Raw genomic sequence first — 72,089 nt, forward strand, 5'->3', positions numbered from 1 at the left:
TCGCTGATGACCCGTACATCCCTGAAATGCCTGAAATCATCCCCACACTGCTACTGAAGGAGCCACTTGACTCCTTCCATCCCTCCTGCACTCCATTAGGTTCTAACCTCCTCACAGCTTCTCTTGTAATCATCCCTTCACCTTTCCCTGTCACGTTCCCCCAAGCCCTTCCTGAGCTAGCCTGTAAAGCCGAAATTTTAAGTGTCCTTTGGGAAAATGGAAAACATTTTAAAATGTGGACTTTTAACATGTTGTCATTAGGCTTCAGAGTTAATCTATATTGAGCCAAATGGTGCAATAGATTATCTTTTAGAGCTATTATGTTTGTCTGTACTGAGACAGGTATGCACTGGGTTCCATCTGGAAGGGCTTCTTCACCAGCAGGAGAGGCAGAAAAGGAATTTTAATTAAAACTTAAATCTTGTAGTTAGTGAGGGGGCCAAAAAAACTCATGAATGGCATATTGGCCAATACTGGTTCAAAGATACACATTCCTTCTATAGGTGAGAATATACAGTGTGAATGCCTGGGTGCACTCATGTCAATAACAAGCCAGTGGGGCCAGGTTTTCATCCTTTTGAAAATCAAAACAGGTTACTCACTTCATATTCTAGTTTTCATTTGCCATGCTTTTTATAATGAATGTGGACATAATTTAACATTTTCATTTACAGATGTATTCAATCATTAGCACAAACACACAAGACAACAGAAATACTATTTTGTGTTGCATTTTTTAAAGCTTTGTAATTGCTGCAGTGTGTCATCTTTGCAAGTTAGTGTTTCAAGGGGCAAAGTTGCAAAATAAAACCAGTCTTCTTAATAGTGAAGTACATGGAACAGCTTACAAGGAAAGTGGTCACTGCATGATTACTTGGAGTCTTTAATTCAATGACTGTCTTTCTCAAAGGGATGGGGTAGGTCAGCTGTAAGCTATTGTGCTCGTTAATGCTGAGTTACAGTGTAGGGAACACAATTCTCTGCAGCAGAATCTGGGCAAAATGTTATGTATGACCCCTTGTTTAGTAGGAGGTCAATGATCACAGTTGCTCTTTGTGGTTTTAAAATCCATGAATCTATGCAAACTGTTTCCTGTAGTATTTCCTGAAACAAAATCTAAATTACACATCTGGCATTAGTCTAGATGTCCAGCTGGCAGGTAAAATAGTCCAGTATTATGACAATGACCCCTCAGATATAGGGTATGTCTACAAAGTGGAGTTATTTCAAAATAGCAACTGTTATTTTGAAACAACTATCCTAGCATCTACACAATGCAACTGCTATTTTGAAATAATTTCAAAATAGCAATTGGTTTATTTCGAAATTGGTAAACCTGATTGCATGAGGAATAGCTCCTATTTCAAAATAGCTATTTCAAAATAGGCACTGTTAAGATGGCACCTCATCGATGGCAAGCTTCCAGATGGTGTGAAGATTGTCTATAGGATGAATGAGAAGTGTTTCAATCTCTGAAGACTGAAGGCTAAAAGCAAGATCTCCATGACCTCGATCATGGAACTCCAATATGTGGATGACAACATGGTTGCTGCTCTTTCTCCCAGAGCCCTTCAGGCCATCTTAAGCACCTTAACCTTCTTCAGAGAATCTCAGCCTCACACTGAACATCAAAAACACTCATGAGACGACCACATGTATCACCTATTGAAATCATGGAAAACTGCTGGAAAATGTGCAGCATTTTCCATAACGTGGAAGTCATCTTTCCACAAAAGTAGACATTGACAGGAAATCCAGCATCATCAGAGCTGTGTGAGCTCTGCTTTTGCTCACCTGAGACAAAGGGTCTTCAACAACTGGAACGTCTTTGCCAGCATAAAGCTTGCATATCTTGCAGGGTTTATTCCAAAGCTACTGTACACACGTGAAAACTGGACAACATACAAGTGTCATTTGAAGGCACTTGAGCGATATCATCAACACTGCCCCAGTATAATCTTAAATGTCTCTTGGGATATTTGAGAATAAGATAATTTTGATGTCTGGGGTTTATTTCAGAGTTCCTGTGTCTACACAGCCAGTCTGCGTTTCGAAAGCAGCACTTTTGAAGTGCAACTTGCTGCCATTATGTTAACAAGGTGCAGAATATTCATGTCAGTGCTTCATTAAACATTGTTATTCCTGTCATTTGCATACCCCTTTTGAAAGGGAGCGATAGTGTGGCCACAGCCTTAGTCGAAGTGTACCTATTTTTGCAGCCAAGGATTGCTTTAGTCCTTTTTGTCAAGCGCATCACATTATGAGCTCATGTTCAGCTAAGTATCCACTTCAATTTCCTCAAATCTTTTCTAAAATCACTGCTTCCCAGGATAGAGACCTGGGCATACAGTTTACATTATTTGTTTCAACATGTATATCTTGACGTCTAGCCATATTAAAACACATGCTATTTGCTTGCTCCCAATTTATCATGAAATCCAGATCACTCCGAATAAATGACTGATCCTCCTCTTAATTTACCACACTCCCAGTATTTGTATCATCTGCAAACTTAATCAGTGATGAGTCTATATTTTCTTGCAAGTCATTGATGAAAAGTAAATTGGATTGGGCCAAGCACTAGTCCCTACTAGTAAACCAGTTAAGGGACAAATTCCCATTTACAATCATATTTTGAGATTTAGCTATAGGCCAACTTTTAATCCATAACATGTTACATTTATCATTCTATTTTTTAATCAAAAATGTCACATGGTACTTCATCAAATGCCTTAGAGAAGTCTAGACAAGGGCGAGTTAGTATCTTTTATTGGACCAGCTTCAGTTCTTCTTTAGCTCTGAAACATGTACAAGGTGTAACAGATTACTGAAGAAGTGGGTCTGCCCTGTGAAAGCTCATACCTAATAAAATATTTTGTTAGTCTTTAAGGTGCGAAGGGAATGCTTTTTTGTTTTGTGAAGAAACAGACTAACACGGCTACCTCTCTGTTAATATAAGCAGTTAACACACATTGGAAGAGACCATTCGACATAAAGAGGTTCATTAACATTTCCCCAGTTAGGGGGAAAAGGGGCAAAAAAGTGTGTGGATGGGTAGGTTCTCCTTGGCTGTCACTCAATAATGAGTAGGATGTCTTCATGTCACCCTCCTATTTGTGAGTGTATTATAACAAGCTCTAACTCCAGTGTCCCCGTAACTCCACTATTTCTATTCAATCCGTGGGTGTGGGGTTTTTTTTTATGCTCGCAGGCTAATCTTTTGAAGATGCTGTGCAGGTTTCCTTCGATGATGAGGACTGATAAATCAGATATACAGTGATTGCTTTGAGAAAAATGTTCACAGAAGATAGGGTGATTTTTAATTTTCTTTTATCAACTTCCTGTCTGAGTTCATCTGGGAGTATCTGGTTTCACCCACACGGTTTTTAGTACACTGGATAAAGTACTTCACGTACTTTGATAGGCCTGTGTAGGGGCCATTGATCTTGAAAAGTGTGTTGTGAAGAGTGTTGATCCTTGTAGCAATGGAACTATGTGTGCAGGTTTTGCATCTCTTGTTCTGATGCTGCTTTGAATGTGTGTCATGGTTTATGAGGGTCTTGATGATCAGCTGCCTGAGGTTGGCAGTGGGGGAGCTGTTTGAAGGCCAGATGTGACATTTCAGGTAAGATTTCTTTCACGATGTTGTCCCCATTGACTGTGGGTTGTAACTGGAACGCTCTATGGATGCCAGTGTAGGCTGATAGATGATAAATTTGGAGTGTACAGCAGGAGAGATTATATATGTTACACCAACACAATTGTCTTTATCAACCAAACTAGAAATCTCATAAAAATAAGGTGTCAGATTGATATGATGGGATCTATTTTCCCATAAACCCATATGGATTAGCATTAATTATAATACCTTCCTTTATTAACTGATTCCCATGTCAGCCCCTTCATCATCTGTCTGGGATTGATGACAGACCGACAAAACTATGATTACCCAGGTCAACTCATTTACCCTGTTCAAATATTGAAGTTTCTTGACCTTTCTTTCAGTCTTTTGGAACTTTGCTAGTATTCTGAGAGTTACTGATAATCGTCATTAATGGTCCAGTGGCCACCTAAGCCAGCTCTTTTAAAACCTTTGGGCACAAGTTATCTAGCCTCATTGACTGAAAAAGGCTTAACTTTAGTATCTTCTGTTGAACCTCCTCCTGAGATATTACATTTGTTTATATAGCTACTACATCTACTTATTCCCTGTATTGTTCATAGAACTATTGCTATGTTATGAATTTGGTACAAAATATGGAGATATACCTATCTCATAGAGCTGGAAGGAACCATGAGAGGTCATGAAGTCCAGTTCCCTGCCTTCTCAGCAGGACTAAGCACCATCCCTGATAATTTTTTAGATCTATTTGCCCCAGACCTGTAAATGGCCTCCTCAAGGATTGAGTTCATAATCCTGGGTTTAGCAGGCCAATGCTCAAATCACTGAGTTGTTCCTCCCAGTTCAGATGGGCTTTATGAAAGATGTGTCTTGTGAGATATCATTGGAAAGCTTATGATTTGCTCAATATGTTTATCCAAATTGTATATGGATCACTTGCTGTTCAAATCAAGAGTGGGAATGGCTAAGCCAAGCTCTCAGAAAACCGCCTTTTAGCATAGTCCATCAAGGTCTCAAATGGAATCCACCAGGAAAATGCAAAAGAGGAGCCGTGTCTACACGTGCACGCTACTTCAAAGTAGCGGCACTAACTTCAAAATAGCGCCCGTCACAGCTACACGTGCCAGGCGCTATTTCGAAGTTAACTTCAACGTTAGGCGGTGAGACGTCGAAGTCGCTAACCCCATGAGGGGATAGGAATATCGCCCTACTTCGACTTTCAACTTCGAAGTAGGGACCGTGTAGTCGTTGCGCGTCCCGCAACTTCGAAATAGCAGGGTCCGCCATGGCGACCATCAGCTGAGGGGTTGAGAGATGCTCTCTCTCGAGCCCCTGCGGGGCTCTATGGTCACCGTGGGCAGCAGCCCTTAGCCCAGGGCTTCCAGCTGCTGCTGTGGCAGCTGGGGATCCATGCTGCAGGCACAGGGTCTGCAACCAGTTGTCAGCTCTGTGTATTTTGTGTTGTTTAGTGCAACTGTGTCTGGGAGGGGCCCTTTAAGGGAGTGGCGTGCTGTTGAGTCTGCCCTGTGACCCTGTCTGCAGCTGTGCCTGGCACCCTTATTTCGATGTGTGCTACTTTGGCATGTAGACGTTCCCTCGCAGTGCCTATTTCGATGTGGTGCTGCGCAACGTCGAAGTTGAACATCGACGTTGCCAGCCCTGGAGGACGTGTAGACGTTACTCATTGAAATAGCCTATTTCGATGTTGCTACTTCGAAATAAGCTATTTCGATGTAGGCTTCACGTGTAGACGTAGCCAGGAAGACCTCGGACAATGTGGAGATCTACTGAGAGTGAAGGACAACAACTGGGGTACTCCTGGAGTCAGCTAGAAGTTTTGTCCCTAGAAAGAGTGAAATGGAGGAGACTTGTAGATGATCTATGCTTCACCCGAAGTAGAAGGGTTTCAGTAAAGGAAGTCATAATTTCTGTAGCTGATGTTAGGAATAATAACTATGTAACAATTACAACTGTGTCTGTACTAAGGGAAATGCCCACCAGACAATAGGCAATTAGCCTGGGGAGCTGTTTATGAAGGCCAATAGTACTTTGAAAATACTAATATCCATCCTTCCTGAGAAGCTTGCTAGGAAACTACTTTGACATTGCAGGGTTAAGAGGTCATGTTACCTGGTACAAAATGCCACCTTGTACACTACTGGTATTTTTCTACTGGAAACAAAGGATTCTCATCTTATTTAAATTCTAGTTATGTCTGTAAATAAAGGCAATCAGAGTTCTCCTCCACTGCTTTTCCTAAGGAAGACTACTAAGAACACCTGTAGGAACAAAGAAACTAAGTAGGGGAAAGGCAAGGGCTGAGTCCAGGCTGAAAACAGGGCTCTAGCCTGTAAAGAGGTATAACTGGCGCTCTGAGTTGCAGAAACTCTGCTGCCTGCCTAAAGCAACCTTTGAAGAGTGAAATTACTATGTGTAATTACTGTTTCTGTAGCGTATTAAGCTTAGTTCAGGTGTTTTGTTTTATTCATAGACTCATAGGCTATATCTACACATGCCACTTCCGCCGTGAGCAGCCCAGAATATGTTAATTTTGAGGAAGATGGGGCTTCTGGAAGGAGGATTTCCTTCCGGGAGATTCCTGTGGACCGTGCGTCTACACAGCTATTTTGGAGTCTGGTGCGAGAAATTTTCATCCACGCCTCACTAGCATCTTCCGGGGTGCTCATTACCATGCCATGTGCTCCGGAAGCAGCAAGTGTAGACAGGGCCATAGAATCATAGAATACTAGACCTGGAAAGGACCTCATGAGACCATCAACTCAAGCTGCCAGTCCTCAAAGCAGGACCAAACATCATCTATATCAGGGATCAGCAAACTTTCTGAAGCAGAGTGCTGAAATTTGACCTTTTTCACCCCATGTACGGTCCAAGTGCTGGTGATACTTTTTAAAGTCACTAATAGTCCTACTTACAACAGCTTCATTAATAAATAAGCAAAAATGAAGAGCTCTCCCATTTAGATGGAGGTTGGTAGTATTAGCTGGTCTTTTGTTAATCCACAGGTGTCATGGCTTTGAGCAAACTCCCAGCTGCATGGGGGAAGAGGGACAGGGCTGAGCTCCTGCCTTGCACGATCATGAAAATTGGCTTGCATGTTAATCTTGGCATCTGTACTGGGGGGGTTGCTGACCCCTGTGCTATATCATTCCTGTTAGATATTTAGCAAATATCTGTTAAATATTTCCAATGATGGAGATTCTACAACCAGCCTAGGCAATTTATTCCTCTGTTTAACCGCCCTGGCAGGCAGGACATTTTTTCTAATGTCCAATCTAAACCTCCCTTGCTGCAATTTAAGCCCTTTGCTACTTGACTTATTGGCTCAGTAATCTGCTTTGTTCTGTTTTGCTATCCCATATAATCACTTAAAATTCTTCTTTTGCATTTAATACATTTGCTGTTTGTTTATTCCAAATCCAAGTTCATACAATTCATATTGTGGGGAGAGGGGAAAAGTTGAGCAGGGAGTGGGTGATTTTATAAGCTCATTCTGTGCAGATCTCTCTATACAGAGCAATACAATATTATCTTGTGTTTAAACCCAAAGGAAGTTTGCAAGTGTGTGGTGGGTAAATCTCCAAGATGAGGCTTCGCCTACAGAGCTGATTTCAGTCTGGCTATGTCCATACTATAGCAATCTTTTCAAAAGAAGTCCTTCTGGAAGATCTCTTCCGAACGAACTTCTTTCAAAAGAGTGTGCCCGCACACAAAAATGTGGATCAAACGAGTGATCTGGTCTTTTGAAAGAGACCATCCACACAGTCCCCACTCTTTCCAAAGACCCCTATGAGGACTGGTCTTTCAGAAAAAAAGGGCCTGTGGAGTGTCTACACACTAAAGAGACTTTGGAAAGAAGGCTTCCTTTCTGGACCAGGAGTGGGAGAGCACTTTCAAAAGGAGCACCGCATTCTTTCCATTTAATTTTCCAAGAATGCTTTTTGTGTGTAGATGCTCCTCTGGGTATTTCAAAAGAGCCCACTTCTGAAAAATATTTCAAAAGAACTTGCTAATGTAGACGCGGCCTCTGTGTCTGCAGCTGGGAGTGGCATTAGCTGCAGCTGGAGGACCTTGAGGGCCTGTCAGCACAAGATCAGGAGGAGGAAACCCAGGCTGGTAACATTTGTGTGGGGGAACCTCAGCATATCAGGTGGCATCCCAGATGGGGAGGGTCCACCCTGTCACAGTTCCCTTTTTTCCATTTGTTAGAATTTTTAATAGCTACTTTCTTCCCACTATAAACTAGGAAAGCCTTTTTACCAGTGCAGCCTTCCTCCCAGTTACGGGATTTGGGTTTGGGGCATCTAGTCAGTGTTCTTAGTCATTCCCCAATTATCCTTCTCATTTTTAATTAAATTCTTCTTCCTAGATGATTTGGCCCTTAATAATTTTAAACTTTCTGAAAGATGCCTCTTTAAAGCACTCTATCTATATTTCATTCTGTTTGCATTAAATGTTATCAAGTCATGGTCATTTGTACCTAAAAAACAATTGCTTTTTAACTATTAGTTCCTCTTCATCTGTCAAGATGAAGTCTAATGTTGAATTCCCCTGGGTTGGATGCAACACTTTTGCAGTCAGGAGATCAACATCTTTAGCTAGTAACTACATAATCTGGTAAGTAAATACAAAATCTGTATATATCATCTGTATTTATTTTACTTATACACATATTCATGGTACATGTTACATTTCTGTTATGTACAGACCTACAGATTGTACAACAGCTGTAGTTTGTCTAGTGAGCAGACACTGAATCTTAAAGAACCCTGACTAAGTGTTTCAGAAATTAATTACTGAAAAGTAATCCATGATGTATTTACAATATTGTTTACTTCTTTTAGATATCATCCAGGATTTCTTGTTCTTAGCATGGTAACCAGAAGTTACTTCGTAGGACACGGGTAACTTTATTGGCAATGGAGTCAAACTCAAACTGCCGTGATCCACGGAGGAAATAGAAGAACTCTAGCGAGGAAAAAAAGCAAGCTGAATTACCACATTGCATAAATAAATGTGAAACTATTAGACAAAGGTTGGAAAAAGCTATAAACGATTATTTGAGCCACCCACTTAAGAAATTTGCAGAACAGATCTATTTAAATAATACCCTAGCTGAAAAAGGGAAAACCGCTATTCCTGGTCATTGTTCTCAAAACAGGAATATTATTGTCTTAGTGTCAGAATGTGAGCTCTTCATCTGTGTTGATTAATACCTCAGTTCACAAGTGGTTCCTAACTTGGGACCCCTGAGGGTCTGCAAGGGTATTGCAGGAGGTCAATGAAAGAAAAAGAGATATAAGTGATTTTAGAAAATAGAATTGGCTTTGCTCGGGGTCTATGAATGGTTAGAGAGGGGATGATTGGGGGTCCGCACTAGTGAAAAGGGTGGGAACACTTGTTAATTCACAAGTGGTTCCATTGAAGTATGAGGTACAACTCAACATGAGTTAAGAGTATCTCAAACTGCTCCTTAACACTGGTCTTTTCATTACACTGTGCCAACATGAATTGATTTGCCACACACCCTGGGAGGTACTTTTATCCCTATTGTACAGGTAGGAAACCTGAAGCGCAGAAAGGCTAAGTGACTTATCCAAGCCACAGAGGAAATATCAGCATCAGGAGTAACATGCAGAAGTTGGTGTCCATCAGTCCTATGCAACCGCTCTAACCATGCCTCTTTATAATTTCTGAACCATTGAATGTAATGCTTGCTTACTTGAAAGTATCCACTTACTTTTATTCTGGAAAACAGCATCAATCTTCCCATTAATTCCTGGAAAGCCATCTCTTATCAGCTTTGGCTTCCTGTCCAGGGTCTGTCTTCTTGTATCATAACTGAGGAAAGTTAAAAACAATATAAAGACAATTAAAATATGGCAGCTTGTGTGTAAGCCAGCCTCACTCTTTACAGAGAGTCTATTAACAGTGAACTATCACAGAATCACAGGGCTGGAAGGGACCTCAGGAGGTCATCTAGTCCAGACCCCTGCTTCAAGCAGGATCAACCCCCACTGAGTCATCCCAACCAGGACCTTGTCCAGCCGGGACTTAAAAACCTCAAGGGATGGAGAATCCACCACCTCTCTAGGCAATGCATTCCAATGCTTCACCACCCACCTGGTGAAGTAGTTTTTCCTCATATCTAACCTACACCTTTCCTTCTTCAACTTCAGACCATTACTCCTTGTTCTGCCATCTGACACCACTGAGAACAGTTTCTCACCCTCCTTTTTAGAGCTCTCCTTCAGGAAGTTGAAGGCTGCTATTAAATCACCTCTAAGTCTTCTCTTCTGTAAACTAAACAAGCCAAATCCCTCAGCCTATCCTTATAGGAGTTGTGCTCCAGACGCTTAATCATTTTTGTTGCCCTAAGCTCACTGAAAACTTAGCTATTCTTAAACCAGCTCCATAGATGGCATAAGTTAGAAAACTTCCATTGACCTCAGTGTAGTAATACCAAATTACATCAGCTAAGGTGCTAACCCTTTGCGTTAATGGCACGTACATCATTGAACATCATCACTCATCTCCAAAATGTTTATTATTTTTTTGATTAGTAAGTAGGATGTGTACGAGTGAATTATCAGCTACTCAGGCCTGTGGCTGGGGGGGGCGGGGGCAAAGGAGGCAGTTACCCGAGAGCCCGGTGAATCAAAAGGCCCCAGGGTTCCCACCATCTCTACTAAAGCAGTGGTGGTGGCTGGAGCCCCAGGCCCTTTAAATTGCCACTGGCATCCTGGTATGCTCCAGAACTCTCAGTGGTATGCTGGGTCAGTGGTGAGGTTGCCAGGGGGAGGCTAGCCCCATCCCCGCCCCTTCTGCACAGTGTGTCACACCTTCCGGTGGGGGGGGCATAGAACTGGTCTCCTCCCACCCTGCCTTGCCCAGAGAGCCAGAAAGGCTGTAAGTTCCTCTACAGCTCTTGTATGGGAAACAGGAGACTATGGGCTTGCCCTTAAAAATAGAATTGAAATGTTCACTGTGAGAAATGTTTCTCAGGAGAACTCTGCATTTTATCCCATATATTGAGATGCCATACAGCTGTCATCGGTATGCTAAAATCACACAGCTTATAACAAAGGGATTGCTGTGGTGTTTTTATTCCGTGAACAGAGAATGATAAACATGCGCACTGGTCAGCTCACCACAGTGCATGGCCCAGGTTTTTGTGGCATGATAACGCCATCCTTTGGCAATTGGAGAGGGGATAACAATCTGCTCTTTTTAAAAACCTCAAGAAAAAGTTCTGATAAAAGCATTGTGCACTCAGATGACTCAGCATAATTACGAATTATTGGGGTTTTTAAATGTGCAGTAAAGCTTTAAATGGCTTTTTCTATATGTAAGTACAGTAATTCAAGTAAAACTGTACTTACCTTCAAAAAAACAGACTCACCTGCCTTTAAAAATATTATTTTTCTATAGGCAGTGGTGACAGTGTCTGATTCTGGCTAGCCAGTGTGCTACTAAGGCATCATAAAGCAAATTACAGTTATTGGCAATGTGGGGCCCTATTACCTCATACTCAAGAATGTTAACCATGAAATCTCACCTCCGGTATTTGTAAGACACAAAGTAGTAGATTTTTCTTTTATTTGGATGATAAAGAGCTGCATCAATTTTCTTCACACCCTTTGGGAAGCCCAAGTCCTGGATTTTCTTTGGGTATCCAGACAGTATAGTGTCTCCTTTCACAACCCAGAATTCATTTCCTATCAAGAAAAGTCATTGAAAACATTTTGCCAGAAACATCTACTGATCCTTATACAGCATTTGTGTAGGGTTTTTAGCTGTAAACTAAAATCAAACCAATCTTTCCATGGACAAATGCAGAGTTTGAAATATGCATTCCTGATATAAACTAGTTCTTCCTGTGACTACAGTAAATGCTGGACCATCACCTTCTGTTGTACTTTAAACACACCTGGCAAAATCATGCAACTCTTCTGAATGCTACGGATGAATTTGGGCTATCAGCTTTAATTTAGACAAATAGTTTTACAGAAAAAATTCCCTTTCACATCGTCTTGGATAGAACTTGATTCGCTAGGGAAATTTAACTTCATTAACATTAAGCAAATAAGTGACGTATTTTGATATTGAGTGCAGTTTTTGTTAACAACATCATTACAAAACAATGCCAATAAATTGGACTAGATCAAAGTTCATGAAATTCCATTAAAAGAGTACAAGATTCACTTTCCATAACCATTTTCAGAGGGGTAAATTCCATTCATGTCACATGTAAGAAGAACTTGGAAAAATTTCAGTTCTTACCTTTAAAAAGAAATGTCTCATCTTTGTCCATGATTTCATAGGCAGCGTCAATGCCAGATGGCACATCTGACCACAATGAAGATATTAAATTAATGTCAACTTCTCTGCTTGTAGGGTGTTTGCGCCAGAAGTACCTAATCCAAACACAATACAAAGTGCATATTAAATCATATCTTTATTCTAACCACAACAATAAAACTTTACAATTTCTACAGCCCAGTGAGTATTATACTTTGGCACACATGCAGGAATTTCATTGCCTCCAAATCACGTCTTCTATGCATTTACTTAGCTTTTTGACTTAGGGCTTACATCTGCCTTTGCCACTGAGGTTAGAGAGAGCTCCCTGGCAATGGAACAAGTGCAGTTGTGCTACACAAAAGCAAAATGGGGCAGAAGCCAAGTTCCTGCATACAACCTGGCAGTATGAGGTTTGATGATAGAGTCCAGAGTAAAAAGGTCATAATGAGGAAGACAGACTTTGTCGATATTTACCTTAATGTTATCGAAATGTAACAAAACAAGCCAGCAGTGCTGTAGCACTTTAAAGACTAACAAAATAACTTATTAGGTGATGAGCTTTCGTGGGACAGACCCACTTCTTCAGATCAATAGCATTTCCCAGACAGACTGACAGTTATATAGTACAGAGGAACAAAATAAAAATAAAACAAATAAAAAGTGACAAATCAGACACATGGAACTGAAGGAGTTGGGGGTGAGGTTAGTCTTTAAAATGCTACATGACGCTGGTTTGTTTTGTAAGAATACAGACTACCTCCCTGTTCCTTGTTATCAAAATGTGACAAATTTTCTCCAAAGATTAGAATGGGAAATAAGTGTGGCAAGTGTGTGTTTTTGATATTATTAACCTTAGACTTTACAATTCACACTGTGGTAGTACCAAAGGCTGCAGCTATGGACCCAGTTGTGCTAGGTTCTGAATAACCCCAGAAAAGAAAAATGATCCCTGACCCAAAGAGTTACAGACTAAGGAAGTGTCCCTTAATGGTCTCCTCTATGCAGGAATGTACATCTGTTGGCACTTGAGAAGAAAGACTGGTGATCTTTAGCTGACCCTTTTTTTGTACGTAACAAAAGGCGTTGGTTTGAAAACCACACTGTACAAAAATTAGAATATTTCTTATTTTTCCATACTGCATTGTGCCATTAAAGGAAGATTTAAGCAAGTTGTTTGAAGACAGTGAGCTTACTTGTCTTTAAAAAACATTATTTGTCCATGAAAAGTGGTGGCAGCATCAAAAGTCAAATTATGGCCACAAGTATTTGGTGGTAGAGGTTCTGTTGGCTCCATTGATTCTACGAAGACAGTAGATTCTGTTGGATTTTCAGAGGACTTAGATAAAGGTCCTAAGTAAAACAGTGTAGAGAAGAAATTAAAATTAGTACTTGATGTTACAAAATTCAGATCACTTCAGTAGATACGTCTTTTTTATACAAGCTATGCAATAGTCCCTCAAGTTATGTGAGGGTTGTTTTCCCACACACCCTCACATACCTCAAATCTCACGTAAGTCAGGGGGAGGTTTTTTTCCCCAGGGGAATGCATGCTCTGCAGCCAGAGAAGCAGCAGGAGCACCTGGTGCTCCTTTGGAAAGGTAAGTCCTGGGGTTGGAGGGGAACAGTTGGGGAGGGTTAAGCCTGGCGGTGGGGTGGGGCCATTGGGGAGGGGCAAGGGGGTTAAGCCTGGGGTGGGCTATGGCTGAAGGAGGTGTGCAGGGGTTGGAGATAACCCAGGGCTGCATGGCCCTGCAGGGGGTGAGCCAGAGCTGTATGGGGTGGTGAGCTGGAGTCATGTGTGCGGGGAGGGATCCAGAGCCTCGCAAAGGGTGTGTGTGGAGTTGAGCTGTGGCTGGGCATTGGGGGTGGTGAGATGGCACCAGGTGCAGGCAGGGGAAGGATGAGCCAGAGTCGTGCACAGGGAGTGGTGAGCCAGAGCTGCATGAGTGGAGGAGGAGTGAGCTGGGCTGTGGCTGGTGCGGGGGGTGAACTAGGGAAATTGGGGGGTTGAACTGGGGCCATGCAGGTGGGGGTGGGGTTGAGCCAGGGATGCGCACGGTTGGGGAGGTTGCACCAGAGCCTGGGGCAGTGGGATTTTGAGTTGTGCTTAACTCGCGTTAATGCAAGTTAAGTGCAACTCAAAATCACATATTTTGAGGGATTACTGAGCTTAATAAAACCATTCAACATGGATTTTATTAAACGCTATTTCAACTTGCTAGAGGCAATGAACATTCAGCAATAAGTAATGTTTGATTACCATAGAGGTATTGAATGCCATCAATATCATCGTGATGAAGATGGAAAATCTTGGAGTCAGAGTATCTATAAATCGGGTACATCAGTGAATCAGGGTGGCTAGAATGGAAGAGCCCCAATGAATGGCCAAACTCATGAGCAGCCACGAAAAACAAGTTGGAACCTAAAACCAGGAAACAAAATAATTAAAATTAAAGTCTTTTAATCTTCTTGTTCATCAGTCTGAAATACAAGCCAGCCTACTGCACTCAACACAGTAGAGAGAACAAGAAGTCTTGTGGCACCTTATAGACTAGGTTTTTAGTAAGGTTTTTAGTGATTTAGTAAACTCAGGCATAGTTGAAATACAATGAAGTACTATGAAAATACATTAACGTGCATCAGAAGTGCAAAGATGCAGTGCTGGTAGACCTGATCCAGCATTCATCAACTCCAGCAGAGTCCAATGTGGCTGAAGGAGTCCGGATATCGTGAGGCCTTTGAAGAACTGGAGACCGAGGTACTTAATTATGGGGGATGGTTTTCAAAACTGATAAAATCCAAACTTTATTGGGAGCTAACTGTTGGTTGTTTAGCACTACTGAAAATCCAGCCGCACACTATCTAACAAAGGATTTAGGAGTCAACCTTGAGGTGCCTAGTTCTGAAAATCCCAGCTAGCCTGCAGAGTGTTATATCACGAGTTGCTTTACATACCCTTTGAGCCGTTAGTCCAGTCTTCATCTTCGTCAAAGTGAGCATCTCCACCAATTCCTTTTCCAGGTGCATAGGCATGAGCAACCGTTCCACCAGGACCATCAAAGGGATTAAAATCATTGTGAACTAAGAGTGGAATAAAGTGCCATAGAACTCTTTGTGAGTTTGCAACATGCCAAATTCCTCTGCCATGCAATTTTGACAGCCCTATTATTTTTCACATGGGAAAACTCTGAAAAGTTTGCAATAACCTGTATTTGAAGTGAAATCTTCTTTTGTCAAAGAAAGGGCCAGCCTTTTAAATATTGTTATCAGTGGAGGTAGTTCGAGTGAAAATGGCCTCTTTTTGCTTATAAAGCACCACGGTCTCAGATTTGTAACTGCCTCAATGAAAGCAGCCTGATGTGCTTGCACAGGACCCTATTAAAGTCAGTGGCAGAAGCAAGGCCTAAGTCTGTGAGCTCTTCAGGGTACAGCCCTTGGGTAACGTTTTCAAAAGCACACAAGTGATTGAAGGCTTAAGCCACTTTTGTAAATTGGACTTAGCCTTCTACATCACTTGTGCCCTTAAGCACTCTTAACCTTCCATGTATATTGTAAACTTTCCAGAACACCATGGATTATAAAAAACAACAAATCCTCAAATCTTCAGATCTTATGGGTAAAATGTCAGTTTCCAGATGATTGTTACAATGTGTTCCTGTTCTAAGAATAAACGGCAACTGTTAGATATCAAACAGCATTGTTGGCAAGTGCTGGATGTTTAATGATAGGGCTGTTCACAACATTTCCCACAAAAAATAAACATGATTTGTTAATTTTTACTGAAAAAAACCAAAAATTTGACTTTCGAATGGACCAGCAGACACTAAACAATTGGAAGCGAAACAAAAATCTGCCAGAATGGAAGAGGGAGTATGACACACGAGGAACAGGGCCAGGATTGGAGATGGACATGAATGAAGGTACAGTGGCATGGTGAGAGGAGAAATGCAGATGAAAGGAAGGCAAATAAAAATAACAGCAGCTGTTGTATAACTTGCAAGTCTTGTATTTATACAGCTGAACCACAAGACAAGCATGTGAGGAAACCAAAAGAATCGTATGACCATTTGTTGTTCCCTCCACCTTCCAACGTGTATCATCTGCTACTTTCTGTTCTCTTTTCCAACTGCATGGAACTAACTTGAATTCTGCCACCTCATAGGAACATGATTAATTAAACTCACATTAATATTATTCAATGACCAACTCATTCCTTTCAAAGTGAAACATATAGAAGGGCGCTTTGATAGGAGAAATTGATAGGAGGATTACACTTCTCCAACAGGGAAAAGCCCACTGGGTGAGCCTGCCCCACGCACTGAGCTTGGTGGCCCCTATCTAGCAAAGCACGCCAACCCATGCTTAACTTCAAGCACCTGAGGACTTACACTGCAACTACTGTCATGAGTAAAGTTATGAGTTAGACCCACAAGCCCTGATTTTGTATTGATGTCTTCCCAGGCTGAACATTATAGAGGTTGAACCTCTCTAATCTGAGCAGTGCTGAGCCAGAGAATTTGCCAGACAAACAGGAGGTCAATATTTTCTAGCAGCATTATCAATACTTCCATTGCTTACTGGACTTTTAGTAAACGTTTCAAGGTCAGTTACAGCTAAATAATAGCACAGAACACTGTGAGCCAGAACTGGTGGCTGTAAACAAATTTATGGGACCACGGGAAACTTGGTCACACCTGGGATAACTGATTAGTCGTTCAGCTAACTAAAATCATGCCAGATAATGGATGTTGCTGGATGAGAGAGTGCCAGATTAAAGAGGTTCAACCTGTACAACACACAATGGCTACGTCTACATGTGAAGCCTACATCGAAGTAGCCTATTTCGATGTGGCGACATCGAAATAGGCTATTTCGATGAATAACGTCTACACGTCCTTCAGGGCTGGCAACGTCGATGTTCAACATCGACGTTGCGCAGCACCACATCGCAATAGGCGCAGCGAGGGAACGTCTACACGCCATAGTAGCACACATCGAAATAAGGGTGCCAGGCACAGCTGCAGACAGGGTCACACGGCGGACTCAACAGCCAGCCGCTCCCTTAAAGGGCCCCTCCCAGACACACTTGCACTAAACACCACAAGATCCACAGAGCCGACAACGAGTTGCAGACCCTGTGCATGCAGCATGAATCCCCCGCTGCAGCAGCAGCAGCCAAAAGCCCTGGGCTAAGGGCTGCTGCACACGGTGACCATAGAGCCCCGCACAGGCTGGAGAGACAGCGTCTCTCAACCCCCCAGCTGATGGCTGCCATGGAGGACCCCACAATTTCGACGTTGCAGGACACAGATCGTCTACACGGTCCCTACTTCGACATTGAACGTCGAAGTAGGGCGCTATTCCGATCCCCTCATGAGGTTAGCGACTTTGACGTCTCGCCGCCTAACGTCGAAGTTAACTTCGAAATAGCGCCCGACTCGTGTAGCCACGACGGGCGCTATTTCGAAGTTAGTGCTGCTACTTCGAAGTAGCGTGCACGTGTAGACACAGCTAATGTGTGTGTTGAGACATACATCCTTGCAGTATCAGGCCCTAAGATTGCAGTTGTTTGGGGTGAGGACTGTGATTGTACAATGCCTAGCACAGCTGGGTTCCCTTCCTAATACAAAGGACAAATTTATAATGCTTATATATAATTTTTTACATTTGGCTGCAAAGGAGATCAGTATATCTGCATCACCACTGTTAACCCGAGTAAATGTCAATGGGATCACATCGCTCCAGACTGTAAAAGCTTTCTTGATGGCTGCATCTACATCACCTGGGGCCATGTCTGGTGTGTAGTTCAAAATCCTATAAAATATAACACAGAGAAACTTATGTTCTTTACAAATACATCATCTGCTTGGTGCAACTTGAGGCCTTTTAAATCAAGAAAACCCCTTTACTACCAAATAGTTACCTGTATGTCAGATTTCTTTTAATCCATTTTGGTTGTCCTGTAAAGGTGGAGAATTCAGCAACATCAGGAAAGCCACACCGGGGTTTCTGCATCACCTCCAGAGTGTTAGAATCCAATTTCCCAGTTACTTCCAATCCAAGAAATTCCTGCACTTCTCTGATTTTGTTGACCATAGGTTTATCATCTTTCCAGTTAAAGACAGGCTTCTTCTCTGTTTTAAAGCTGTAGTAATTTTCTAAGTAGTTCTGATGGAACACATATACAGTAAGACAAAAGGTTCTTTTGTTCTTTTTTTAATTTGGAAAATTATATTAAATATTACGACATGTCTACGTGTGCTTCTGTTTCGTGTTCTTTCTGTGTCTCAAGAACTCACTTTGTTTAGAAACTTTGTAAAGCTGACATTTGTTACCATTTTCCGGTTATAATATTAATACTTTGATGGTATCTTGCTGTGTGAGAATGTAGCTACAAGATTTCTGCATGCAAGTTTAGCAATTTTACAGTAGAATTAATTCTCAGAACACATTTAGAATAAACAATTGCCTCATAAATGGAACATTTTTTTTACAAAGCACCAAAGGCTTACCTCCTGTTCCAGCCCTCCATACAGTATTTAAAGAAAGCTAGTGACAAATATTTCAAGAACATGACTGAAAGCATGATTTGCCAGTAGCATTACATTTTATTATATGCAATGATTCAGACAAAATGAAGATCCTGATTCTGCCACCATATCTGCATCAGAATAGCTTTACTCTCATGAGAAGCCCTAAAAGGAATTATTTGTGTATAAAGTTATTTATATGTTTAAATAACAAGAAATCTTGTGGCACCTTATAGACTAATGGATATTTTGGAGCATAAGCTTTCATGGGCAAAGACCCGCTTTGTCAGATGAAGAGGGTCTTTGTCCACAAAAGCTTATGCTCCAAAATATCTTAGTCTATAAGGTGCCACAGGACTTCTTGTTGTTTCTGAAGATACAGACTAACTCAGCTACCCCTCGGATATACATTTAAATGTTTGCAGTATCTGACCTTAACCAGATGCACTGTCATTTTAACTTGCTTCCTGCAAAATAATGTAAAACAAAATAATAATAAGATGCTTCCTGGAAAATTTCTACAGTTCATGATAACAGTGCTGAATTATTCTTGAGAAATATTGCCTCACTTTGACCACTGCACATCCATTAAAACAGCCCACAGGGCAACCACTTCTCAAGGTTTTGAAATCAAGTATCCTCTTCAGAAAAGAAAAACAAGTCATGTGAATGTTTCCACCCCACAATTTTAGACTGGCAGCCTGGGGGGAATTTGCACGACCTGTGTGTCACACCCTTCCAGGAGGGCATGTTTCTATTTGTCAGGAGAAACTAGACCAGAGTATTCATTCCATCAATATATATAGGATCAGATCTTCAGCTGGTGTAGCTCCACTAACTTCAGTGGATAACGTATACTAGCTGAGGATCCAGTCTTTTGTGCCTACAATCGTTACCTGAACAAGCTTCATCTTTTCTTCTTTCCTTTTTGAACCCATAGGAAACGCACAAGAGGCTGCACATAGTAACAGCAGACGTGGAAGGTTCTTCATTCTCTCACTTATATGTCTTGTCTTTACAAAGATCTCAATCTCTTCCCTCTATGTACAAGTCCCGTGCACTTTCCCTGTTTATATAGTGTGCTTCAGAAAGTTAGGTGTGGCCTGACTTGCAGTTTTGAACAGCTTCCAATTAGCAACAGGAGATATGCAAACACTAATTTAGGCAAGAAAACTTCAACAGATTCAGGTGAACTGCCTGTGATCCCACTTCATCTTGTTGCAGATTTTTGCAATTGTACAATATGATTAATGCGCAGGAAGGTCTGTACTCCTGTCCTTTATAAAGTCACTGTTTCTTCACATATGAAAAATGTTATTTTAGCTACTTAAAAAATATAGTCTTGAGGAGCTGCTCCACACTACATTTTGTGGAAAGTAGTACATAATAGCAGGAGTGCACTGTGCTGTGACTGTATCTTCTCCTCCAACATGTCACCCCATAATCCACTACGTTACCTGGGGTGCTCCCTTACCCTGGGATCTGTTAGGAGACTGGCACAGGACTCCCCTGCTGGTCCTACCGTACCAGAATCTCCTTTATACCAGGGGTGATTCCCAAGTAGCCAGTTTTGCCTATTTTGTGGCTCTAGTATACCAGCAAGTACATTGGAGCTACCAAAGAACCCAGAGTCAGGGTGCTTTGGGTAATATGTTACCCACTGTTATCAGAAAACTTTTGGTTTGCTTCATATGGCGCATGCACTAATCAGTGACATCCTCCTGGGCATTGGCCATAAGGCCTTGGAAATCTCCCTAACATTCCAAAGCTCAAAGTCTTCAGGCATTATTTGACATCATCCTCTCCTCCTCAGGGTGAAGAATCATCTTTTGTTTCATTTTCCACCACAAGGGAACAGGCTGTGAAAGGGAGTAAACCAAGGGACCTCCATCCACAATATACCAAGAGATGACGCAGAAAGGACTTCTGAAAGGAGAAGTATATCCATTTTAGAGATATTTGCTGAATTATTTCCCTCTCGGGCACATCGATGGAAACCAGTAGAAAGGAGCCCTGGGAGATAGATGTCATGATGGAGTTCTGTATATCAGCTTTCTCCCCCTGGATGGTTGGTTGGCCTTATTGGATCAGAAAACAAGTGGGAGATTCAGAGGGAAGCAGACACTTGATCATGAGGCCTTAATTTTCCACACTCATCATTGTCTGTTTTGGTGTGTCCACCCTTAAGCCATTGGGAAGGTTCTATGGAGGTTGCTGTGGTCCTTTAATTGGCAGGATTCAGCAACATTGCCAAATGCGCCTTTTTGCTAACTTTCGCTTTTTATTATGTTCCCTTTCTCCTCTCTCCTCCCGTATTTTTGGTGCTGTCCATCACCCACTAGAATCATTTACTTTTATGAACATGGCATCCCATCCTAAACTTTCAGAGCTACAGGGATATTTCTTAGACCTTGCCCATGAAGAGATTGAAATGGGAGATGGCCTCCATAATGCAAATGTCTTGTTGCACAGAGAATTGACTTGCTGTACTCTTCTTTCTCAGACCCTCTTAGGATTGTCTCACACCATTGTCTGGTCCTTAGCAATGCACAGTTGGGACCCCCACCAACAATATTCCCCTGGCCAGAGCCCCTAGTAGCAACACCACAAGAACACTGTTCTCCCATGGGCGTGATGTGAGTTAGAAGCATCAAACTCTTACCCTTTTCAACCGTGTCTATGTATGTAAGTCTCCAGTGCGCACATTTAAACGATATCTAAAATCACACAAATACACACCTTAAAGGAAGATGAGAATAGTGGGGTCCCACACAGCTTGCCAGCAAGATAATCAGTACAGTTTGTTCTGAAAATGCTTCACACACCCACTCCTGTTATGTACTCTGGCAGCCATGTGGGACCCACAGGCTAAAGTACAAGAGCCAGGGCCTGCACATGAGGAGATTTAGAGCTGTAAAACTGCAACCTTGGCTGTTCCAGTGATGAGTGGCACCTTAATGAGAGATGTTTACCTCTCCTACCTAGCTGCATAGTTTAGTGCCAAACCCTGCGGCTGGGGTGCATAAATAGGGAGTAATAAGTATGTATCATATTTCTGAACATGCAAGCTGCAGAGGGAGAGGCATGCGCCTACAGGTGCCAACTCTGTGGATATTCTGGGCCTGAGGTAAAGGGTTGGAGTGAGGGTGGACCCGGGGCAGAGCAGGAGATGAATATGCGCCAGCTGGAGGGGAAGTTGGCACCAGTGCATGCACCCGCGAGAACATTCCTTTCTCCTGAAGGTAGGTCCGCATCACACCCTGTCTGGAAATTGCCTTCTAGGAGCACTATAACTTTGGTTTCTCTTTCCTATGAAGCAATAATGGTCTGATTCACAGATAATAAGCAGTCCTGTAGCACCTTAAAGAATAACTAATTTTTTTATTTGGTGAAGACCTTTCATGGGTAAGACCCACTCTGTCAGATTATAGAAAGTTTGTCTTACCCATGAAAGCTCATTACCTAATAAATACATTTGTTGATCTTCAAGGTGCTACAGGACTGCTTCTCATTTGTGAAGCTACAGACTAACACAACTATCACACTGAATCTAGTGGTTTGATGGCATATGGAAAACTTCCACAAACTACATGCACTTGTTACAGTAATAAACAATGAGATATATTCTCACACAGTGTCTGCATATTCAGGGCCTGATCCTCTTGTGAAGGCAGTCAATAGGCTTGCACATGACTTTTGACATCAATGAGCAGAGTCAGGATCACACTACATAGCTGAAATTTTCTAATGTAACTCATAATCTTGAGTGCCTTGGATTTTGGGCACGTATTTATAAGGGGACCTGAACTCAAAGGGTAACAATTCAGTGTTTTATCTATGAGTAATTTCCACTTGGAGCTAACATAGGTATATCCGATTCCAATTACCAGCAATAGAATCATAGGACTAGAAGGGACTTTGAGAGGTCTTCTCGTCCAGTTCCCTGCACACAAGGCAGCCCTAAGTATTATCTATCATCCCTTGCAGGTGCTTCATCACAAAAGATACAGTGAAACTATTACAGTTCAGGTAATGGGTAAAGATAGGATCAATTGTTTGAAATACTATTGTAATAAGCAGAGGGTGTGACTGACTTCTATTTGATAGAATCAGAACTGCTCAACTGTCTGCCATTGGCCCTGTGCAAAATAGTGCAAGCTCTCAGGATATGCTTTAAGAGTTAATATATCTGTGCTCTATCACCAGAGCTCAGTGAACCTCCAGGGGGTCACAGTGGCCAATATAATGTTGTCAGTCAGGATCCTATATGATCACATGTGTGTTAGGACCATGAAGCAAGGAGTGAGAGTCTAGTGCTCATCTCAATCTGTCTCTGTCTCTTTCCCCTTCCCTTAAGATCATTTTCTCTTGTTTCTCCTCTGGAAATGCCCACCTACTTCTTTCTTCTGCTCTGCCTCTCCTCTATAGCTATTGGAGTCTCTCAAAGCCACCACAGAGCCCAAAAGTCTGAGCTAGACGTTCAGACTGCAGTGAAATTAAATTCACTGGATCCTTCTCTAGAGCTGCTGACCAGAAAGGACATGAGTTTGAACCAAAAGAAGCAAAGGCTGGTATGTACACAAACATAAAATAACTTTATTGCTCAGTGAAAAAGATAGTAATAAATAGCCTAAGTACAATAACAAAAATTAGAAATATACATTAAACATTTTATAAAATTTTAAACATTTTTATACATTAAAAATGTTCTGTTATTGGAAATAATATTAATCTATGCTCACAGTTCATATGAGAGCCAACCATACAGTAAAAGATGGATAATACTGACTAGAAACCTAAAAAAAATCAACGAAAACCCATCTCTAATGCAAACAAAATTGGATTCTGTTTCTTTTGCACCATCACAGTCTGCATCTGGTGTTATCAGCAACCAAACCAACTGTTGCTCTTCATTTCACGGATAACTTTATGGGACTTGGTGTCTATCTCATACTGCTTTGACCCATGGAAAAGATACAAATGTCCTAGAAAGAAAAGCAAAATGAACAATTGCTTTGTGCAAATATATATTCATTCTCTTTCCACAAACACTGCTGCACTTTAAAATGTGTACACATAAAAGAAACACTTTCCTTAATGTCTATGATTCTTGAATCTCTGGAATTGCAAATTTTCCAATATATTCAACTGTCTTTACATATTTTTTTCTATTTACCTTTTTCCTGAAAAGCGGCATCAACCTTAGTGCCAATTCTTGGAAAGTCAACTGATATGCGTCTTGGATAATAATTTTCCATGGATTTAGTCACTTCATTGTAACTGAACAAAGACACAAAATGAAAATAAGATATTAGTATGCGTTATTTAATACTTAGTCCAGCTGACCTTTACAATAAGTAAGCTGTGCCGTTAGCTAAATCTCGCTAACCATGAGCTACTATAAACTTGTTGAATTGTCTCAATCCTGACCATATGTGTACTTTCACCTTTACTCATCTACACACGGTTCTTCTTAGCTAGTCTGGCTAAATAGTTTGTTTTTCCTACTTAATAGTGCTGGGAGGAGTAGCGTGGGACCCAAGAGGGTAACCTTGATATCTAGGACTTCATCCTGAAAGACATTTTGCTACATTCCTTGGTTTGGGCTTGCTATGTAAAAGGGATCACCAGTACAAAAGTTTGAAAATCACTGTGCTACCAGTTCTCCTATCACTGGAGGCAGGGCATACCACTTAGGGGAGACAGATCATGATAGGCATGAGCTGCCAGAACAACATTGGCCCAAAAGGAGAACTCAGTCAGATCTGTGAGATGGGCACAGGGATCAGCCAGCGCATGGGGTCCCTACAGGCTTGCATTGCACACAAGCATCAGACAGTGCTCAAAAGGAGGAAGGTGCCTTAAACTTGGAGTAAGAGCAGAGACTGGAAGGGCAGTTGAGATAGTTATTAATGTACTCTCCTATTAATAAAAATGACTAGAAACAAAAGTGGAAGTGGCATGTCTATTCCCAACGACTCATGGGAGAGAACAGCAAGGAAAACTAATTTAAATGACTGCGTTAATCACTGTGCAAAATGGTAACAAAAAAAGCCACTTCCTGTTCAAATTACACTGTTACACTATAATGAATTGGCCACTCTGTGTGTTACCCTGCTTTCTGCTGGTTAGAATTGTGTTCAGCTCTGTGCCAGAGGAACATACTATCAGCAGAGAATGGTGAATGTTCTTTAGCTCCAGGGCTTAAGGGAAAAGGACGATCTAACTTCTAGCCCTGTTGTCATTGAAATTCGGCTTAACACTAGGGTATGCAGTATACCAGCTGTGAAGCCCTACTCAAGGTGGACACAACTCTTATAATTCCAGATGTAAAGGGTTAATAAGGCTTTTAAAGAAGCTGCATGGATTACTTGTTGGGAGAACTTAATCTTACCTCCAATATTTGTCACCTACAAAGAAATAGGTTTTTTTGGTATTTTCATTATAAACAGCAGCATCAATTTTTGTAACATATTTTGGAAAGCCCAGCGTATGGATGCTCTTAGGAAAACCTGGATGTACTTCGTATCCACTGACAACCCAGTACTGCTTGCCTGTAAAGAAAAAAACAAGATAGAAAAGCCCATTAAGGACTTCAGATTAAACTAAGCCACATGTAATTACAATCAAAGCTAACTTCCCTTTAGGGCGAATTCCATTAGATAGCACTGAATTGCTGTAAAGACACTCTTTTTCTGCAAGGCAACTGGAATGTTTAAGGTTTCAAGACAGAATTTTTTTTATTTTATTTTTTTTTTTACAAATCTGTTAAGGTAGATTAACAAAAAACGACCTAAGTAGCCCAGAAGCACTGAGCACCTTTGAAAATCAGGCCATTTAGATACCTAAATATGAATTTAGCTTGTTAAACATAAGCACACCTTTTAAAATACTTTAGTTCAAATATATAACTGATTCTCTTGCCTGCCTAGAACACCTAATTTAATGTCGCTGTCTGAGCTTTCCTGATTGTGAAATATGCATATTTTATTTCACAGGGCTGTTGAGAAGTTTAATTAGCAAATAACTAACGAAACAGCCCTTTGAAGGTGAAAAGTTATATAAGTACTAGGTCATGGTATTGTTTTTAATAATAATAATTGCTCCTTCATTTCCATATGTAAGAAGAATGTCCAGAAATTTAAGAGAAATACCTTTAAAAAGAAGCACTTGATCCTTCTTCTCAATCTCATAAGCAGCTTGAAAACTAGATGGTAGAGTTGGCCAGAAGGAAGAAATTAAATTTTGCTCAATCCCTGGGAAATAAGGACTCTTGCGCCAGATGTATCTGAATGAAAAGACAGGTTATTTGTTTATATATTCACGAGGGCACCAATAACAATTCCTACTACATGATCTCATATTGGTTCAGTAGCTGCTGGTGACGGGACATGCCCTCGAGACACAGATCATGTTCCCTTGGAAATGCAATGCTATTTTCAATGTCCTTCTGTTTATTTGTACCAGGGGTTGTCCCACCTGACCTTTTACCTCGCCATTTCCCTCCCATTCCTTTGGTCCCCAGTAAGTCTCAGGAAGAGCTGAAAACTATCTGTAATGCTGGGTCAGGAGGAATCATTTTGCCCACCATACAAGGGCAGTCATGACCTGGGTGCAACGTATCATCTCTTTGACAGTGCACAGCAAGACTAAACTTCACTTTTTATCTTCAGGGCGCAGTTATGTAAACAGAATGTAACTCCCGGTGTGATATATGGCCGAGACCCTGGGGAAGACACTTGTATTCCATCTGGCAAGAAGTGCAATGGAAACTTTAAATGACCCATTTGAGAGTTAAGTATCAAAGATCATTAGAGAGAGATCTCCTCTAGCAGCAGAGTGTCACCAAGTCCTATGACTGGAACCTTGGTTCAGTGCTGCCTGGCGGCTAAGACTGTCACCTACTGAATCACCAGCAACGCTTTTGATGGCCTCTCCATTTTTTCATTAGTTCTACCATTGGCAGCCTGACACCAGTCTCTCAAGAGCTATGCTTCATGCAGCAGGGCTGCAGGCCAAATTGCAACGCTGGGATTGCATAATCACCACGGAAATGTAACAGGCCATGCATGTGATGACTGAGGGTGATTTAAACTACTAATATTTATTCACCTGTTGGAAAGCTCTGTTACTTTGCCCAAGTTGCAAGGGCAAGTAGAAATGTGTGGGGCTGTATTAATCAGACATTTGGAAGACAATCTCCTCTGCTGACGCAATTGTCAAAATGCTGCTATTACAAGAGTAATCTAAGCAAAACCTGATGTTGACAAAACAAAAATAATTCACCTGTCTTTAAAGAATATTAATTCCCCACGGAGTGTGGTGACGGCATCAAAAGTCAAGTGCGGGTCACAGTTGCCTGTTGCTGATGCTTCTGTTGGTGTTTCCGGGGATGATGTGGAAGTTTCTGTGTCAGTAGAAGTTGGGGGACCTTAGGGAAGAAGTTAAAGGCAGAATTGGAAAGTCAGTTAGTATTGCTCTGACAGAGCTTGATGTTGAGCAGCAGCTATATTAGGTCAAATTCGCATCAAGTTTAAAACAGCGTTTTCTCCATGAAATCTAGATTATTATATGTTCATCGTTGCTATAATACCTGAGCATTTCAAAATCTTCAATGTATTTATCCTCACAACACCCCTACTTGTTAGGACGCTGCTCTTATCCCCATTTCACAGATGAAGGAGCTGGGCGCCCAAAGATAAGTCACATGGAAGGTCCTCTGGCATATCAGGGAACTGAATGTGGGTTTCCTGTCTCCTAGCCTAGAGCCCTCACCACTGGCTCTCCAAACTCCTCCTTGACTTTAATACAGCTGTGTCAATTCACATCTGTTTATGTACATAGTTTGTACATAAGCTTATTTCAACCTTTGGGATTACTGATGCCTAAAAAGCAGTCAAGAAAGGGTTGCATTATGTGCTCCTCTCCACATCAGGGCAAACTTGTGCAGATGCAGTTAGACTGAGCCATGGCTTGCTCTCTTCTCATGTCCATGGCTATGACTGGCACCCCAGATGACAGAAATCTGAACACTATCCATGTGCAAAAATAAAGTGAAGGACTGCAATTACAGTGAACCCTGTACACTGTTCTAAAGCCAGAGGCGTTACCCCCTTCACCTCTCATACAGGTAAGCCGCAGTTTGGCCTTTGGTTACAGTCTCATGAAAGGTTTGTAACTTGTATGAGAGAAAGTTTTTAAAAAAGTGATGCTTCATACTTACCATAAAGAGTCTGAATGCCATTAATATCATCCTGATGGAGCCTGTAGTTTCTGGTATCTGTAGGCATATAGGCTGGATACATCAAGGAACCAAGGACATTTGAATGGCTAAGACCCAATGAGTGGCCAAACTCATGAGCAGCAACAAGGAACAAGTTGAATCCTAAAAATATAAGAAGCATAGCATTCAGATAGATTCAATAAATTAACCCATAAAGCAATAGGAGAGTACGGATGAGGTCCCAAAGGAACAGAGAAGGGCAAACATAGTTCTTGTCTTTAATAAAGGGAAGCAAAGAGTATGTCTTTATAAAAGATGCATTATAAAACCGGTTCTGTGGGAACCACTGATTTCAAGGAGAATTCTGCGGAGAAGTGTAGTTATGTTCACACCCCATACACATAGTTATTACGAAACTGCTTATTTTTGTGCCGCCTGTCTCTTTCCAAGTGTAAAAACGAACTAATAGCTGTTAAAATCAAATATTGCAGAGTAGAGAATGCTAATGAAATAGTGAGGGATACCAGCCTTTCAAATCTTTGGTCCAGTATTCATCCTCATCAAAGTGAGCATCTCCACCAATACCTTCACCAGGTGCATAAGCATGAGCAAGAGTTCCACCAGCTCCATCAAAAGAATAGAAGTCACCGTGATCTAGGAAAGGATGCGTAAAAGGTTTGATTAATCTCAATCAGGAATATCAATAAAGGAATTATGAACACATGGGGATTCTCTTACATCCAGCCATGAAGGAGATCATTATATCTGCGTTGCCTTCATAAACTCTGGTGAATTTCAATGGGGTCACACTGCTCCAGACATTCCAAGCCTTCTCGATGGCTTCATCTACGTCGTATGGTTCCATGTCTGGTGTATAGTTCAAAATCCTTTAAATACATAATAAGGAATTAAATATAGGCTATTAAAATGTGGGACTAACAGGACGTGTACTGAAGCAGTTTGCTTCCTTGTTGTTTATATATTTCCATTTGTACCTCTTGTCTTTTTAGACAATATGGTTCTTGATACACAATATATGTCTACCCCTATGTTTGATTAGTACCTACAGCTATAGAGCTGTGGTCCTGATTCAAGCTCTCAGGTACAATCATAATGATAAGAATATATCTAATTATTTCTAGTGATTCCCAGTGGTACTCAAGGAAACTCAACGAAATATTACCTGTATGTCAGATCTGTTTTTGTCCATCTAGGAGACAGGGGAAAGGTGCTGAACTGAGCGACATCAGGTATTCCACACCTGGGCTGTTTCATCACCTCCATAGTGTTGGAATCCAGTTCCCCAGTCACTTGCAGCCCAAAGAATTTCTGCATTTCTCGGATTTTGTCAGTTATGGCTTTGCTGTTCTTTGTTTTGAAGGTAGGTTCTGTCTCTGTTTGAAGTTTATAGTAGTTTTTCAGATATTTCTGAAGGGAAAAAACATACCTTTCATGTTTCCTTTAGAATGTATAGAATAATCTTAATAGCTGTATAATTATATAGTTATTTCTGTGCTCTTAATAAGATAAAAGACTAATTCTTTTATTCATAAGTATACTGTTTACAAGAATTACCTCAGCAAACTGCATGTCTTCTTTCTTCTGCTCAGTTTCTGGAACTACTGGAAAAGCATAAGAAATTGTTACACCAAGTAAGATCAGGAGCGAGAGAGTCCTCATTTTCAACTTCACTTCTTTGTCTTATCACTAGTTTAACAAGACTTCTCAGTCTCTCTTCTGTGCATGTCTCTGCAGTGTCCCTGTATATATATAATCTGAGTGCTCTGTAAAGTCAACAACAGCATGACTCACAGTTTATAACATCCTCTGATTTTCCACAGACAGATACACGATGCTACCGTTAGCAGTAGAGTCACACACTACAGGTGACCGAGTCTGAAACTCCCTGATTTTGCAATCTTGTTAGAGGATGTCTGGGATACTTTTCTATTCCTTTCCTTCACATTTTACCATTTCCTTCCTAAATCAGGCCAACATTTTCAAGCCGGAGTTCAGCACCAAAAGCCGTCTCTAGGCATCTGTATAAAAGCAGTTTGATTTTTCAGAGGTGCTGAGGGGCTGCAGCTCCTACTAACATGACTCAGAGCAGGATTTTCACCTGCTGGACTTATCCTTTGACCACCGTATGCCTTGCAAGAATGAGCCAGACTTGAGGTCAGGGCCCCTATAATGAAAAGTCAGCAGACTCCCTTGAAAAGTCAGCAGACTCCCTTTTCTGAGTCTCAGTTGTTGTTATGGATTTCATCAATACAGGCTGCCAAGTGAGTATAGCTGCATGTGTGTACATGGTTGTTGGCATACCGTCTGGGGTAGAGATGCATGGGAAAGGAGTTTTGGAGACAGCCTCCTTTCATGCATCAACTGACTCGAGCTAGCAGGCCTTGCGCTAGCACTCCAGAAACAACTGTATGGACGGCACCTTGAAATCGCAGCTCAGGGATCTGAAGTCTGGCCCTCAACCTAAGCTGAAGACCCTGAGCTTCAGTACAAGCTGCCACTTCACAGCACTGTCTGCATAGGGCCTCACCAGCCCAGCTTTCTGGACTGGGTTGGGAGGTTCACTCCACTATGCTGTGTAGACATAGCTTATGGGTTCTTCATCTAACCCAAAGTATGGAGTAGACTCTGCTGCCCCCTTTTGTGGCAACACTGAATTAGTGGCCCAGTCTCCTGGTCCACTCATCTTCAACACCTGCACTCTCCTGCCCACCCACACCCACATGTGTAAGGGTCTTCCGTACAGCGCTCTGGAACCACATTGGCCCTCCACATCTATGGAGGAAGGGACAGGATTTGCCCACTGATGAGCTGTGTGAACAAATCTACCTGCGCTCAGCATGTGGCTTTCAAATGTACCTAACATGGTCAAATCAAGACCAGTTTCCTTTGGAACAGGGCTTTTCACTCTTCCTCAAACCAGATGTCAGCACGCAGACCTCAGCCAGCCTGGCATTAGGATTGTTTTTAAAAGGCTGTAAGAAATGTGCTGCTGCTTGAAAAAGGTATTTTCTTTCTCTCTTTTTTTTTTCTCCTTTTTTTATTCTCACATTCAGAAATGGCTAACTTGTTTTTTGTATCAAATTTCCTTTCCCACCCTCTCCTTCCCAAAAATGTTAGTTCACAGACCAAGTATGGGAAACATCAGCTTCCAAAACAGAATGTTTCAGAAAGGTGCGAGCAATTAAAAACAGGACTAAAATGGAAATTGTTGTGCAAATTTAACTGAGGCATAAAATGGTTAGCATTAGTTACACCACCTCTGGATTATTATTATCTAATAATGGGTGTTGCTACGGTAGGTCCTGGGGAAGGTCTGAGTATCCATCTGATAATCTTATCCAAATTTGATTGCTAATACATGGTCCCTACTATAGGACTTCATGAGGGAGGATCTGATCTTACCTCTTTTTCTTCCTGCCTCTCCACGATGTTTCAAATGCGATATCTCATTCAATAGCCTTTGACACATGGGACTATAATGTTTTTGTCTGCAGTTTCTAGGATTGGCAAGTGAGCAAATGAAACAATTACAGACCAGATTATGCCTGGCTCTCATCCAGGGGTTTCACAAGGGTGAGGTCGGCTAATAAACAAACCAAGCCCTGCAGACAGAAGCTTACATTTACAGATTTTTATGATTTAGCATATCATACACAATGAACTTAGAACCAGTATTGCTATTGGTTCAAATATCCAAGGCAGGTCAGAATACAGCCACTCAGGAGCATGTGCAGGTTGCCAGAGAGCCATTCACACATTTCTAAGTAATGGTACAGGAACCGTGCCACACATATCCAGGAGTCATAATGACTCAAATCATCCCAAAAAAGGCACAGTTCCTTCTGTGCTTCCTCCTTGCTCCGGGAGTGGACAGGGAGAGATTAGTAATCTACTACTGGCCTATAGCAGTAACAGCATTACAATCAACTGCATGCCTCCTACATGTGAGGGTAGAGCCCAGGAACCTCCTACCTTTCCTGGGTGGGAGATATACACAGTGTAAAACATCCTGTTGTATACCACAGCAATGAAACAGCAGACCGCCCCAGAGCATCAGTGGCAGTCTCCCAGGAAACAGTGCCCACTTCTGCAGAAGGGACTTTCAGGGATTCAGCTTACACTTGTACTCACTGTTACAGTGACTGAGCACCACACAATTTTTAATATATTTACCCTCACAACATCCCTCTGAAGTAGAGAGAGATATTATATGAATTTTATGAATAAAGAACTGAAGCACAGAAAGGTTAATTGACTTGTTCAATGTCTGTAACAGAGCAAGGAATTCAAGCCAGGTCTTCTGAGTCGTCAAGCCAATGTCCTGACTGATGATGGATCATCAATTCAGCTGTCCTGCATCCTTCTTCCAGTATTATAGCTCAATACTAGTGCTACATACTTCTACAGTCTGATTCACATTGTCGTCCAAAGTCTCAAAACATTGCTTGTATTAAATTTCAACAGTACTACATTTTTCTGCAGATCATCAAAATGCCACTATCATCAGGAATTTTTCTGATTTCTCGAAAACAACGGTCATGTGTCCTGTGGCACATTTTAGCCTAACAGATTTATTGGAGCATAAGCTTTCGTGGGGAAAGACCCACTTCACCGGATGAGTCTGATGCAGTGGGTCTGTGCCCATGAAAGCTTGGGCTTCAATAAATCTGTTAGTCTGTACGGTGCCACAGGACTTCTTATTTTGTTTGTGGATAAAGACTAACATGGCTACCCCCCGATACATTGATTTCTTAATTACAGAAATTTGAAATTCTACCCAGATACAAAATTTGGCACTTTTGCAATGTTGGTGTATGGCGGAAGAAACAGAGAGATAAACTAACAGTCAGAAACAATCACGCTAATGGCTTGACTTCAGTAAATCTTTTGATACAGTCTCGTAAGACTTGTCCATAAATAAATTATGAAAACACAATCCAGACGGCGCTATTACAGGTTGAACCTCTCTAATTGGGCATTCTCTCGTCTGGCGACATCCATAGTCTGGTATGATTTTAGTAAGCCAAACAACCACTTATCATCATGGGTGTGGCCAAGTTTCCTGGGATCCCATAAAGTTTGTTTACACCCATCAGTCCTGGCTCTCAGTGTTCTGCACTGTTATTTACCTCTAATTTACTCTCTAAATGTCTTCTCAGAGCCCAGTGGGCAGTGGAGCCCAGTGGGATGCTAGACAATATTGATCTCTGATGGTTCATCGTATTCTCTTGTTCAGCACCAGTCAGGTCCCAAGGGTGCTGGACTGGAGAAGTTCAACCTGTGGCACCCGAAAAGCCTGTGGTGTTTGCTCATCAAGGCTACGTCTACACGAGAAGCCTACATCGAAGTAGCTTATTTCAATGTAGCGACATCGAAATAGGCTATTTCGATGAATAACGTCTACACGTCCTCCAGGGCTGGCAACGTCGACGTTCAACATTGATGTTGCGCAGCACCACATTGAAACAGGCGCTGTGAGGGAACGTCTACACGCCAAAGTAGCACACATCGAAATAAGGGTGCCAGGCACAGCTGCAGACAGGGTCACAGGGCGGACTCAACAGCAAGCCGCTCCCTTAAAGGGCCCCTCCCAGACACAGTTGCACTAAACAACACAAGATCCACAGAGCTGACAACTGGTTGCAGATCCTGTGCATGCAGCATGGATCCCCAGCTGCAGCAGCAGCAGCCAGAAGCCCTGGGCTAAGGGCTGCTGCACACGGTGACCATAGAGCCCCACAGGGGCTGGAGAGAGAGCGTCTCTCAACCCCTCAGCTGATGGCCGCCATGGCGGACCCCGCTATTTCGATGTTGCGGGATGCGGATCGGCTACACGTGCCCTACTTCGATGTTCAACTTCAAAGTAGGGCGCTATTCCCATCCCCTCATGGGGTTAGCGGCTTCGACGTCTCGCCGCATAATGTCGATGTTAACATCGAAATAGCACCCAACACGTGTAGCCGTGACGGGCACTATTTCGAAGTTAGTGCTGCTACTTCGAAGTAGCATGCACGTGTAGACACGGCTCAAGTGGGATATTAGCAGAATAGTTGTAGGGTGAAAGTGGGGCTAGGGAAGTGCTGAATCTGGGGTCATGTGAAGGTGGCAGGTTTAAGTACTGTTTAAACCCCGCCCTTGGAGCCCAAGGGCACATGAGGGTCACATATTGACACTGCCATGCAACCCAGCCTGCTGAGACCAGGGACATATAAGGGGTCAGCTTGTGAGTGCCAATTGGCCAGACCTGTCAGACACGCTGTGGTTGGGTGGGGGAGTGTTTGTCTTCATCTGATTCTAGCATGGGAAGAGAAAGGTTCCTGGGGAACTCGGATGCTGCAGGACAGCTCCACTGGGAGGGAGTTAGTAGAAGGGGGACGTAAAACTCCTTATGAACACAAGCAGCACATTGAACGTATTATGACATCCTCCCCACCTCTGATAAGAGTAACCCGAATAAATGACCATACCCGAACGTGATGGACAAATCTGGTAACAAAGCTGACTCACTTTCTGTATCTTTGGTGGTACTGTGACTCCCCAAACAGCCTTGCGGTCTGAATTCTGAATTCTGACTACAAGTCTAACACCGGACTTCAGCTAAATACATTTTTCAGTGCCTGTTTGAAACTGAATAGCAAGGAGGCTGCTCAGCTCAGTCCCTGTGATACCTGTAGCCCAGACCTTTTCCTGATGGCAGGCCAGCATGCTCTGGGTGAGGAATTGAAGCTCAGTTCCCTTTTGGACTCTCTTCACCTCACCCCTTCTTCCCTGCTCCTCTGTTTTGCAGTTCCCTTGTCCCATTCAGACAAGTCTTCCTGTTTCACGATTTCACGATTTCACTGTATCAGATGGCTCCCTACTTGGGAGCCAGGCAGACTGAAAAAAGCTACATGGGAAAGGAAAGAGAGTATGAATTGAACCTCCCTAGTCCAGCACCCTTGGGACCTGACTGATGCCAAACAAGAAAACTTTCTGGACCTCGTGAGGTCAATATTGTCTAGCAGCATTACCAACATTACCATTACCATTTCCACTGCTTGCTGGGCTCTTGGAAGACATTTAGGGGTAAATTAGAGCTAAATAACAGCACCGAATACTGAGAGCCAGGACTGGCAACTGCAAAAAACTGTACAGGAACACTGGAAACTTGGCCACAGCCATAACAAGTGGACATTGGGCTCACTAAAATCATGTCATGCCACGGGTATTGCCTTACCAGAGTGTGTCAAAGAAGAGGTTCAACCTGCATTTGACATGAAAAGATGGCCTGTGGTAAAAACAGTGGTGTGGGAGTCAAGATCTGGGTTTTCAGACTGCCATAAACTTCTCTTCCAACTTCAATCTTCCATAATTCTACTGCTTTTGATGTTATTCTAAAAGTAAATCGAGACATCAGGAAGTTTTGCATTTATTCAAATTCCAGCTGCATATATTCCATGGTTCATTGCAAATGGAGTATAGAAAACAATGCATTTGACCATCAGTGCCTGATCTCAATTACTAGGGATTAATTCCCAGCACTGTCTAGTAATCAGTTTCCTCTGCTTAAGTCGTACAAACAGCAACAAAAATTAAGCCAATTACGTATTTGTATGTAGTGGACATATATAAGCAAGTGGCTTGAGGCATTTTTCATTTCCCAGCACAGATGTTTAATTGGGAGTGTTTTTTTTTCCCACATGCATGAAATACGTGATCTTAGAGCTTTATAAGTCGTTGTGATTATGTCATGACTTTTAAAACCACAGATCAAACTGAGTCAAACACTCCACAGCTGTGAGGCCTGGGGGAAGGAAATCTAGGACCAAATTTTGAAGGTTGGAACCTTCTCAGGTGTGCTTTTCTGGGAAGAAACCCCATCATTCATTTCAGAGGACAGTTAATTGCAGCTAGATAATGACTTTAGGTCCAACCTGGAGCAGTGGAGGGTGCAGAAATGGTATAGGAGTAGCCCGAGAAAGTATTATGACATTGAGACTTAATTCATGTGTTGCTTCCTTCTTGCTCTGCTGGCCTCTTCCAGTTTCACATGGTCACACCATTTCATCAAACCAAATAAACTGTTCTGACCACCAGCTGAGGGGTGCAACAAAATGACTGCCCACCTTCTCCAGCAGGAGCAGAGAGTAAACAAACAAGAGCACAAACCTAAATCTGGGTAGCCCATGTAGGTGGGTAAGATGAGTTTTTACTTCCCTTCACTCCCTTACAGAGGTGGTTAGTCTGAGTTACAATCTAGTCCACAGTGATTTGTTTTGAGACTCCTCTATACCTATGTGTGTAAATGGTTTGTGGATAAGATGGCTGACAATGGTGCTCAAGAATATGAAACATAGCTCCTTGAATATGTTTATGGAGCCAAAGGCAGGGAAATGGAAATGGCTCTGAAGTGAGGGATCTGATGAGCTAAGGTTTCTGCCACCTTTTCCACGTTAGAGTTTGTGAATAAAGGGAAAAGACAGTGATTCTTCCACCCTCCCTTGGAAGCGTTAGTGTGAATATGCAGCCACACAGTTGTTATGCATTGTGAATAGCCAGAGTTTGATAAAAAGAGGGATCAGCAACATAACCCTGAGATAGAGACCTACAGTCTTAGTCTTTCTGATTCTTGTGACACTGGGCATAGGAACAGAAATTGGGAGGTTCTACAAATATGGACCATAGAAAATTATCTGTCCTATTGGTCTTGTATGGGACGTTTAATATTTTGGGTGTTCAAGGAATCTGTTACTAGGGACCACGCTCTTAGACTCATGTTGTTTAATACAAAATTGGCAAATGATACAATTCCCACTGGCGGTCTTTAACTCAGTGGTCCCTGAGTACTGATGCAGGACTGGAGTTCTTGGTGCTGTTGCAGTATAAGTGCAAAATAATAAGTGGCTGGGGGCTTGTCCTTGGTGCTAGTGAGAGAAAGTGAAAGGAAGTATTGGGTCCACTTGTTCCTTTAGAGAAATGCTAATATCAGCAATAGTCGTTAACATTAACACCTATTCAGGAAGTCATTACTTGATGCTGGTAATTCTACCAGTTATTGTCCTGTCCTTAATCTTCCTAACTGGAGGAAGAATACTGAGTATTGATAACCATATCTTCAGCTGAAGTTATCAGATCTTCTTCAGTGCTTTCAGTCTTATTTTAACTCTGGGTATGGGACAGAGACTGCATTGGTCTTACTAGCTCTCCATGTGGTGGTCCAGGCTCACCCTTAGAGAACTGTCAGTAGCTTCTTATGCCACTGACCCTGCTTAACTCGCCCATGGCGCCTTCCTTGTAAACAGGCCCCCTTCTGAGTGCTGATGTCCTTTGACCTCGGACAAGATCCAGGGGTTTGGCATAAGCTGTTGTTCTTTTTTAAAGGCTCTTTTATCTGGAATGGAACAATGCTCTGTTTTGAAGCCTCTTTTCCCTCAGTCCTTTTTAACAAGGATGTGAGGTCACCCAGGGAAACACTAACATGTTTTGGGCTGCGCTGTCATCAGCACAGAAATGGTGGTCCACAGCTCCATATCTTGTCTCCAGCAGACCTGGATAGTGCGCCACCCGGGTTTCCCTCAGTGCCTGGCTACAACTAGGACTTCACGAAGGCAGTGGGTGAGGGGAAGATGAGCAAGTGGAGGTGTAATTGAGATTGTTTAGATTTCCTGCAGTCTCCATCTCCACCTCTGGATATTGTCAAAACCTACCTGTACTGACTTAAATGACATTCCACAATTCTTCCCGTTTAGCTGTTGCAAGAATCACCAGTGAATATTGGCTCCCAAGCTACCACTCTGCTGTTCAAGAATGCCTCTGCCACCTTGGCATGCCCCTGCACTCCAGCCAGCCCTGCACCAAATGAGAAATCCTCTAGCATATGGGAATCCTCAATGAAAGCTGTTCTGTCCACTAGCATAAAGGAATCCTTAGCTGCTCTAAGTTCCCATTGCCACACTGAAGCAGTGTAAAGAGGAATGTAGGAGGACTGAGTATCTGGTCCATTGTTTCTATAATAATTCTAAAAAGAAAACTATTCTAGAGCCTCAGAGTGAAGAAGTAATGTGAGCAAGTGTCCCTGCTGAGAAACAAAATAGCTTCAAATTGTTCATTGATGAATAACAGCTAAATGAAAATGACTGTAGTATTTGACTTCAAAGTTAATTAGTATAATATGACTGGAGGAGGGAGAAGAAAATGACTTAACAAGGGAGTGCTGGAAGTTCCATCTCCAAGTACTGAGGTCAACAAAAAGGAAAGATAAAGGCAGAGATTGTTTATAATATTTGGCTGTTTATATCATTGTCTGTTGATATTTATCTCAAAAAGGAAAAAAGGCAAATGTTAAGTTCTTCACTCACCCAGAATGGGTGGCCAATATCACAAACTCAGTGGCTGATTTGTCAAAGGTGATTCATATAATAGGAGTGGTCCCCATCTCGTTATTGGTGAATAATTTGTTAATAGAATATGTGCGGCTCTGAGCATCAGTATTAACTTGTAGCACCACTGAAAACCAGGCCAGAGTTTAGTAACCTGCCTCATAGCAGGACCCCAGCTGAACCATTTCAAAGATGAGTTTGATAAAGTACTGGAAAACAATGATTTCACTGTTGCTGTCATTTCTGTGCGTGACTGGAATATATTCTTCATATAGGCTTGACCTTCTGCCCCCTGAAGGTAAGGGGAAAGCTCTCATTGATGTCAGTGGTATAGGATAAGGCCAATAGTGAGGCATAAATCTAAGTGCTTCTGCTAATTTCTGATTTTAGAAATGTCAGCAACTTGATTTAATCTGATCCCTGGAAACACCAAATACTGTGAATAGGGCGACCATATCTCTCTGTCCCAAATACAGGACAGGGAGATATGGTTGCCCTATTAATAGTATATGGTGTTTCAAGGGATCACTAAACACAGGACAGGGAAATATGCAGGGGGAGGGGTGCCTCCTCCTGGCTCCACTAAGGCAAAGGAAATGGGCAGCAGCTGCATGTGCTTCTCCCAGTTCCCCGAGCCTCTGGGAGATGGGAAGGGAGTGGCAGCCGCTGGTGCTCCCCTGGCTTCTGGAAGCTGAGAGGGAAGCTGCAGCCACTGGTTCTCCCTCAAGCTTCAGGGAGCCTGGAAGGAGGTGGCAGCTACTAGAGCTCCCCCAGCTTCACCAAGCCTCAGGGAGCCAGGAGGGAGGAGGCAGCCACTGGTGCTTCCCTGGCTTCCCAAAGGCACAAGGAAGCAGAGAACAAATTTACCCCATCTTTGGAGGGTCCCCCGCTGGCTCCCTCTTCCTGTGGCCTGAGAGCACGTAGGTGCTCCCTGTGCTCTCCAGCCAGCACCTGCAACTGTGCAAGCTGCTGAAGGGAAAGGTCAGATGGTGGGGGGGCCAAATAAGGGGCAATTAGCCCCTTTTAAAAAATAAGTCAGGATGCCTTTCTGGCGCCCAAAATACGAGGCTCTCCCACCCAATATGGGACAGGTGGTCACTCTACCTGTTAAGAAATATCCCGTGTGTATCATTCATGATCAACAATTGACACATTTACAAACTAAAAGATAGTTAAATTGGTTTTGCCAGTTTTGATAGATGTATTCCAGGAGTCTTCTTCACATGCTATCATCTTTAATTAAACATTAACCTTTAATCCCTGGAGACTCCTGTACAGTCCCACAGGGATTGGCAACCCTTTTAAAATATTTCAGATGTAGTCATTTGATTTCTTATGTATCATGAAAATTGCACGTGTCAACAAATCAAGGTTCAAATCTGTTCATGTTATGCTCATGACTAGAACTGTATGATATATAAAGCCAAAGGCAGAATTTGACCCTTAATATTAAATAAAGAATATTTTAACACTGAAAGTGATTTCTGGGAGTCTTACCTAAATTAGTGGTGAAGTGGTTAAAGAGTGTGATTTTGATCAGCTGTAGCCTCCAGCTAATTACGACAAGAGTACAAGCAAGGCTCATCAGGATATTGCATCATTGTAAGTTTGTAAGACCTGATCACAGTCTCATCCTTCTTTCTCCAATCAGCAAAAGCCCTTATGGATGACTCTTCCCCCATTAGAGGCCAGTTCATTTATTCTCAGAGATATGTAGTGTAAATTGTGATAGCAGACAATAAATCTGGGGTAATGAGATTAGTCATGGAGAGCTGTATCCTTAAGCTAAAAACATTTGCTGAATTCACAGTGACTGGTACTTGTTACCAGGAAGTAAAATATTTTATTTTATAAATCAGCTTTGTTGTTCTCCGTATTTACAAAGTTTGTGTATATACCGATTCCTGGTTGTAATGAAGCATGTTCAGGAATGCAAAATAAACTTTCTTACTCAAAGATAAGTATGCATTTTTAGATAATAGTAATTATTTGCTTATTTCCATCTTTAGTGACAATTGTTAAGGCTTAAAAATAAACCAAATATTACGTTTGCCTCTTGAATTGTGACAAGATGTGTCTTTACTCATTTGTTTTAATTTATTCCATTTGGTTATAAAACAAAGTGAAAGAGAAAATAGGAAAATAATCACTACGTAATAAAAGAATAGACTCTTTAGAGCAGTGGTTTACAACCAGTGTGCCATGGAATGCAGGTGTGCCATGAGAACTGTCCAAGTATGTCGTGAAATTTAATCAATTTCCCCTTGCTTTGGCTCTTTGTGGAGTGGAAATGCCAGCCCTGCAGAACCCCATTCACTCTGGGAGGCAGCTGCGATGTGGCTACCCAGCCCAAACGAGCTAGCAGGGAGCCCACCTCCACTCTCTGCCATGGCAAGAGGGAGCCTGTTGGAACAGGAACTCAGTTTAAATGCTGCATCCTGGCTCCAATGGGCTGGCGGGGAGGGGAGCTGGCTTTCAGTGGTTACTCATTCACTCGACATCCCTAGCATGGTGTTGAGCAGATTTTGAAAAAGTGTCTGTGCTCACTGCCTGAGACAGTGGATTCTGTGGTGGATTTGAGATTTGAAACATTCATGCTTTTGATCCTTGTTTAGTTTGTTGTACACACTACCATTGACATGATCTTCTCCCTGAGGCAGCTGCAGGAGAAATGCAGGGAGCAGAGGAAGCCACTCTATGTCACCTTCATCGACCTGACCAAGGCTTTTGACTCAGTCAGAAAGGATGGACTGTTTAAATTGCTCCACAAGATAGGCTGTCCACCACGGCTACTCAAGATGATCCAGTCTTTCCACGAAGACACGAGAGGAACCATCCAATATAACAGCACATCATCGGAAGCCTTAAGCATCAGGAGTGGCGTCAAACAAGGATGCGTCCTTGCTCCGACATTGTTTGGTATCTTCTTTGCACTCCTCCTGAAGCACGCCTTTGGATCTTCAACAGAAGGTATCTTTTTGCACACAAGATCTGATGGGAAACTGTTTAATCTTGCAAGGCTGAAGGCTAGGTCTAAGGTGCGGGAAGTGCTCATTAGGGACATGCTGTTCGCAGACGAGGCTGCTGTAGTGACACACACAGAAGGCCAGCTTCAAAAACTGCTGGATCAGTTCTCCAAAGCATGCAAGGCCTTCGGGCTTTCCATCAGCCTAAAGAAGACAAAAGTACTTGGTCAGGACGTTGCTGAACCTCCATCAATCAGCATTGACAATTACACGCTAGAGGTCGTCCACGTGTTTACTTACCTCGGGTCCACCATCACCGACACCCAGTCGCTGGAGTCTGAGCTAAACAGGAGGATTGGAAAAGCAGCCACAACTCTGTCTAGACTTAGCAAGAGAGTGTGGAACAACATCAAGCTGTACACTCACACCAAAATGCAAGTCTACAGAGCCTGCATCCTCAGCACCCTCCTCTACGGCAGCAAGTCTTGGATCTTGTACGCCTGCCAGGAAAAGAGGCTGAATGTCTTCCACTTGCACTGCCTCAGGTGCATTCTTGGGATATCATGGAAGGACAGAGTGCCCAACAATGCCGTCCTCAAGCAAGCTGGAATTCCAACCATACATACCCTCCTCAGGCAGTGGCGGCTCCGCTGGCTTGGCCACATCCACAGGATGAATGATAGAAGGATCCCAAAAGACATCCTGTAAAGTGAGCTAACCTCTGGCAAAAGACCGCCCAAATGCCCCCAGTTGTGCTACAAAGACGTCTGTAAGAGGGACCTCAAGGAGGTAGACGTTGACCCAGATAGTTGGGAAGAGCTGGCAGATGACCACAGCAGCTGGAAGCAGGAACTACACAAGGACCTTCAGAAGGGCGAGATGAAGATCAGACAGCTGGCAGAGGAGAAGCGAGCTCATAGAAAGGACAGCAAGGACCTGCCAGACACCCACTACATAAGCAGCAGATGTAGCAAGGACTGTCACTCTCATGTGGGCCTCCACAGTCACAGTCAACACTGCAAATGATGATCGTAAATGGAGTTACGAAGGGCATAATCCATAGTCTACGCAGACTGAAGGATGCCTTGGAAACACACTACTGTGTTGCAAACCTCTCTAGTAAGACTGTAACCATGGTAAATGTAAGCATATGTGACACTTCTGAGCAATCAATTCAGCTGAATAATGTGGTTGTGGTATAGAATTGTTTGTCTCACTGAAGCGTGCCCTCTTGCTGAACCACTGCTTTAGAGAAAAAGAATCTTTGTTCATGTGTGTCTTACATGTGTGGGGAATCCACAGTACCCTGACCAGTTATTGAGTCTGATATAGTAGTAAATGGGTGAAATTTTATAGACTTCCAAACCAAGCTGGAGAATGAGATGAATTACTCCTTAAGCACCTGTCTGTAAGTGTATACAAGAAATGTTGTCTAGGTACGTGGCACTTCCACCAGGGAGACCTTTGCCGGAAGTCTCATGCAGCTAGTAGTAAATCAGCACTAGTGTTTCTAAAAGATAGAGATGTTAGTTTTCTAATACAAAAGATGTTCAACCCACCTCTAATTGGACCTCATTATAATGAATAAAAATGGCTTAACCATTGGACTGGAATCATGGATGTGTAAGGATGAGTGATCATGACCCATTTGTATTCAATATGGGAAGAGGACAGTCGCAAGTAGCAAAATATATACTTGGTGCTTCAAAAGGACCAATTTTCATATGCCAAGCAAAATTGTTGGCAAAATTGACTGGTAAATTATTTAGACTGAAAAAAGTGAATGAAAATTGGGTGTTGTTTAAGAGTTTATTAGGTGATCAAAAGACTCACCATTCCATAAATGGAAAAAAGGCCAAACAGATAACAATCAGTATAAATTGCAAGTTACTAAATGGAGAAAATTGATAAAAGAAGCTCAAGACATCAGAGAAACACCTATGACTGGAGTGCTATGGTCAGTAAGGAGGGTTATATTTAAAAAAGTGTTTTACAGCTGTTGGAAACAAGGTCCAGACACCACGTCGGAAGTAAGCAGGAGGGTTTATTATGCACAGCTGGTGGAGTGCCACAGTGCCCCTAACAACTCCGTGAAGCAATATAAAGCAATTAGTTACAATTGATTTTGTAGGATTTCAATGGGCGGAGAGAAGCAACTGGATAAGCACTATCAGCAAGACAAAATGAACACAATAAGCCAATAATCTAACAGGTTACACAAGCAAATCCACCCATAGCTCAAATCATGTTTATCTAATACATAGATACTACTACTTAACGGTTTAACTAAACAATGCAAGCACAGAATTCCAATCATGGACACATATTTAGGGATTTAAAGCAAAAATAGCAAAGGTAAATTTCAAGCATACTGAGTTTTGTATACTTTGTTATACTCTGTTTATATCTCTGAGAGTCCGGGCTGACAATGGTGGGAGGTGTTAGGGTAGAGAGCAGAGAAAATGTTTTTCTAGCTTAGTTCTGAGACCTTTAGACCATCGTTTCTGTTTGTGGCCTTGTTGAGGCCTGTAATATATGATAAAAGGCAGAGACAACAGATTTTCATTAACACTGACTGCCTATGGACCACGATACATGTTATGGGAGTTAGGCCTCATGCCATATCATGGCTGCATCTATACTATGAGTTAAATTCAAATTTATTAATATCGATTTCATAATTCTGGAATTTGTAAGTTCGAATTTGACCATCCTCACTTCTCACGTGCTCCTCATAAAGTCGACACTGCTGCCACACTCAAATTGGCTAACATCAACTGTTGCAGTAATGCATTGTGGGAACGTATCCCACAGTTCCCTCATCCCCATAGCATTCTGGGTATGCTCGCTGTTTTTTGACTTTATCTTCCCACATTGCATTTTTCTCATTCCCCTCCTGTGCTAAGCAAATGTTCATTTTTCCCATTGAAAGGAAGGAAAAGTATGGCATGCACACAGATGGCAAAAAAGTTTATGGAAATGTCTTTCTTCTGTAGCTGAATTCTCAACTGGCCATCCACTGAGTGGCCTCCCTCCCATGATTGCTGCCGATCCCTGAAAATATGCTGATCCCTGGAAATAATACAGGGACCATCAAAGTTAAGAAGACAGAGGATAGAAAAGTCTAGGAAAAAAGATTTTTGACTTTATTGAAACTAATACAGGGACTCCAAAAAGAATGAAGAAAGGGAAGATAGGAAAGTTGTTCAGAAGAGAGAGTTGCTGATGGGGAAAGTCTTTGGCTTTCCAGTGTATTATAAGGCTTCTGTTCAACGACTGTGTCCTCAAGTGGCCATCCACTGCTGTCCCACCTCCCATCATTGCATGTGGTCCCTGAAATAATACAGGGGCCTGGACTGTATTCTAAAGTTAGAAGAAAGAAGATAGAAAATTCTATGGCTAAAGAATTTTTGTTTCCCCCCCCGCATTATATTGCCAACACAGGTGCAATGATTGCATTCTCAACTGTAATGGGTAGATGCGCTCAGCGTGCGAACAGCAAAGAAAGAAAGACATTTCTCAGGCTCTCATACTAACATGAGCCCACAACCAAAGGCTTGCTGCTCCGTCTTTGAAATTCACAGTCTTCCTATTACTGGAGAGCAGCAGCCAGAGTGGAGCAGTGAGGGGCATTGTGGGTTACATATGGGGCACCTCTGGAGCCTAATAAATGCGATTTTAAGATGTGGTGCTTCCACACTGCCCTTTAAACAAACGTCTGGATTCAGGCTTGATGCTATACCTGTCAGGTAACTGCAATTTTGTAATCTCAAGATTAGTCCACCCTAAATCAAGCTAATAGTATTTACAGTGAAGACAGTCATGTGGTAATATCAAGCTAACTGCCTTAAATTTGAATTTATTTCATAGTGTAGATGCAACCTGTGAAATTTAGGAATGATGGAAAGGGGGTTCTTAACATAAACCATAATATGCATTGGAAATGTTTGCCCAATGGTTTACCTCCTCTTAACCCTAGGGTTCTCGAACCCGCCAGGTTAGATACAACAACTTTAGCAATTTTATTGTATTTTGGAAGTGTCAATACCTCATCAATACTAGCAGGAATGTCAGGATAGATGTTCCCTGCATAGCTTGGCTACACACCACCCAGATCCATCCCTGTGGTATTTTGTCACCTGAGAAGGTGCTACCCATAATCCTTGTTTTGACCTCTACTGCCTGGTTGAGTGCCTCGGAGTATTTGTTTTTGGCCTGGTCCATGGTTTCCCTTCTCTGAGTGAACCTCAGAGAGCCGATCTATATGCCAAAGGGCCTTGGCTACCAACTCCCCGATCTTCACCTGCAGGGCCAGTAGACCCTCCTCTAGGTACTTACTTCCACTGTGCCATTCAGGTTCCTATGTTAGGTTACGCATCATTGCTGGAGTACGATGTAGCCATGTCCTGTCAATGAGCAGAGTTGCCCTTTAGGGAACCATCATGCACATGGATGGGTGTGTGGGGGGCAGGGCTTTCCATTTGGTTTGATGGAGTCATCAGTCTGGGCAATCAAACACCAGTTGGTACAGTTCATTTGGACCAGCTCAGTATGCACCAGTTTCTCGGTGATGACCACTTCAAACCTAAACACATTTGTCAAAACTTTAGATTGGCATGTACACAGGAGCTCCGTGTCAGAAAGGGTGCAGCATACACCAGGGTACAAAGTTCCACTGGTGCCTTCAGAATATGCAATACCCTCTATTTTGGTAAAGGTGGCCCTTCCTCTGCACAGGCAGGGCGGTTACCATCCTAGTCCGCTGTGAATTAGGGATGCCCGGGATACTAGGATGCTGAAGGTTGTGCTATGCCCTGTCCAAATTGGCCTTTGGGTTCTCATTGACTCTTTGCATCCCATTCCCATGGGGTGACTGGGGCTTACCACCTTTATAAGGTGTGGGTGGACTCGGCCTTCCAGGAAGTCTGTTTCAATAACCTGGGTAGCGATGGCTGGACTCTGTCCTATGCTCCAGCAACTCCTTTCCAATGCCTCTGCCTTAGTGCCATTTAGTAATAGGTCAATTCAATTTTTGTTTAGGTAATCCGTTATACCCAGGGAGGTGGATACTGAACTTGACAGATCCTTCAGGCTATTTAGGATCAGTTGACTAGCCTGGCTGGTTTTTAGCTCTCCATGGGAATTGAGTATTATTGCATTAGCCAGCCTTGATTCAATATGGTCTCTTTGCTCAGCCCGGTGCGCTATGACAGAGGTGTTGCTGACAGAATTCTCAGCACCAAACCAGCCTGAAATGGTATTTGTTAAGCCCTGTTTCTGCCTAATTAGGAATTCTCCAATTTGGTTGGTTAGCCTGGTAATACTGGTACCCTACCTACTTACATCCTCTAGGGCAATATGCACCTCATCTTTACAGGTGTGGAATACTACTGAGGTGAGGATCAGTAGCACTGGTCCTATTATCACTAGCCCTGGCTCTGGAACAGGGGTTTGCTCAGGGCAGGACACAGTTGTGGGGGGCTCTGCTTTATCCTTCATGACTTGGTTGATGGTTTCCAATTGAGGGTATGTTAGCATTGGCCATTGTTTAACAAACGATTGTCATGCCTCTGAGGTTACCTTGGTTTGGGCTATAAGTGGTAGACCCCAACAGGAATCATCAGGCCCAACTTCTACAGGTACTGAGCCAGTGTAATTGGCACATGACCTTGTGTTGGTATGTGGCTTGTTCCCCACAAGTTCCCACACAAACTTTAGTAGTGCATGTTTCTTTCAGTGCCTATGCTGTTACAATATGCAAAGTAATTATCTCCGAATAACCTAAGGCTTTGTATTCTCCATTACTGTTAGCGTGCAGCTGTCTCTCTGTGTAGGCAAGAAAGATGTGGAGAAATTAGAGAGGGTCCAGAAAAGAGCAACAAGAATGATTAAAGGTCTAGAGAATGTGTCCTATGAAGAAAGGCTGAAAGAATTGGGCTTGTTTAGTTTGGAAAAGAGAAGAAAAGGGGCAACATGATAGCGGTTTTCAGGTATCTAAAAGGGTGTCATAAGGAGGAGGGAGAAAACTTGTTCTTTTTGGCCTCTGAGGATAGAACAAGAGGCAGTGGGCTTAAACTGCAGCAAGGGAGGTTTAGGTTGAACATTAGGAGAAAGTTCCTAACTAGCAGGGTGGTCAAACACTGGAATAAATTGCTAAGGGAGGTTGTGGAATCTCCATCACTGGAGATATTTAAGAACAGGTTAGATAGAGGTCTATCAGGGATGGTTTAGAGAGTACTTGGTCCTGCCATTGGGGCAGGGGGCTGGACTCGATGGCCTCTCGAGGTCCTTTCCAGTCCTAGTATTCTATGATTCTGTGTGGATGTTGGTTGCATTAACTGTGGCTACTGTTCCTCTGATAGGGCCACAACAGGATTCAAAAGTATTCTGTCTCTCAAAGGGAGGGCCAATATAATGACATGTCTCCTCCCATGAATTCCCTTCAGGCTCCAGGACTTCTGGTATTTGGCACCAGCGAGTAACTGGGCAATTGGTCATTATGGAAATGGCAATTTTGCTAGTTTCCCTGTTAATGCAGGGATCAGTGTATGATTTTGGGTGGATGCTCTTGTAATCTACCGACCCACGTCCAGCCACAGGTTGGCCCTTACCTCTGGCCAAACCCTTGAAATGGTTAATGCATGTGGTCTACAAAAGCTAAGTGTTTCATTAGTGTAGCAATTAAAAGGAAGCAACCCCAGTGGAGGTTGAGGGGTCGGGGTTAGTGTCCCATATTCAGTCCTACCTTTCACATGGCACGCTTTTCACTCTCTCCATCATGCACTATAGGGGAAGCATGAGCCTCAACAGGACCAACTTTATGCTCCTTCATCGATCTTCCTTGTGTACCTGGAGAGACTAAGAGACTTTGTTAGTATTTGCCATTGCCGGTTTAAACATATTCAATTGATTTTGGTACCTTTAAAATGGTCCCATCTTTTTCCCAATTTGGCACAGGTGTTTTTGGTTAACAGGACCCACAGGGGACCCTGCCATCTTGGTTTTTAGATTCCTATAACCTCTGGATAAATGTGACATATTACCAAATTCCCAGTCTGAAACACTGGTTGGTCTAGACTGCTGTTATCGTCTAGCTGAGTTTGATTTATTTTCTTTATTACAGTGGAGAGAACTTGCTGCTTGGAGCACCACAGCTGTGTGTCTACAATACAAAAATAACTTCGAAGTTGCTTACTTTGAAGTACAACTTGGAAGTAGGCAACTTTGAAGTAGAGCATCTACACACACCCTACTTTGAAGTTAAACTTTGAAGTAGGGCACTACTCCATTCCCAGAAATGGAGTAAGGACTTCGAAGCTGGGCTCCCTACTTCGAAGTAAGGGAAAAATGTGTGTAGACTCTCTGCTGGCTACTTTGAAGTAGTGCCTATCTTCGAAGTTAACTTCAAAGTTAATCCCTAGTGTAGACACATCCCACAAGGCTGAAGCTGTTTCCTTGTATTAGCTTCTTCTGATTCTCTTTGAAAGACAAAAGAACATTTTTCTACCCCTTTGGGGGTGCCAGATTACATCTTAAAATTCACCTTTTACAAATACATTTGCTGATTTTTGGGCAAAAGAGAGGCATTGCATTGATTCCAAATTTATTTGGGTTTTTGTTCTGTGGTCAGGCAGAACAGGTTTTAATGGATTTTACCCTTTAAGCTGATTTGGGGTGAATTAATTTTTCCACTTGTTAGTTATTACAATCTATGAGGTGGTGTTTTTAGTTTCCCTTTTATACGGCAGGCCAGGTTGGTAATGGTTTTTCTGTTCTGTGAACCTTTGGGATCATTTAAAGATAACTGAGAAGCATTATTACTATATGACCCCTTTTTGTTATGAGGGATGTTTTTAATTACCACTTCGGACTTTGCTTAAAGACTTTTCTTTTATTAAAAGAAAATCATATACATTGCACCTTACTACAGGGTCACTCCTGTTAAGTACACACATTTTTTTCCCTAACACCTCTTGTACTACTTTAGCTAATTTTACACTGCTGTACATAGCTTACAATCCCTTTTGGGGCAGTTAAATTCCAATAGAAACCCCTGATCTTCTTTTAGCAAATTCTACTGAATTATAGAGATTTAAATTTGATTATCTCTTTGCTTGGCTTATTTACAGACACACCTTTGGAAAAAGGGACCATTTTTCCTCTGGAATGGCTGCAAAGAAAGCAAGAATGGTTCTTTATAGCATTTTACAAAGTTTATCTGCTTAGTTTTCTCCTTCCTCTGTGAGATTAATTTACTTTTTTCCTTGAATTACTTGCTTATTTCCCAAAATAACATTTTATTGGATATTACCATTTTAAGTATTACTCCAGGGATTTGGATCTTTTATGCCTGGACTTACTGTTTCTTCTGTTACCATACTCCTGCCCTGGACTTTTAGCAAATAGTTCACATTCTTTGTTTCTTGTATCCAGGATAGGACACTAGGCATAAGGTGACTACAGGAGCCATAGGGGATTACTACATTTATTTACAATTCACAGTGAGCCACCAGAGCTTTTCATCCACTTCAGAACTGGCCAGATTTGGGCTATTGACAGGGCTCTGGGTCTTAAGCAAATCTTGGATGACCCCCTCTATTCCTGACTCCACTTTGGCAGGGTAGGGATTGCCTGGGTTAACTTTAAGGCTGAGAGCTGTTAGCAGATGGGTATTAAACCCTTCCTTTAACTTACATATTTTACTCACCAGACCCCACAGTTCCCTGTGGTTCTGCTAGGCATAACCCTCAACAGGTGATTCCAAACACATTTTATCCATTGTTTCTGTATATTGGTATTACCTCTATAAATTACTTAATTTAACAACAAGACTATGTCGACACTTAGTAAAAACTTTGAAATGGCCATGCTAATAGCCAGAAGGAAGAATATTAATGAGGCACTGAAATGCCTATTCAGCACCTCATTAGCATGCCACAGGCCGTGGTACTTTCAAATTGCCGCATTTTGCTGTGGTGTGGCTCATCTACACCGGGGTCCTTTTCGAAGGACCTCATCAACATCGAAATCCTATGCGCTCATAGGAATCAGGGGATTTCTATGTCGATGGGGTCCTTTTGTAAAGGAGCCCAGTGTAGATGAGCTGCACCGCAGCAAAATGTGGCAATTTTGAAGTGCTGCGGTTGCTGGCATGCTAATGAGGTGCTGAATATGCATTTCAGCACCTCATTAGTATTCTTCAATCTGGCCATTAGCATGGCCATTTCAAAGTTTTTACTAAGTGCAGACATGGCCCAGAAGAGGAAAGTTAACCCTGTGAGCCAATTTAGGTTTAACACAATTTCTGTTCTCTGAGATTGGAAGGTGTCCATCTTGAAAGGCGTCCCCTTCTTATGAATACACCAGCAAAACAAACAGACAGACAAACAAACAAACAAAATTACCCCAGACCAGTCACAAAAGTGAAAAAGCCCAAACACAAAAGGATGAGGAGTACAGATTAGGACAGATTTTAATTGCCAGACACTTGGCAGCACGAAATCAAAACCAGCTCCTTGTCATCACAAGGGCAAGTTGTCGCATTCTGACACAACCACTTGTTAGCAAGACAATTAATTTAAATTAAGACTCCTCAACCTGAACACTTGTAAGAGGTGACTCTATGCCACAAAGAATTAATGCATTGGGGGAAAGAACTTGGACAAACAGCTTTCAGAGCTGGGTAGTTTCTTCAAGGTCTTATAGTCTGTGCATCTGTCCAGGAAGCTATTTTTCACAGCCCAGATGCAATTGCCTCGATATTCCTCACTCTCCTAACTTGTGTTTTAAGTGGAGCCATGTGCTGCACTCGGTTCCCCATGACAGTGGTCTTCTGTGCCTCCTCTCCATGATTCCTGGCAAGTTTTAGAGCTGATTTAGATTCACATGGGTCTGGGTATGGAAGGGAGAGAGTCTCATGCAGCCAGGTCTTTCCATAGGTAACGTAACAGTGGTGCAGTTGGAAGACATGCGCTGGTCGAGGGTTCCCTCTCCTTTTGGCACAGAGGTTGTGATTGTTGGGGTTTAATTTTCTCACTCTGGGGCAGGTAATTGCTCTTCAGAGCATCAATTTTGTCTTTCAAGGTTTTAATTTCTCTTTCCTTTAATTTGAGGATATCCAATAACATTATTACTGCCTTATCTGGTTTGTCACTTTCCTGATTACTCCATCATTTAAGCAACTCCTTTTCCATTACGGCTGTGGCATAGCCTGACTTCTTACCCGCTGCCAGCCGAGCCTGTGTGTGCTTGTACTCCAAACATTCTCACCGGTCTGCTTTCGTTTACACATTAGACGTCCTGGCTTCTGTTTGCCCTGACTGCTGACTCAGGATGTACTTCTCCCTTTTGGATTCTGTGTTATTAAGTCCCACAGACCAGTAGCCAGCCTTCCCCTGGGAACATACTTCTTCCTCTTTCTGTGTACAGCTTTGCTGATGAGGTTGGGGATGTATGTTTCTCCCCTCTGATACTGTGTGTCAAGTCCCATGCTCTTGAGTCAGTCTTAAGCTTGAGAATGTTCATCTTCTCCTCCCCTCTATGTACAGCTTACATCGTGGTCTTAACTCACACAACTGCCTTAATGAGGACTTGTACTATTCCCCCTTTTAATGGCTACCCCTTCTGACCCTATGCTTGGATCACACAAGTCCAGGTTCCTCCCAACTAAAATTTGGAGAAAACGGAACCAAGATGTATCCCAGGAAAAAAAAGAGACTCCTATCCTAGTGGGGGTGATAAAGTAAACATATGCGCCCCCTGGATGTCAGTCTCTGGCTCCTGTTCGGCTCACAGGCTAGGATCCTAGACGAGCCCCCAAAACCGTTGGAAACAAAATCCGGACACCTCGTATGAAGCAAGCAGGAGGGTTTATTATGCACAGCTGGCGGAGTGGAACACTGTCAAGCAATTCATTACATAGGTCAAATATCGTTTATCTAATACTTCCTGTTTAATTAAACAATGCATGCAAGAAATTCCAAACATGAGGTCAAGAGAGTGATGGTGTCCTTTCTAGATAGGAATCTGATGCATGTCTAGGGATTTGAAGCAAAAACAGCAAAGGTAAATGGCAAGCATACTGAGACTACGTCTACACTACAAGATAAATTTGAATTTAAGGCAGTTAGCTTGATTTTACCACGTGACTGTCTTCACTGTAAAGACCATTGGGTCAATTTTGGGTGCACAAATCTCAAGATTACAAAATCGCACTTACCCGATGGTGATAGTGTCAAGCGTGAATTCAGAAGTTCGATTAAGGGCAAGTGTGGAAGTGCCACATCTTAAAAGCAAATTTATTAGCCTCCAGAGGTGTCCCGTATGTAACCCACAATGCCCGTCTCAGTGCTCCACTCTGGCTGCTGCTCTCCGGTAACAGGAAGACCCTGAATTTCTAAGCAGGAGCAGCAAGCCTTTAGCTGTGGGCTCATGTTACTTTATGACAGCCTGAGAAATGTCTTCTTTTTTCTATGCTATTAGCGCTGTGAGTGCACCTACCCATTCAGATAGCCCCAGCCTGGAATTCACAGCTGTGTCTGTACACCTGCTATTTTATTCTGCACAGCCTGGAGCCAGCCCAGCCCACTATGCCACCTGTTAACAAGGCTGTTGTGGGGGCTGTGCTTGCATAACACACCAAGAAACTTCTTCTCAGTGATTTACATTTGTGTGTGAACCCCCTTCCCTCTCCCACAGGTGCCACACAGTGTGGGTCTTTCCTGCGCTCAGCCACATCACGTGGGTAGTCCCCAACCCAGTAAAAGGATGTGCCTGCCATTCGGTGCTGGCAATGCTGTCAGTCCTGCATTTAGGGCTCCAGGGGCAGCAAAGATATGCTGGCTTTTGCTGCTCCCTTGGGGAAGTCTCCCCCACTGGTAAAGATACTGGGGGCTTTGCTGTCACTGTGGGGAAGGAACAGCTCAACTGGCCCCTCATGCACTGCATTCCCCCCACCTCCTTCCCTCTTACTGGGGCTTGCTGCTGCCGTGCGGAAGGACCACCTCAAATGCCCCCCCCGAACCTCCCCCTTTGCTCACACTGTGCGTTGCTGCCACCGGGGAATAGTGGCTAAGGGGCTTCTGCTGCCAGGGAAAAGTCTCCCCCAGTGGCTAAAACACAGGGGGACCTTTGCTGCCAGTGGGGAAAAGCCCATCATGGGGCTTGATGCCACCAGGGGGAAGTTTCATGAGCTGGGGGGCTGATTCTCCATGAAGGGCCACCAGTGCTTGGCTTACTTCTTTTTTCATCCACTTTTATATCGCCTTTCTTCTGACTTATAAAAACATTCCAGGGCCCTGTATTATCTTCAAGGACCAGATGCACTGATGGGAGATGGATGTCCAATTGAACGCACAGTCATTGCGTGGAAGCCTTATAGTGCACTGGAAAGCCAAATGCGCTTTCCAATACCAACAGGGAAACCAAAATTTCTTTCTTCCCACACTTTTCTATCCTCTTTCTTCTCATTTTAAAATACAGCCCAGGCCCCTCTATTCTTTTCAGGAATCACACCCATGCACTGATGGGAGGTGGGACACTCAGTGGATGGCCAGTTGAGAACACAGTGGTTGCACCCTTGTGGGCAGTATAATGGGATGAGACACCAAACATTCTTTTTTCCTATCCTCTTTCTTCTCATTTAAAAAAACAAAGTCTGGGCCTCTGCATTCGTTTCAGGAATCACATGCAAGCAGTGATGGGAAGTGGGACAAGTGGATGGCCAGTTGAGCATACAGTCGGTGCACCCGTGTTGGCAATGTAATTTGGGGAGGGAACCAAAAATTCTTTTTTTCTAGATTTTTTATCCTCTTTCTTCTAACTTTGAGGGTCCCTGCATTATTTTCAGGAATCAGGAGGGGACTGAGGAAAATGAAATGTGAGACGATGTCAAGACCAGACAGCATATCCAGAATGCTACAGGGATGAGTGAACTGTTGGGATAGCTTCCTACAATGCACTACTGCACCAATTGATGTTAGCCAATTTGTATGTGTCAGTAATGACTCAACTTTATGGGGAGCAGGTGGGAAGTGAAGATGGTCAAAATTGAACTATAAATTCCAAAATTAGAAAATGAATATAAATAAATTCGAATTTATCTTGTAGCATAGCACAGCCTGAGTTTGCTATCCTTTGTTATACACTGTGTATATCTCTAAGGCTACGTCTACACGTGAAGCCTACATCGAAATAGCTTATTTCGATGTAGCAACATCGAAATAGGCTATTTCGATGAATAACGTCTACACGTCCTCCAGGGCTGGCAACGTCGATGTTCAACTTCGATGTTGTGCGGCACCACATCGAAATAGGCGCTGCGAGGGTACGTCTACACGCCAAAGTAGCACACATCGAAATAAGGGTGCCAGGCACAGCTGCAGACAGGGTCACAGGGCGGACTCAACAGCAAGCCACTCCCTTAAAGGGCCCCTCCCACACACAGTTGCACTAAACAACACAAGATACATAGAGCCGACAACTGGTTGCAGACCCTGTGCCTGCAGCATGGATCCCCAGCTGCCGCAGCAGCAGCCAGAAGCCCTGGGCTAAGGGCTGCTGCCCACGGTGACCATAGAGCCCGGCAGGGGCTGGAGAGAGAGCATCTCTTAACCCCCCAGCTGATGGCCGCCATGGAGGACCCAGCAATTTCGACGTTGCGGGACGCGGATCGTCTACACGGTCCCTACTTCGACGTTGAACGTCGAAGTAGGGCGCTATTCCGATCCCCTCATGAGGTTAGCGACTTCGACGTCTCGCCGCCTAACGTCGAAGTTAACTTCGAAATAGCGCCCGACGCGTGTAGCCACGACGGGCGCTATTTCGAAGTTAGTGCCGCTACTTCGAAGTAGCGTGCACGTGTAGACACAGCTTAAGAGTCCAGGCTGACAACAGTGGGAGGTGTTTGCATAGAGAGAAAGAGAGAAAATGTTCATTTAGCTTAGTTCTGAGACATTGAATGTAGCTGCCTCTGGGGTAGTTATCTCTTTCAGACCATAGGGCACCCTTTCTGTTTGTGGCCTTGTTGAGGCCTGTAATGTATGATAAAGGGCAGAGACAGCAGATTTACTAGCACTGACTGCCTATGGAGAACAAAACATGTGATAAGATAGTTAGGCCTCATACCAGCCTATAAAATTTAGGAAGGATGAAAAGGAGGTCTTAATATTAACCGTAATATGCGCTGGAAACTTTTACTCTACACAACAAAAACAGTGATAAAATCCTATTACTAGAGTTACCTAGGAAATTGTTAATGTTTAATTGTTAATGATAATGCAGAAGATCCAGACATATTCAATAAATAAATAAACAAGCAGGATGAAATGCTCGTGTATTGTGAGGTTAATGAAATACATTCCAGTCCATTAGAAAGTAGGGAGGATGATAAATGACATTTGCTAGATAAAAACATTTTAAAATCAGCAGTTCTGGGACACTTTCATCCCAGAATCCTCCAACAGCCGGCTGAGAATATTTCTGGCATTCTGACCTTAATTTTTAAGAAATCTTGGAATATTGGGGCATTTCAGAAGACTAAAAAAGTGCTAATGCTATGCTAATATTCCGAAAAGGAAAGAAAATCCCTGTTAAAACTCATTCCTTCTGCAATGCGTGTAAGTTGTAAGGTTCATAGGAGTAGCTGGGTGAGTCTGTTCCAGCAAAAACCAAAAGGAGTCCTATGGCAGCTTAAAGACTAACACATTTATTTGCACATAAGCTTTCATGGGCAAGTAACTCACTTTGTCATATGCATGAGGTATTCAATCATCTGATGAAGTGGGCTGTGGCCCACAAAAGCTTAAGGCCAAATAAATTTGTTAGTCTTTAAAATGCCACAGGATTCCTCATTGCTTTGTGAGTAGTAAGTTGATCAAGATAAATAAAGAACCACTTACATACAGTGTAAACAAGACAAGAATCTGACCCTTTATTCACACTAGCACCAAGGGGAAGTTCATTTGTGCAAGAGGATAGAACAGACTCCTAAAAATGGAAGATGCAAAATACACTACACTATAATCACAACCATTCCTGAACAAATAGTGAAAAATATTGTATCTTCATTAATCATCTTTCTCATATACTTGCAGAGTGAAAACTATTTGTTTGGCATCATCTTATTTTTCTGTTCACAGCCAATGGAGTTTCCTTTCCCTAGAGGAAATTAAACAGCCAAATGTGTGCAAAATTTTCCATCTATTTTTGTCAACCCTACCTTCAAAACTCTGTATCACTTAATTTTCCATGAAATATGCATTAAGTCCAGGTTTTGTTTAAAATAAGACCCTAATGCATGCTAGAGTTAGAAACCATTTGAAAATCACATGTTCTAGATAGAGATTAGAATTCAAAACACTTACCCTGTGTCAACACGAGCCCCTTCCTTTCAGAAGGGACATGCTAATGAGCGGGTTCAAAAGATGCCAATGAGACACTGCCATGAATATGCAGCACCTCATTAGCATAATGGCAGCCACAGTGATTCAAAAGTGCTGTTTTTGAATCGTGATCTGCCCGTGGAGACCGGGACCTTCAGAAAGGATCCCCCAGTCTTCAAAAGCCCCTTTTTCCTAACAGCAGATAGGAAGAAGGGGCTTTTGAAAACTGGAGGGATCCTTTTGGAAGGTCCCCGTCTCCACAGGTGGCGTGTGATTTGAAAGCCACACTTTCGAATAGCCATGGCCACCTTTATGCTAATGAGGTGTTGCATATTCATGACAGTGCTTCATTAGCATCTTTTGAACCTGCTCATTAACATGCCTTTTCCAAAAGGAAGGGGCTCATGTAGACCCAGCCATAAAGTTAGAATTCTGTCTGCTTCTCGCAAATCATGTTTTCTGAGTCTAATGCTTGCAAGAAAAAAAGTTTTGCAAAAACATATATGTGCAATGTTTTCCATCCTTGGGACCAACCCAACTTCTTCTGACTTCAAAGAGAATGTGTTTCCACACATAGCTAAATAGAAAGCATGTGCCACAAGAAGATTATGCCTTGCCTCTTTCTGGAACAGTAACACATTACCTCTCTTTACCCTCCCTTTGAGTTCTCAAAAGCTCTTTTTTCGTACAAGTTCTCTAACTTTCCAAGCATTCAATTTGTGAGTATTCTTCTTTGCAAGAAAGGCCAAGCATGTTCCTCTGGTGCATTCATCTGTGCTTCAAAATCACCCAGACAGGGTTATTGGCAGGATTTGGGATATGCTCTTTTCACGATAACGATATTTTATTTATATAGTATTTAGCTCCCAGAGCATCACAACCTCAGGTATTTTAAATAGAATAAACAAAAAGTAAGGATTATAAAACATATGCAATTCAAACCACAACTCAAACTGATATAACTATAAATCAGTAATATTCAAGGATTCCCTGAAATCTCAACTCCGACAATCACAGCATGGGAGAAGCTGGACACTCACTACCTATGAAGGTTAAGAGGAGAACCTGAGGCTTAGAATAGGCTCATGCAGGCAGCAACAGAGTCCAGTGTGGCAGTAGGTAAACAGCGTCAGACCCTCAGGGCCACGAGTGCAATAAATGTGTATCTTTCTCGGTGGGGAGAAGCCCATGTACCCTAAGCCTTTTAAAAATTAGTAATGGTTCTGGGGTTGGATTGGCGAAAGGGGCTCCGAGCAGAGTGGAGGCAGCAGGTGGAGGAGATTCCCACTCTTAACGAGCACAACAAGGGGATCCAGGCATTCTGTCTTCAAATGTAATGGCTGATTAAAAAAAGAGCCAGTCAGCTTTGGTAACCACTGCTGACCAGGTCGTTAAAAGTCTGGTTCTGGTTGGTGATGCAGAGAGCTAAACCAGCACCCTACCAGCCCTGGCTCCATGCAGCTCCCAGAAAGTGGCTGGTATGTCCTTGAGGCTCCTTGGCATATGCTGGGCCAAGATGGCTCCATGTCCTGCCCTCCCTCCCCAGCGCCAGCTCTGCAGTGATACCGTAACCAAAGGGAGGTGCAGAAGAGATGCCTGTTGGCATGGGAAGTGCGCAGATCCTCCAGGGCCCCCTTACCTAGGAGCCCTGCACAGACCTGCCAGACATTTCCTAGCAACTGCCTTAGGAGAGTGGTGCCTCAACCCCACACCTGACTCCACACCAGAGCTCACACTCTCACAAGGTGGAGACCTTGCCTCACTAGCCTGCCCCAACCCAGTGAAAGTGAGGGAGACGGAGTGGGGACGTCGTGTGGCAGGGTGGGACCCTAAGGAGGGGCAGGATTGGGAAGGGACAAACGTATTCAGTTTTGTGCCAGTAGAAAGTTGGCAACCCAAGTAGAACCAACCCAGTGAAGAAATTGACTGGGAATCTCTCTTCTGTGAGCAGAACTGCTGTAGAGAGTGGGGTACTACAGCTGTTACCATGTTCCCTCTCAGTAGCTCTCAGTCAAAGCAGCACCGCAGAACTATGGCTCTAACACTGAGAGCCCTCCACATGGCCCTAACATGGTAATTCCCTAGCCCAATTATTAAAAGTCCTGAAGACAAGTACAACTGGCTGTTGTGGAAGCTACAAATACAGCATGGGGCAAATGAGTAACTCACACACCTACTACATGTGGGTCACTCTCCCATGTAGTGGCACCTAGAGCACTCACAGAGAGAAAGACTGAGTGTCCTCTGCACCCTTAGCTGAGAGTCAGCTAACTTTTTGCTCAGGAGTAGAGGCTCATGAGCTAAGCACCACAGGTCCCAGGTTCAGTTCTGCCTGTCGGCATTATATATGGAAAATTCAGGTTACATGTGCTGAGATTAGAACAACTCAGGGCATCCTGGGTGAAGATGAATGCCAGACTGTCCTTATTTTCTGTTTAAACAGATTCATGCCACCTTACCGTACATATATGCCCTCAATTGACCCTCTGAAGAGCGTTTCAAAAAGTTCACAACTAATACCACATCCTGTGCCTTTCCTGCACAACATATGTACAAATACAACTGATCCACACATGGTAGTGGGAGGTTCATTAGGAGGAGTATAAAGGCAAGCTGAAGGTGCCAGGCAAATGGGCAAAAGACAACATGGCCACTTTTCATTGGAATTGAATGCAGAGGGTACAATCGGCCCCACCTCAGTATGTAGTATGGACCAGCTGTCAGTATGGCTATGACAACAACATGTTTGGTATAGTCATCATGAGATATTATGAAAAGAAAATTTCCCATTGTAGTAACTGTTACCTGATGCCAGTGGTCGGCCTAACTTGTCTTTGTTCGTGCCAGTCCCAGGAGCCCTTCCCAGAAAGAGATTGTGTGTTTCTGAAAAATGACTTTCAGTGGTCCGCACCCACATTACCAGTACTTGGAGCTATTTACTATTGAAGATTATCTAAATGATGCATAACTTAGATATTTATGGTTTATTTGATTAAATAACCAACACCTGCCTGGGACTCAAGTATTTAGCACAGACCATTGCCAAGAATGGGCTTTTACTGAACAGAGACATGCTAGGAATCTCCTCCCTGGCCTGGGTTCCATGGAAGGTCTTTTGAACCTCAGCGGTATTAGGAGCAAGGGGGAACGGGGAACAGCTTAGCAGTCATGCCTGGAGTCATTGAGCTCTTACACAGCACACTGCTTCACGTGCAGTATAGAGAGAGAGAGAGCTTTTCTAAATCCTTTCTAAACCCTTGATAGCAACAGCAGTTCACAGCTAGGGCATAGCAGTGCTCCTTGCCTAGACACGCCCCTTTGTGAGCACAGCCAAAATCACTAGCTGACCCTCAATTCTTTGAGCTCTCCAGGCCAGTGGCCAATTGAAGCTATCCTATACACAGAGATGCAGCAAGGAAGGACTTAGTACAGCATGGGTCAGCAATCTCTCTGAGGCAGAGTGACAAAATTTGACCTTTTGACCTACATGTATGGTCTGAGGGCCAGTGATACTTTTTAAAGTCATTAACAGTCCTACTTACCACAACTTCATTAATACATACATTCAGATGCACAGCTTTACTGTTTAGGTGGTGGGTGGGAGCATTAGCTGCTCTTTCATTAATCTACACACTTTTCATAGAACGTTAGGACTGGAAGGGACCTTGAGAGGTCATCAAGTCCAGCCCCCTACCCTCATGGCAGGACCAAGTACTGTCTAGACCATCCCTGATAGACATTTATCTAACGTGTTCTTAAATATCTCCAGAGATGGAGATTCCACAACCTCCCTTGGCAATTTATTCCAGTGTTTGACCACCCTGACAGTTAGGAACTTTTTCCCAATGTCCAACTTAAACCCCCTTTGCTGCAATTTAAGCCCATTGCTTCTTATTCTATCCTCGGAGGCCAAAATGAACAAGTTTTCTCCCTCCTGCTTATAACATCCTTTTAGATACTTGAAAACCGCTACCATGTCCCCCCTTAATCTTCTTGTTTCCAAACTAAACAAGCCCAATTCTTTCAGACTTTCTTCATAGGTCATGTTCTCTAGACCTTTGATCATTCTTGTTGCTCTTTTCTGGACCCTTTCCAATTTCTCCACATCTTTCTTGAAATGCGACACCTAGAACTGGACACAATACTCCAACTGAGACCTAACCAGTGCAGAGTACAGCGGATGAATGACTTCTTGTGTCTTGTTCACAACACACCTGTTAATGCATCCCAGAATCATGTTTGCTTTTTTTTGCAACAGCATCACACTGTTAACTCATATTTAATCTGTGGTCCACTATAACCCCTAGATTCCTTTCTGCCATATTCCTTCCTGGACAGTCGCTTCCCATTCTGTATGTGTGAAACTGATTGTTCCTTCCTAAGTGGAGCACTTTGCATCTGTCTTTATTAAATTTCATCCTATTTACCTCAGACCATTTCTCCAATTTGTCCAGATCATTTTGAATTTTGATCCTATCCTCCAAAGCAGTTGCAACCCCTCCTAGCTTGGTATCATCTGCAAACTTAATAAGCGTACTGTCTATGCCAATATCTAAATCGTTGATTAAGATATTGAACAGAACTGGTCCCAATACAGACCTGTGCGGAACCCCACTTGTTATACCTTTCCAGCAGGATTGAGAACCATTAATAACTACTCTCCGAGTATGGTTATCCAGCCAGTTTTGCACCCACCTTATAGTAGCACCATCTAAGTTGTATTTGCCTAGTTTATTGATAAGAATATCATGCAGCACCGTACCAAATGCCTTACTAAAATCTAGGTATACCACATCCACTGCTTCTCCCTTATCCACAAGTCTCGTTATCCCATCAAAGAAAGCTGTCAGATTGGTTTGACATGATTTGTTCTTTGCAAATCCGTGCTGGCTGTTCCCTATCAGCTTACCACCTTCCAAGTGTTTGCAGATGATTTCGTTAATTACTTGTTCCATTATCTTTCCTGGCACAGAAGTTAAACTGACCGGTCTGTAGTTTCCTTTGAAGTTCTTATTCCCCTTTTTATAGATGGGCACTTTATCTGCCTTTTTCCAGTCTTCTGGAACCTCTCCTTTCTCCCATGATTTTCCAAAGATGATAGCTAATGGCTCAGATACCTACTCCATTAGCTACTTGAGTATTCTAGGATGCATCAGGCTCTGGCAACTTGCAGACATCTAACTTTCCTCTGTGATTTTTAACTTGTTCTTTTTTTATCTTCTAACCCTGCTCCTTTCCCACTAGCATTCCCTATGTTAGGTATTCCTTCTTCAGACTTCTCAGTGAAGACCGAAACAAAGAAGTCGTTAAGCATCTCTGCCATTACCAAGTTTCCCATTACTGTTTCTCCCTCCTCACTGAGCAATGGGCCTACCTTATCTTTGGTCTTCCTCTTGCTTTTAATGTATTTATAAAAAGTCTGTTTGTTTCCCTTTATGTCCGTAGCTAGTTTGAACTCATTTTGTGCCTTTGCCTTTCTAATCTTTCTCCTGCATTCCTGTGTTGTTTGCCTATATTCATCCTTCGTAATTTGTCCTAGTTTCCATTTTTTATATGATTCCTTTTTTATTTTGAGATCACACAAGATCTCCTGGTTAAGCCAAGGCAGTCTTTTGCCATATTTTCTATCTTTCCTATGCAGAGGAATAGCTTGCTTTTGGGCCCTTAACAATGTCCCTTTGAAAAACTGCCAACAGTCCTCCGCTGTTTTTCCCCTTAGTCTTGCTACCCATGGGATCCTCCCTTCAAGCTCTCTGAGTTTACCGAAATCCACCTTCCTGAAATCCATTGTCTCTATTTTGCTGTTCTCGCTTCTACCTTACCTTAAAATTGTGAACTCTGTGATTTCATGATCACTCTCACCCAACCTGCCTTCCACTTTCAGATTCTCAATCAGTTCCTCCCTATTTGTTAGAATCAAATCTAGGACAGCTTTCCCCTGGTAGGTTTTTCGAGCTTCTGAAAGAAAAAGTTGTCTCCAATGCAGTCCAGGAACTTAGTGAATAGTCTGTGCCCCGCTGTGTTAGTTTCCCAACATATATCTGGATAGTTGAAGTCCCCCATTACTACGAAATCCTGGGCCCTGGGTGATTTTGTTAGTTGTTTAAAAAAAGCCTCATCCACCTCGGTAGGTGGCCTGTAGCAGACTCCTAGCAGGACATCACCCTTGTTCATTGCCCCTTTTAGCTTAATCCAGAGGCTTTCAATACATCCATTTCCTATGTCCATCTCTTCCTCAGTCCAAGTGTGTGCATTTTTAACATACAAGGCAACACCTCCTCCCCTTTTCCCCTGTCTATATCTTTCCTGAGCAAGCTGTACCCTTCCATACCAACATCCAATCATGTGGATTATCCCACCAAGTTTCTGTGATGCCAACAATGTCATAGTTGTATTTATTTATTAGCACTTCCAGTTCTTCCTGCTTATGACCCATACTTCTTGCATTTGTATATAGGCATCTAAGATATTAATTTGATCTTGCCTCCCAGTTTTGCCCTGACTCTCCTTGTTCTTTGCCATTATAGCCTGTGCTCCCTCCCATTTCCAACCCATCTCCCAGGTCTCCATCTTCTCTACTTGCCTATGGGCTTTGCTCCCCTGTTCCCATCAAACCTAGTTTAAAGCCCTCCTCACTAGGTTAGCCAGTCTGTGTCCATATAGGGTCTTTCCTCTCCTCGAAAGGTGAAAGCCATCTCTGCCTAGCAGACCTTCCTGGAATAGCAAACTCCTGGCTGCATGGGGGAGGAGAGGAAGGGCTGAGCTTCTGTTTCTGTGCTGATGAAAATTGGCTTATGTGCTGATCTTGGCACCCCCTGCTGGGGGTTGCTGACCCTTGCACTACAGCCGCTCCTGCTGGAAAGCAGGTAAGCTGGTGCTCATATAAACTGGTTTCCATTCCCGCATCAGCGTTGCCAGCACCCACATATCAGGTGCCATGTGACAATGTCATGTAAATTATGGAGCCTTCTACAGACCTGAAACATGATTGAGATAATTTTGAGCCCCTCCCTCCTCCACATTTAAAGCCTTTCCAACAGCATTTTCATAAGTCATATCAATCTGATGGAGGCTGATCACCACACTAGCCCCAAGAGGTCAAATTCTGATACCATTCACACACTTGTGTAAAATCAGAGTTACTCTGGCTAGAGGCTGTGTCTCCACTGAGCTCTAGTGCTGGCAAGTTGATGCAATAAGCAGCCTCAAAAATGTAAAATTGTGGTTCATTTGCATATTCGTGCACATAATGTGCATATTCATGCGGATATTTGCATGTTCTCAACAGAAATCAAGCAGTGTAGACGTGGTTCTGCCACCAAAAACCACTGTGTTGGAAGCCCCTTATGCCTGGAAAACAATCAGACATAAGGGGCTGACAACTAAGGGGGTTTTTTGCGGGCAGAATCACATCTACATGGCTTGATTTCTGCCAATAATATGCAAACTGGCCTAATGAATACGCATATTAGTCACATGACTATGCAAATGACCCATCATTTTGCATTTTCGAGACTGTTTATTTGCATCGAAGTGCTGGCACTAGGGCTCGGTGTAGACACAGCCAGAATCTGTTACAATAGAAAGCAGAATAGTAACAGAGAGTAAGCCGTGCTATTCAACAAGCAAGGCACTACATTTAGCCCAATAGAAAGCAGAGTATGGCCTGCTTTATCGAAGGGCTGTGGCAATGGCTGCTGAAGAAAAGGTCTGGAGCTTTGAAATAAATGGAATTCGATACAGATTTCCCTGTCATAGATATGCCTTTGAGTACGCTCCTCTTTACTCTTAAAACACTATGACTGGACTGTTCTCTGAATTTTCCCACAATTGTCTAGTGTTTGTGCAAGAATGTTCTCAGGCCACAGAGCCTTCCTGTATTTTTCTGCATTGTCAGCTTCCAACATCTTCAAATTTCACTGGTAAATGTTTGTGTAGCATACTGGTGAGTACATATTGGAGATCTCAATTTTCCCACACACAGCCTCAATGCCCAATTAAGTAATTATGTCCCAACTATAGTCATAGAATCATAGCACCATAGAAGATTAGGGTTGTAAGAGACCTCAGGAGATTGTCTAGTCCACCCCTGCTCAATGAAGAAACAACCCCAACTAAAACAAGAAGTCCTGTGGCACCTTATAGACTAACAGATATTTTGGAACATAAGCTTTCATGGGCAAAGACCTGCTTTATCAGATGCATGAGTGGACGGGCGGGGGGAGAGTTTCCCAGAAGGGTATTTAAAGAGTGGGGTCCCAGTAGAAGGGAGGGCCAGAGCTGACAGTCTACTCAGCATGGTGGAAATGGCCCATTATCAGTAGTATGTATCAAAAGATCCACATCCCCCGGTCTGATCTGACTTGTTTTTGTCTCTTTTGATATATACTACTGATAACAGGCCATTTCCACCATGCTGAATAGATCTTGTCAGCTCTGGCTCTGCCTTTTACTGGGACCTCATTCTTTAAATATCCCTCTGGAAACCACACCCCACCACTCATGCATCTGATGAAGTGGGTCTTTGCCCACGAAAACTTTTGCTCCAAAATTTCTGTTAGTCTATAAGGTTCCACAGGACTTCTTGTTGTTCTCGAAGACACAAACTAACATGGCTACCTCTCTGATTCTTGTCAACCCCAGCTAAAGCATCCCAGACATGTTATTGTTAAGCCAGGCCTTTAAAACTTCTAAGGATAGAGATTCTAACATCTCCCTAGGTAACCCATTCCAGTGCTTCACCATCCTCTTAGTGAAATAGTTTTTCCCTAATATCCAGCTTAGACCTCCCTCATTTCAATTTCAGACCACTGTTCCTTGTTCTGTCATATGACACCACAGAGAACAGCCTCTCTACATCTTCTTTGGAACTACATCTTCTTTCCCTTCAGATAGTGGAAAGCTGCTGTCAAATCCTCCCGCTTTCTTTTCTGCAAACTAAATAAGCCCAGTTCCCTCAGACTTCCCTCAAAAGTCACGCACTCTAGCCACCTAAGAATTTTTGTTACCCACTGCTGGACTGTCTTCATTTTGTCCACATCATTTCAGATTTAAAAGTAGAAGTCCTACTTTTGAATTTTGTTTGTTTGTAGGACTTCTACTTTTAAATCTGTTGATGAGTGTTCAGGGAGATTGAAGTGTTCCCCTATAGGTGTTTGTAAGTTACCGTTCCTGATTTCTGATTTATGTGCATTTATTCTTTTACTTACAGACTGTCCAGTTTGGCCAATGTAAATTGCAGTGGGGCATTGCTGCCACATGATGGCACATATTTTATCGTACGTGTTCAGGTAAAGAAGCTCCTGATGGTCCATGGGTTTTCGGTTTAAGGTGGTGTTTATGTGACCCTTGATTATTTGCACAGTAGTGTCCAGAATTTATGTGACCTTCGCTTATCTGCACATGCCTCCAGCTTCCATCCAGGGCACACCACACGATCCATTGTGCACAGCCAGGACCAAGCTTTCCTCAAACTACAATACCCACCTAAGGATGTGAAGAAACAGATTGACAGAGCTCGCTGGGTACCCAGAAGCCACCTGCTACAAGGCAGGCCTCGCAAGGAAAACAAGAGACCACCACTGGCCATCACATACAGCCCCCAGCTAAAGCCTCTCCAACGCATCATCAGTGATCTGCAACCCATCCTGGACAATGATCCTTCACTCTCACAGACCTTGGCAGGCAGGCCTGTCTGCACCTACAGACAGCCTGCCAACCTTAAACAAATCCTCACCAGCAACTATAGACCACAACACAGTAACGCTAAACCTGGAACCAATCCCTTCAACAAACCTTGCTGCCAACTCTGCTCACGTATCTACACCAGCGATATCATCTTAGGCCCTAACATCAACCATACCATCGGGGGCTCCTCTACCTGCACATCTACTAATATAATATATGCCATTATGGGCCAGCAATGCCCCACTGCAAATTACATTGGCCAAACTGGACAGTCTTTATGTAAAAGGGTAAATGGACATAAATCAGACATCGGGAATGGTAACATACAAAAGCCTGTAGGAGAACATTTCAGTCTCCCTGGACACTTATTAACAGATTTAAAAGTAGCAGCACTACAACTAAAAATTCCAAAAATCTAATGGAGAGAGAAATCTCTGAGATGCAATTAATTTGCAAATTTGAGTCCATCAAGCAAGGATTAAACAGACAGTGGGAGTGGCTGGCTCCTTACAAAAGCAGCTTCTCTGCTGTGGATATTCACTCCTCCCCATTAGAATCTGACAATAGGCCACATCCCTCCTGACTGATCTGACTTGTTTTCTCCTCTCTTGATGTATACTACTGATAATGGGCCATTTCCACCCTGTCTCCTTTGGCCCTCCCTTTTACTGGGACTCCCCTCTTTAAATCCTCCTCTGAACCCCCCCCCCACTCATTTATCTGACGAAGTGTGACTTTGCCTACAAAAGTTTATGCTCCAATATATCTATTAATCTATAAGGTGCCACGGGTCTTCTTGTTGTTCTCGATAATGCTAATGTAATTAATTTGATCATCATAAACTGGCAGCTCTTTGGCCATTGTCAAGCACATGTCTTGATAATTATCCACTTCCATTTGAATTACTAGTACAACTATGAGCTGCTTTTGGTAACAACAAGACATGAAAGAACAGAATTTGTTAAATAAAAACAAAGTATGAAATTCTGGAATCAATAGCAAATCTAAACTCAGTAATACCTCTGGTTTACTTTGACTCTTGGCGTATATCCCTAGAATAAATTAGCTTTTTCTAAAATGGCTGAGAAACTGCAACATTTGGAAAAGCTTGAAAACGAGTGACTTTGAACTGGATAAGTGTTTATTCCAGATAGGCTAAAAGTCAGTCAAGGTACACCAGCCTGAACTGTGTGCAATCAACAATCAAGTCATACCTTGTTGGCCAAGCCCGCAGCAGGAAACTGTATGTCTTTGATTGCATATGTGACCTACATACATTTAAGCAGCCCTTTGGGAACATAAAAATCTGTATGGCAAAACTGACTCACTTTTAAATTGCAGCTGTTAAATTTGTGGTGGAAAACATTGTGGTAGATTGCCAGATCTTCAGCTGCTCTAAATCAGCAAGGACTTCAGCAGCACTAGATTGATTTAAAGTTCCCACCACGTGTTAATGTGCCGAATTTGGACCGTTATGTTAATGACTTAAGAGTATGCATGTTACTGAAAAAAATTTTCACACCACTATTCAAAGGGAAAAGGCCGAGCTGTCTTTTATATTCAAATTCAGCACATTAACACATGGTTGGAACCGGGATGGGAATTTTCTGAGTCACTATCGGGGCTCATCTGCATACTTGGCTTAATCTAATTCTTGAGCTTCCCCCCGCACCCCTCCACTCTCTGATTTGCTCACCTTGATCATTTTTTTCTGATTTGTCCTCTTTGATTACTGTTTTTGGTTCTCTGTGCCTTGAATATTGAGTCTGTTCTGGTACGACTATGGTCTGAAAAAGTGGATCTGTCCCACAAAAGCTCACATAATAAATTATTTTGCTTGTCTTTAAAGTGCTACTTGACTGCTTTTTGTTTTGATACTATAAACCTAGCATTGGGTTAATGGATGGAGAGAGCATACACGCTTGTGTAGTAAAAGAATTGCAATTCCAGTCTGGTTTAGAAACAAAATGTCTCATTGTCATTTCAGATTCTTCTGTCTCAGTATGAGATGAGCAACTTCTCAGTTTGTTCTACAGAGCTCTGGTACAGACCCTTCCATTCACTGATGTATACCAAGCTTGTTTATTACTCTTTAATGGAACTGCCCCAGGACACTTGAAACATTCAACTCTTGCCAAAAAAAGTTAATCTTTATGTAACTTGACAGCAGGCTGTTTTGTGAGTTTGTACCTCCTTGTTGAGGTCTGAAGGCTCTCCCATGTCTTCAAAAAATCTGTTTCTGACATAGGTTCTAAATAACCAGACCAGTTCTGTTCTCAGCACTCTTTGTTAACCACCTTGTGCTATACTTTCTCGACTCCCAAATCCTTTGCGGATGAAGACTCTCTGTTCCAAATGAGCCCACTTACTTGTCCAGTTCCTTAGGGTACATCTACACTTGCCATGAGATTGACCTGGTCAGGGAATGCATGAAATCAAACTACCCGGAGTCAACAATCAACCCCTGTACTCTTCATTATCATGTGCAGAAAGGGAGGTGGACAAGAGAAGTTTCGCCCATTGACGTCTCTCAGTGAGGATGACCAGATGACTCAATCCTAGATAAGTTGATTCCTGCTATGCAATTGTCATAGCTGGAATTGTGTATCTACGATTGACTTTCAGGTCTAGTGTAGAACCTGTCCTTACTTTGAATCTTTCGTTATTTCCTTCTGGTTTCTTAGGGGTTGCTATATTCCCATTCTCTTGCTCCACTCACCTTTCTGGTTTCTGTGATAACTCAAGAATCCTCTGCCATTTGCTATGCCTGTTAGTCCTAATGTGCACTGCAGCACCTAATTGTTAGCTTCCTCAACAACCAATGAAATGCACAGCCCTGAATCAGGTATCCAGGGTCCCTATACAAAGAACGGACAGAGTAAGATGCCTCAGAATGGGATTCACAAAAGCCAGCAAGTTGAATGGGAACCATCAGAACTGGGTCGTTGGAAATGCCAAGGCCTGGGTAGGGGACAAAGAAACTTAGTTGCTTAACTTCAGACTGGATGGAGGCGCCAGTTTCTGTTTGGGAGTCTTAACTGTGAATCCCCTCCTGCACGTGCCTGACCTAGATCAGTTTGTTTTTTCCATAGAGACACCAGAAAGGCACCCTGGCCTTCTAGTCCAGTGGTTAGAGCGCTCACCCAAGATGCCCAGCTTTAAGCCCCACTCTGTCTAACTTGGAACAGGGCTTGGAACTTGTATTTTCTACCACCATGCTGGAGGACGTTCTTGGATAGATCATCCTCAGTCCTTCTGGTTCAAGAGGTTCCTCTTTGTACAAAATAATGACTCTGGGAGCAGGAACTGGACCTGAGTCGCCCAGGTGAGTGAACTAACCACTTGGCTCTAGAATCATTCTTACTCTGTCCTTGGGTGAGCACTGAAGTAGTTCGTGCAAAGTGAAATGACTTCAACAGGAGTGACTGAGCAAGCGCCACCAGAGAGGACCGGGTACTCAGCTCGGAGGTAAGAACTCCAAGTTCATGTCCGTGCTCTCAACCAAACAAGGTGGGGACTTGGATGGGTGACTTCCACATCCTGGGTGAATGCTCTAAGCAACAGGGAGCATGATTACTTGCCCAACAACAAATTCTGCCCAGGCTTAGGGGACTTTGGTAGAAGTTTAGGCACCATGGGGACTTTACTGTCAGAAGTGTAGGCACCAAGAAGGCTAGGCAGAAGCTGAGCAGAGGTTTTGAGGACCTGATTTTCAGATTCAGGAACCTAAATCTCTTGTGGATCTAGACCTTTATAGCTGCAGGATAAGGCCAATGCAAAGGCTATCAAAAGGGAGGGGAAATGCAGTGGCTACAGGGTGAAGGGGAGTTATATATAAAATTGGCCTGGACAACATCCATTTTATTGAGGGTAGTGCCAAGGGGCCCCATTCAGGACTGGGGTCCTATTCTGTTAAAACATGTCCAAATACGGTTCCTGCTCCACAATGTTAGGCAGCTAGAGCAGAAAAATATTCACCCCCAGCAGAGTAGTTATTCTTTCCTCTCAGCACTGAGCAGATTTCTCCCTATACCCCCCCCCAATTGCTATGCAAGTTTTAGCAAGTGTTGTTTCCTGTTACATAATATCCTAATACTGTGGTGCAGCTTTTATCTTACTGGGTGTGTCAGGGAGTAAAGTTCTAGTTCCTTAACCCTTTCCTCTTGAGCAGGGAATAACTGCCACTTAAGAATACTGCCCATCTTTCTCTGCCTGCTTGCCTGCTATCATCAGCCTCAAAGGTGGTCATTCAAAGAGAAGGTTTTTCCTTTACATCCTGTCTGAAGCAGGATTGGCTGATACAGCAAATGGGGACGGATCCCTGCGCTAAGGAGAGACCAAACGGATGAAAAATGAAAGAGATCAGACCTACAGCCACTTCTCAGAAGCCTAAAGAAAATAACTAATGATTCAAACTGAGGAAGTGGACACATCAGTTAGATCATTCTAAATGGGTACAACACTCACAGGGACAGAGCAGAGCTATTTCCTGCACATCAGTTGAAAGTAGTAGTTGCTGATGTAACTCGCCAGTACTAGGAATGGTTCAGGAACAGTAGAGAGGAACAGACTTGATGTTTGTTTGTAAGACTTACGTTCAGTGGTTAAGGCCAAAAGGGACCATCATGATCAGGCCAGACAGCACAGGGGGCTCAGGGGACAATTGCACCAGGAACCAGTGATTCAGCAGAGCCCATGACTCAAGGCTGGTAGCAGTGGTGGCCAGAACCCCAGGCCTTTTAAATTGCCATCGGCATGCCTCAGGCTGCATTTGGGAGGCTCTGAGGGTTGGTTGAGGGTGAGGGTGCAGTGGCAAGTTCCAGGAAATGCTGAGAGCCGGCTCTCTTTTGGGAGCATGGAGTTGCTCCACACACACCTTGCCCTGGAGCCCAGTAAGTCTGTCACCCTCCTATCATGGCGATCTAGTCTGACCTTCTGCATATCACAGGCACAGAACCTCACCACCCAGTCCTGTAACAGATGCATAACCTCAGGCCGAGTGACTGCCTCAAATCTTGATTTAAAGACTTCACGTTTCACAGAATTCACCATTTACCCTAGTTCAAACCAGCAAGTGACCCATGTTCTGTGAGGCAGAAGGTGGCAAAAAAAGCTTTGTGTGTCACTGACAGGAGCAGGTTGTACTGAAAGTTACTGTGATTGGGTGCTAGGTGCCTTGCATTTTCCTAGTCAAACAGCAGCTGAAAAAGACAGCATCAGGACATGAGTGCTGGAGGGAATGAATGCAAAGCCATCTGGGAAATATACAGGATCATTAAAAGTTTAATTCACACATAATCCCATTACAGGCTGAACCTCTCTAATCTGGCACCCTCAGTACCTCACCAGTGCTGGATGAGAGAATTTGGTGGACCATGGGAAGTCAATATTGTCTAGCAGCATTACCAATACTTCTTACTACTCTCTTAGAAGACACTTAGGAGTAAATTACAACTAAATAACAGCACAGAATACTGAGAATCAGAACTGGTGGCTGGAAACAAACTTTATAGATTGTGGGCAACTTGGCCACACCCATGATAAATGGTCAATTGCTTAGCTAAAATCATGCTGGATTATGGATGTTGCTGGACAAGAGCATTCTGAATTAAAGAGGCTCAGCCTATGCTGACTTCATGTCTTCTTCATTCTGGGCTGGGCTGGGAAGAGTGTAATAGAATTTGTCCAGACTGCTCTTGACTTAATTCTACAGAATGACAAGGAATCCTCTCTCCCAGTAGATTTGTGCCAGACCTGTCAGTGACAGAAAAATCTTTAGGGAAAATTTGTCATCTTCCCCTTAGACTAGTAACGCCCTTCCTTTGTAAACTGGGGAATGTGAGTTTTGGGTAAGGGGACAAAATAGTGCTGTCAACTCAGGGAAAAATTCTTCACTTTGTTTTGTCATTAGAAGTTAACATGCTACAGTCTTTCACCTCAAAACTCAGCCAGAGTCCTTTCAGGTTTGCTGAAGCAGCAT

General features: G+C 42.9%; 2 protein-coding genes across 2 annotated transcripts; both read right to left on the bottom strand.

The window, feature by feature from the left end:
• Nucleotides 1-8,283: 8,283 nt before the first annotated feature.
• On the bottom strand, nucleotides 8,284-19,496 carry LOC142004241 (stromelysin-1-like). Its single transcript, XM_074981755.1, has 10 exons — nucleotides 19,371-19,496; nucleotides 17,868-18,112; nucleotides 17,610-17,758; nucleotides 14,900-15,025; nucleotides 14,205-14,366; nucleotides 13,138-13,294; nucleotides 11,924-12,057; nucleotides 11,199-11,358; nucleotides 9,381-9,481; nucleotides 8,284-8,608 (listed from the first exon to the last, which is right to left on the bottom strand). The coding sequence occupies exons 1-10, from the start codon at nucleotides 19,464-19,466 to the stop codon at nucleotides 8,508-8,510; spliced, it is 1,431 nt and encodes a 476-aa protein (XP_074837856.1). The 5' UTR covers nucleotides 19,467-19,496; the 3' UTR covers nucleotides 8,284-8,507.
• A 3,562-nt stretch (nucleotides 19,497-23,058) lies between these two features.
• On the bottom strand, nucleotides 23,059-29,377 carry LOC142004249 (stromelysin-1-like). Its single transcript, XM_074981768.1, has 10 exons — nucleotides 29,273-29,377; nucleotides 28,881-29,125; nucleotides 28,436-28,584; nucleotides 28,226-28,351; nucleotides 27,698-27,859; nucleotides 26,761-26,905; nucleotides 25,629-25,762; nucleotides 24,869-25,028; nucleotides 23,651-23,754; nucleotides 23,059-23,459 (listed from the first exon to the last, which is right to left on the bottom strand). The coding sequence occupies exons 1-10, from the start codon at nucleotides 29,375-29,377 to the stop codon at nucleotides 23,359-23,361; spliced, it is 1,431 nt and encodes a 476-aa protein (XP_074837869.1). The 3' UTR covers nucleotides 23,059-23,358.
• Between the last annotated feature and the right edge of the window lie 42,712 nt (nucleotides 29,378-72,089).

This window comes from Carettochelys insculpta, chromosome 1 (assembly GCF_033958435.1).
Source record: "Carettochelys insculpta isolate YL-2023 chromosome 1, ASM3395843v1, whole genome shotgun sequence".
In the NCBI taxonomy this organism is placed as follows: domain Eukaryota; kingdom Metazoa; phylum Chordata; order Testudines; family Carettochelyidae; genus Carettochelys; species Carettochelys insculpta.

Bases quoted from the DNA above. Each gene is read 5' to 3' on its own strand.
- LOC142004249 (XM_074981768.1), bottom strand. From the start codon at position 29,377: ATGAGGACTCTCTCGCTCCTGATCTTACTTGGTGTAACAATTTCTTAT. The intron at 29,126-29,272 runs GTAATTCTTGTA...TTTTCCCTTCAG, and splicing joins AAGACATGCAGTTTGCTGAG to AAATATCTGAAAAACTACTA. The intron at 28,352-28,435 runs GTAAGAGAATCC...ATCCTTTCCTAG, and splicing joins GATCTCCTTCATGGCTGGAT to ATCACGGTGACTTCTATTCT.
- LOC142004241 (XM_074981755.1), bottom strand. From the start codon at position 19,466: ATGAAGAACCTTCCACGTCTGCTGTTACTATGTGCAGCCTCTTGTGCG. The intron at 15,026-17,609 runs GTAAAAAATTAT...TTCCACTCTTAG, and splicing joins GATCTCCTTTGCAGCCAAAT to TTCACAATGATTTTAATCCC. The intron at 13,295-14,204 runs GTAATCAAACAT...TGTTTTACTTAG, and splicing joins TGGCATTCAATACCTCTATG to GACCTTTATCTAAGTCCTCT.